The 72,089-nt window shown below is 42.5% G+C and overlaps 1 protein-coding gene across 1 annotated transcript; it reads left to right on the forward strand.

The window, feature by feature from the left end:
- Positions 1-15,679: 15,679 nt before the first annotated feature.
- LOC122558526 (tumor necrosis factor receptor type 1-associated DEATH domain protein) lies at positions 15,680-52,516 on the forward strand. Its single transcript, XM_043707216.2, has 5 exons — positions 15,680-15,803; positions 38,881-39,025; positions 42,414-42,682; positions 44,158-44,398; positions 48,463-52,516. The coding sequence occupies exons 2-5, from the start codon at positions 38,890-38,892 to the stop codon at positions 48,756-48,758; spliced, it is 942 nt and encodes a 313-aa protein (XP_043563151.1). The 5' UTR covers positions 15,680-15,803; positions 38,881-38,889; the 3' UTR covers positions 48,759-52,516.
- Positions 52,517-72,089: the final 19,573 nt, after the last annotated feature.

The raw sequence follows: 72,089 nt of genomic DNA on the forward strand, positions 1-72,089 counted from the left end.
TTTGTCTTCTTGCCATTCCGATTCAACTGTAGGGCTCATTTTGGGACCTTGACCAATTGAAGACTGGCCCAGAGGTTTCCTGCGTGCACATTAAGATATAACAGAAAGCTGCATACTGGAGGTCTTTGTCTGCAAGATTTCCATTTTCACTTTCAGCCTTTGAGAGCTTGAAAATAATCCCATCAAGTTTGTGTTTAGTTCAGACGCTGGGTGAGAGGGCATCCTTGACCATGGTAGGGATAGTCACGAGGAAGATGGAGAAGGCGGTGAGTTCAAGAACACATCGATGGGAAAGGCATCAGACTCCAGTCTGTCACAGAGAACAATGGCAGTCATATCATGTTAAAAAACTGCACAATCTTGATGCATGTCCATGGCCATTGCTCCCAGAGACTTTCACAATGGACTGAATTGAAGGCCTTTGACAGTCTAATGAAGACAGCTTAGTTTTGCTCCTGGCATTTCTGTAACTCCATGAGGTCCAGGAGAGTCACTGAGCATAGAACTAGGCCCTTCAGCCCACCCACCATGTCTACGCCAATCAACAAACACCAAACTACACTAATGCCATTTTCTTTACCTGCCATTTTCTTTACCAGCAATCTCTCCCTTGCCTCCCACTTGTCCTTCACTCAAAGGAATACACTGGCCCTGTACTCTCACCATATTATTTTTAAAAGTCTCCCACTTTACAAATAAGACTTAAATGAGAGTAGCTGCTCCCGGTCTATATTTGCCAGACCCTGTCTAATGATACTAAAATCTGTCTTCCCTCAACTTTGACACAAAATGTTCGCCCACTGATATGTTAACCATTTGACCGGGTTCATTCCCCAGGATTAGGTCTAGTGCTACAGTTCTGGTGGGACTATCTGCACACTGGCACAAAAAAATACCTCCCGCAAGCATTTTAAAAACTCCTTCCCATCTGATCCTTTCAGACTAAGGCAATCACAATTAACGTGAGAAACACTGAAGTCCCCTTCAACTATAACCCTGTTCCTCTCACACCTTTGTGATTTCCTTAGGAATTCTGTAAATTCCTCTGACTGCTGGGAGTTGAAAAGTGTGATGCTGGAAAAGCACAGCAGGTCAGGAAGCATCAGAGGAGCAGGAGACTCGACGTTTTGGCCAAAAGCCGCTGATCTCCAGCATCTGCAGTCCTCACTTTCTCCTGACTGCTAGCAGTCCTGCTATATAATTCCTGCAAGGTAATAACCCCGTTTTTTTTAATTTCTAAGCTCTGTCTAATTTTAAGACCTTTCTACAAAGTCCTCCCTCATTACTGCGGGATCTACAGAACGGTAAAGATCAGATCTGTCATGCCTTATAAATGCTCTGAATCCACAATGGGATTCTGACAAAGGTTTCTGCAACTGCAGGTAATCCAGAAGACTGAGACGATCTTGACAACACTGAGGTCTCCTGGGAGCCCTGCTTCACCCCAGGTTTGCTGGAAAAGTAAGCATACACTTTGCACAATTAAGTCTCTGTCGAACATGCACACCTCAGCTGAGATACCAACCAAATCTGCAAGCTGTTCGTTTGAGCTTATGCAATGGCTCGGTGAATTTTGTCCAGGGAGATTCAGTAAGGTTCTATCAGGCCAATGAAAGCAGATTGTGGTCTGAGCCCATCCAGACCCATGCCAGTCCTGGCTGCTGACAGGTTCATCCTATTTCAGGCAGCGTTGAGACTCCTCTCAAAAACTTGACTCTCCCATAAGGGACCATGAAGAGCAGAAGCCCTGGTAAGACATTAATCATTATGGCAATCAAACTGTTAAGATTCATTCCTTGCAATTAATCAGAATGAACTACCAAATCTTTCAATCTGAGCCACTCACTAGAAGCAAAACAAGATGATTTGTACAGCAAGTGCTCTTGTGTTATTCAATCGGGGTCCTGAGGAAGACTATTTAGATTGTAGCAATGTGAGAGTACTTGATGCAGGTGATACAGCTCACACACCCAAAGGCTTATTACCAGATAGCTACTTGGCTAACATGTAGACCAGAGAGTTTGAATGGATGGAGCGAGACGATAATGTGGAATATTCAGGAAAAGCAAATGGTCATTTTAATTATTAATTGAAAGTTCAGGATGATGACTAGGAGTGTGGTCACAGACAGGCAGAATGAGGCAAAGACAGGAGAGTCAACAAACACTAATAGTGGGTGTTGAAGTGACTTTTGCTAGAGAAACGCTGTATCTGCTTTCAATAGTGGTAAATACTGACGATTGAATTTTAACTTCCTTCATCTGATTGTTATGCCAGAGACCACTATGGACTCAAATAGTTTTAGAAAGGGCCAAAGATGGCTACAATGGTAACCTGATTAGAGATTGAGGCAAACTTTGGGAGACCCATCTGGAACAACTAGTTGGCAATGAAATTACCTTTTGTTATTGAAAGAATTTAAAACCAGGCAACTAATATAATTTTGTTTAGATTGACCAAGATCTAATGACAGAAGTTGGTCAATGCAGGGAGGTGCAATTTCCTTGCACTGATGAATTTCCACCACAAGACCGTGCCCCTCAGTATGAGTTCAGAATGGCAGTCAGGAAAAAGGAACAGCTACAATGAGGAAGGGAGCAGCCCAGGTTAAGATCAGAAGGAAGGAGGTAAAGCGGGGACAGAGGGAAAGTAACTTCAGAAAATGAGACTGGAAATGCTAATACAATTTGAGAAAAGAGGCCTTAGAAGTAAAGCAATGTGAAAGCAAAATGACATGCAGCAGAATAACTAAAAGTGAGGACTTGCTGGAATTAAAGATCACTTGGAGTTTAATGAGGTACCACAAGAAGGCTAACTATTTGCAATGAAAAAGGCTTGTAATTGACACTTTCGGGGAAAAAGCAAGTTCAGCAGGAGCTTTGATGAATGGCTCAATGATTTGGATGTCAGAGTGGACTCTCCCACAGTGGGAAAAGGAAATGTAAATCTTCGGTTGTTTCGGATCCCTTGGTCACGGCAGTGTAGATCAGTCAACGTGAGAGTTCCAATTCTACAGGATGATACTTTTCAGAGGGAAGTGATGCTGAAACAATTCAAAGAAGCAACAGATACAAGAGGAAAACCATGGAAGTGAAACAATTTAGGCTGGCACAGTGGCTCAGTGGTTAGCACTGCTGCCTCACAGCGCCAGGGACCGGGTTCGATTCCAGCCTCGGGCGATTGTCTGTGTGAAGTTTGCACATTCTCCCAGTGTCTGTGTGGGTTGCCTCCAGATGCACTGGGTTTCCTCCCACAGTCCAAAAAGATGTGCAGGGTTAGGTGAATTGGCCAGGCTAAATTGCCCATCGTATTCAGGGATGTGTAGGTTAGGCACATTACTCAGGGGTAAATATAGGATAATAGGGTAGGGGAATGGGTCTGGATGGGTTACACTTTGAAGGGTTGGTGTGGACTTGTGGGGCCAAACGGCCTGTTTCCACACTGTAGGGATTCTACATTTAAAAAAAATGCATCACTGGCCTGAATAGTACTTTCAGGTTGTGATATGTTTCGGTTACCTCTGTTTCGCTGAATCTAGACTGCGTTTTGCTAAAAACAAATTTTACTTTGGCAACATGCAAAAACAAAAGACAAACCATTTCAGCTACTTTCTTCATGCAACAGCAAAATACTGTGGTTGCTGCAAATCTAAAGTAAAAATAAAGCCTGGAGAAAGTCAGAAGATTGGAAAGTTCTGGAATGTTTCCATCTTTTCTTGTTGGCATCTTCATGACGCAGGTGATTGGTTTTTAGATGGGATTGCAGAATTTGAGAAAGGTTATAAAATATTCATTGACAAGATGTGGCCACGCTGGCTGCACCAACATTTACAGCTGATTCTTAGCTGGCCTTTAGAAGGTGGTGGATCTACCTACATCTTGAATCACTGCTTGATGTAGGTAGATCCACAATGGCCTTAGGCAAAGAACTCCAGGATTTTAACCTAGCGACACTAAAGGGACATCAATATATTTCCTAGTCAGGATAGTGTGTCATCTGGAGACGAACTTGCATGAGGTTGTACTCTTGTGTATCTGCTGCCCATATCCGCTCAGCTAGTTGTGGTCATGGTTTTAGAAGTTGGTGTTCAAAGTAGTCTTGGTAAATTGTCGCAGTGCAACTTGCAGCTTGTACACACTGCTGCTGAGTGTCGGTGGTGGAGGGAGTGAAAGTTTTTGGGTGAGATGCCAATCAAGTGGCTGCTTTGCCCTGGATAGTATCAGGCTTGAGTGCTGTTGGAACTGCACTGATTGAGGCAAGTGGAGAGAATTCCATCACACTCCTGACTTGTGCCTTGTAGATGGTGGACAGGCTTTGGGGAGTCAGGTGAATTACTTGCTGCAGGATCCTTAGCCTCTGAACTGCTCGTGTTTCCACTATGTTGACGTAGGGGATTCTGTGATGGTAATGCCATTGAAGTCAAAGGGTGACAGTTAGATTCTCTCTTGCTGGAGATGGCCATTGCCTGGCAGTTGTGTGGTGCAAATGTTATTAGTTATTTATCAGCCAAACATTGTGTATTATCTAGGTTTTATTGCATTTGGACATCACTGCTTCAACATCTGAGGAGTCACAAATAGTGCTGTTAATTGTGCAATCATTAGCAAACTTTGCATCTTATGATTGACAGGTCATCGATGAAGCAGCTGAAGATCTTTGGGCCCAGGATACTGCCCTGAAGCACTCCTGCAGAGGTGTCCTGGAGCTGAGATGTCTGACTCCCAACGACCACAATCACCTTCCTTTGCATTAGATTTGACTCCAACCATTGGAGAGTTTTCTCCTGATTCTCATTGACTCCAGTTTTGTTAGAGCTCCTTGATGCCACACTTGGTCAAGGCAGTCAACTTTCATCTCACCTCTGGAATTCAGTTCTTCATCCATGTTTGAGCCAAGGCTGTAATGAAAGCAGGAGCTGAGCAGATTATTGCTAAGCAAGTGCTGCTTGATAGCATTGTTGATGACACCTTCCATCACTTCATTAATGATCAACAGTAGACTGATAGGGCAGCAATTGACCGGGTTGGATTTGGCCTGCCTTTTGTGTACAGGATATACCTGGGCATTTTTCTTCATGGATCAGATAGGTGCCAAGTCATGGAACAACTTGACTAAAGGTATGGCACGTTCTCGAGCACAAATCTTCAGTGTTATTGTTGTCAGGGACCACAGACTTTGCTGGTATCACATGGAGTGAATCAAATTGGCTGATGACTGGCAACTGTGAAGCTGGAGACCTCTGCATCAAGCCAAAACAGATCATTTACTGGGCACTTTCAGTTGAAGACTGTTGCAAATGCATCAGCCTTATCTTTTGTACTGATTCAAATAGACTTTAAAATGCGGGTGTCAAGCTGTGAGACTTGCAAATACACAGGTTTAGAATTAGAGTCATAGAGATGTACAGCATGGAAACAGACCCTTCGGTCCAACCCGTCCACACCGACCAGATATCCCAACTCAATATAATCCCACCTGCCAGCACCCAAACCATACTCCCTCCAAACCCTTCCTATTCATATACCCATCCAAATGCCTCTTAAATGATGCAATTGTACCAACCTCCACCACTTCCTCTGGCAGCTCATTCCATACACGTACCACTCTCTGCATGAAAACGTTGCCCCTTAGGTCTCTTTTATATCTTTCCCCTCTCACTCTAACCCTATGCCCTCTAGTTCTGGACTCCCCGACCCCAGGGAAAAGACTTTGTCTATTTATCCTATCCATGCCCCTCATAATTTTGTAAACCTCTATAAGGTCACCCCTCAGCCTCCGACGCTCCAGGGAAAACAGCCCCAGCCTGTTCAGCCTCTCCCTGTAGCTCAAATCCTCCAACCCTGGCAACATCCTTGTAAATCTTTTCTGAACCCTTTCAATTTTCACAACATCTTTCCGATAGGAAGGAGAACAGAATTGCACACAATATTCCAACAGTGGCCTAACTAATGTCCTGTACAGCCGCAACATGACCTCCCAACTCCTGTACTCAATACTCTGACCAATAAAGGAAAGCATACCAAATGCCTTCTTCACTATCCTATCTACCTACGACTCCACTTTCAAGGAAATATGAACCTGCACTCCTAGGTCTCTTTTTTCAGCAACACTCCCTAGGACCTTACCAATAAGGTATGTAAGTCCTGCTAAGATTTACTTTCCCAAAATGCAGCACCTCACATTTATCTGAATTAAACTCCATCTGCCACTTCTCAGCCCATTGACCCATCTGATCAAGTTCCTACTGTAATCTGAGGTAACCTTCTTCGCTGTCCACTACACCTCCAATTTTGGTGTCATCTGCAAACTCACTAACTGTATCTCTTATGCTCGCATCCAAATCATTTTATATAAATGACAAAAAGTAGAGGACCCAGCACCGATCCTTGTGGGAAATAGTGAGGAAAGAGGTCAATCTGAGATTGGTACAGATGAGAAAAGAAGTGAGTCAATCAGGGCAGGCAGAGACAAAGCAGAGGACAAGATAGGACTGATAAATGAAACTGCATTTATTTCAATGTAAGAGGCCTAACAGGGAAGGCAGATGAACTCAGGGCATGGTTAAGAACGTGGGACTGGGACATCATAGCAATTACAGAAACATGGCTCAAGGATGGACAGGACTGGCAGCTTAATGCTCCAGGATACAAATGTAACAGGAAGGAGAAAAAGGGAGGCGAGAGAGGAGGGAGAGTGGCATTTGTGATAAGGGATAGCATTACAACTGTACAGAGGGACGATACTCCTGGAAATACATCCAGGCAAGTTATTTGAGTGGAACTGAGAAATAAGAAAGGGATGATCACCTTATTGGTGATCACCTAATAGTCAGAGGGAAATTGAGAAACAAATTTGTAAGGAGATCTCAGTTACCTGTAACAATAATAGGGTGGTTATGGTAGGGGATTTTAACTTTCCAAACATAGACTGGGACTGCCGTAGTGTTAAGGGTTTAGATGGAGAGGAATTTGTTAAGTGTGTACAAGAACATTTTCTGATTCAGTATATGGATGTACCTACTAGAGAAGGTGCAAAACCTACGCTAGGGAAATAAGACAGGGCAGGTGACTGAGATGTCAGTGGGGGAGCACCTTGGGGCCAGCAACCTAATTTTATTAGTTTTAAAATAGTGGTGGAAAAGGATATACCAGATCTAAAAGTTGTTGTTCTAAATTGGAGAAAGGCTAATTTTAATGGTATTAGGCAAGAACTTTCAAAAGCTGATTGGGGGCAGATGTTCGCAGGTAAAGGGACGGCTGGAAAATGAGAAGCCTTCAGAAATGAGATAACGAGAGTCAGAGACAGTATATTCCTGTCAGGGTGAAAGGAAAGGCTGGTAGGTGTAGGGAATGCTGGGTGACTAAAGAAATTGAGGGTTTGGTTAAGAAAAAGAAGGAAGCATATGTAAGGTATAGACAGGATAAATCAAGTGAATCCTTGGAAGAGTATAAAGGCAGTATGAGGATACTTAAGAGAGAAATCAGGAGGGCAAAAAGGGGACATGAGATAGCTTTGGCAAATAGTATTAAGGAGAATCCAATCGGTTTTTACAAATTCATTAATGACAAAAGGGTAACTAGGGAGAGAATAGGGCCCCTCAAATATCAGCAAGGCGGCCTTTGTGTGGAGCCACAGGAGATGGGGGAGAGGAGTATTTTGCATCAGTGTTTACGGTAGAAAAGGTCATGGAAGATCAGGAATGTAGGGAAATAGATGGTGACATCTTGAAATATGTCCTTATTACAGAGGAGGAAGTGCTGGATGTCTTGAAATGCATAGAAGTGGATAAATCCCCAGGACATGATCAGGTGTACCCTAGAACCCTGTGGGAAGCTAGGGAAGTGATTGCGAGGCCGCTTGCAAAGATATTTGTATCATCGATAGTCACAGGTGAGGTGCCAGAAGACTGGAGGTTGGCTAACGTGGTACCACTATTTAGGAAAGGTGATAATGACAAGCCAGGGAACTATAGACCAGTGAGCATGATGTAGGTGGTGGGCAAGTTGTTGGGGGGAATCCTGAGGAACAAGATGCACATGCATTTGTAAAGGCAAGGACTGATAGGTATAGTCAACATGGCTTTGTGTGTGGGACATCATGTCTCACAAACCTGATTGAGTTTTTTGAAGAAGTAACAAAGAGGATTGAGAAGGGTAGAGTGGTAGATGTGATCTATCAGTAAGGCGTTCGACAAGTTTCTTCATGGTAGACTGATTAGCAAGGTTAGATCTCATGGAATACCTGGAGAACTAGCCATTTGGATACAGAACTGGCTCAAAGGTAGAAGACAGAGGGTGATGGTGGAGGGTTGTTTTTCAGACTGGAGGCCTGTGACCAGTGGAGTGCCATAAGGATCAGTGCTGGGTCTACTATTTTTCATCATTTATATAAATGATTTGTATGTCAGCATAAGAAGTATAGTTAGTAAGTTTGTAGATGACACCAAAATTGGAGGTATAGTGGACAGTGAAGAAGGTTATCTCTGATGACAACGGGATCTTGATCAGATGGGCCAATGGGCTGAGAAGTGGCAGATGGAGGTTAATTTACATAAATGCGAGGTGCTGCATTTTGGGAAAGCAAATCTTAGCAGGACTTATACACTTTATGGTAAGGTTCTAGGGAGTGTTGCCAAACAAAGAGACCTTGGAGTGCAGGTTCACAATTCCTTGAAAATAGAGTCGCAGGTAGATAGGATAGTGAAGAAGGGGTTTAGTATGCTTTCCTTTATTGGTCAGAGTATTGAGTACAGGAGTTGGGAGGTCATGTTGCAGCTGTACAGGACTTTGGTTAGGCCATTTTTGGAATATTGCATGCAATTCTGTTCTCCTTCTTATCAGAAGGATGTTGTGAAACTTGAAAGGGTTCAGCTAAGATATACAAGGACGTTGCATAGGTTGGAGGATTTGAGCTTTGCTTGAATTAAATTAAATCTTCATTAGTCAATTCCACTCCATGGAACATCTGCAATTTAAGGTTGAACAGGCTGGGGCTATTTCCCCTGGAATGTCAGAGGTTGAGAGATAACCTTAAAGAGAGTTATAAAATCATGAGAGGCATGTTAGATTAAATAGACAAAACCTTTTCCCTGGGGTGGAGTAATCCAGAACTAGAGGGCATAGGTTTAGCTGAGAGGGGAAAAATATAAAAGAGACCTAAAGGGCAATGTTTTCACACAGAATGGAATGGAATGAGCTGGCAGAGGAAGTGGTGGAGGCTGGTACAATTGCAACATTTAAGAGGCACCTGGATGAGTATATGAATAGGAAGGGTTTGGAGGGATATGGGCTGGTTGCTGGCAAATGGGACTAGATTAATTTAGGATATCTGTTTGGCCTGGACTGTTTGGACTGAAGGGGCTGTTTCCCTGCTGTACATCTGTGACTCTTTGACTTGACAAAGTAGATCCTGAGAGGTCATCTCCAACCCGTGTGGGAGTCTAGAATTAAATGACAGTTCTAAAAAAAAAAAAGAGTGGTCTTGCTTTTAAGTTCAAGATGTGGAGTAATCTTTATCTCAAGGGTAATTCTTTTCCTGAGGGAACGGCAGAGGGTACACCATTGAAGGTATTCAAGATTGTTATATTCAACTTGGATCAACTGGGAAGTCAAGGGTCATGTGCAGCAGACAGGAAAGTGAAGTTGAGACAATCAGATCAGCATCATTTGATGGTGCAGGCTCAGGTAATTAAATAGCCTATTGCTCTTTCTAATCCTTGTGTTCATATGTTTTGTGAAAGTTCCACTTTCTTTCACAGATACTGGCACCCTCTGCAGATAGAAGTTCAATAAATGAAGATGCTCTGATTTTGGTTTGGAGTTGAGCAAGAGTTGAGCAAGAGTTGGTTGAACAGAGTGTTGGTGGAAATAGTGAGATGAAGAGCCAGGGTTGTTGACAACCTTGAGAAATTTATGCAAGGACTCTTGGATAGTTTTCATTTTCTTTTGCCGGTAGATCTCTCTGTAGTAGTTAACATGCTCATTGATTGCCCTGTTCACTTTGGCGCTGCGTTCCCTGTTTGGGTCACCCTCAGTGAAGATTTCCAATGCCTCTTCAATGACCTGGAAAGCCTCTGATAATTGTGTTGCTAACAGAACCAGAGGGGGCACTGTTTCAGTGCAATCTCCTCCTTTAGTTTGTTGACTCTTTAGTTGAATTACATTTTTATTAGTCAATTCCTCTCCATGGAACACCTGTAATTCCACCCACTCAGCCTCCTTGACTTTATCAAAACCCATTTCCCTTGCGTCGCGAGATCCTCTGTGGTTGCTGGCAAACTCAGTCTTCTTCTCTTTGGAGATGTACGTTCTCTGTGGCACATGCCCCCGGTAAAGTCCTGTTCCATCAATGGTGAAGGCTTGTTTCGATGAGTAACCATCTTCTTCAAAATTTATTATTAAAGGGGCAGGGAATACATCAGCCCCTTCAGGACTAGTAATAGCTACTTCACCGCTCACTTTAATGTTATGTAAACAGGAACGCCTCGAAGCGCTCGATACAACCTTGACTAGCAGTGAAACTTTCCAACTGTGAACCCACACCTTGCCCATTCTGCAAGTCGTCATAGGCTTCTGGCTTTTGCCTGGATGACCATCAAACTAAGAGACACCTTGCACTGGTTTTGGTCTTTTATCCAGACTTACCAGTGTCTTTCCATGCTCTCCATGACGCTGCTTCTGGTCCAACATATCCTGCTGGCACTTACAGGTGTAACACTTTGTGCACTGTGTTTGATTTTGTCAGCATTACTACGAATGGTTCTCAATGACGTAGGGGGCAGCCCAAGTGCTCTGCCAATCGTGACTGCTCATTCTCCAGCCTCAAGCCATCGTAAAACCTCTAATTTCATTTCCAATGTGATCGTTTTCTTTTTTTTCCATAGTACCTAATTGATTACCATCACTTGCCAGCTGTTTTTGATTCATGTTTAAGAGCAAACAGGAACACTAAGTCACAAACTTGGAAGAATCTTAGACAGCTTTCCAATGGCTTCTCTGTCTCCAACCGATGCAAAGCTGAACAAGGCCACACTCAGGGCTCAGAATTAATCAGAAGATTACAAATTCAGGTTCCTGAAGGATAAGTATTGTACCCTATATCTTTCACCCACAGCCCTTGAGCTAAATAAACCATTTTTAATGCAGCAAATGCCTCTCCCACCGACTTTAAGTGGCCTCTCTGCTTCATCCGATACAAATCTCCACACCATCAAAACTGAGGCTCTAAAATAAGGATTTCAGGGTCAGGAAATAGACCTTCATTAAAAGTGAGCAGAATACAAGTTTCAGCTTTATTCCTGAAAACAATACACAGTCAATATAGCATTTCGACATAGTGTCTTGTGCTGCAGTTTTCAGGAAGAGTAGCTGATACCTCAAACGTCTCTCCTCACGCTCACTCTAAGATAGCACCAGACAGTTCACACGATACTACACAAGGTGGAACAACATTACTGCAGAGGCAGTAATGTTCAGAATGCAGGCCAGCACTGTTAGACCCACAATGTTAAAGCAAACAACAATTTAAAGTGGGGACTTACTGAAACTTTAAATCAACAATTCCATTTATACAGTATGTTACTCTAGTCCTGGTTGATAATGTTGCCACATCACAGAAAGATGACGTTATATCTAAAATAAAAGGTCAGAGAAATTGCAAAGATTAATTGGTCAGTTGAACTGCTTGTAGACTGGACCACGTTAAATTTGATATATTAGAATGAAGTCTTAAGAAGGAAAAGCTGTCAAGTAGAGAAGCTTGTAAGGGTAGAACATAAAGTCACTCACTTTCAGATAGATATTAATCTTCTAGAGCAGCTAGATTCTTATTATCTCATTTCGGTGAAAACAGGAATTATTGCCCCTTAGTTAGGTAAGTTAAGAAAATGAAAAAAAAGTTGTTAAAAGTACAGTGGCTGCTGAAACAATAGCTTTTGTGGAGGTACCAGAAAAAGAATTCTACTTGTCAAATATTTTAAGTGAGATTCACTACATGGCTATACTGAAAATAGTCAGGAGTCCATTGAATGTTTTGGAGGTAATAAGTCATTATTGGATAACATACACAAACTGAGAGAGATAACAGATTGCAGGTGTACCTTGCTAGTCTGAAAAATACGCTGGAGAGCACAAAGATATGCAAAATTAAATGAATTGATGCAAGTGATCAGCAGATTCTTTTACACAAAGAAGGTCTAGCTAAGGGGCATCTCACAATGTCGTGCTCTGAAAAGAATATGTAGGTCTTTTAATTTGTTTTGAAAATTTGACTGCAACTGGAAACAGTAATTTTTGTTTAATCAGAGAAAAGGATATCTCAATTGCTTGCAAATGCTAGGGCATTAACTTGCCATACAGTTGTGCTGCAATTAAGTGCAACAACAGGCTCAGCGGTAACATACCTAATTCTACATCAGGAGGCTCTATGCTCAAATCATGCAGGACCTATTGCAATTCAGGTTCTTGTATTTTATATCAGGACAAGCCTTATTGTGTGAGGATATTCATTATTGTTGAAATTTCAAAAACAGCATTAGTAGATTAAAATCCTTTTTTTTAAGAAAACCTTCTGAGCCAGAGTCTCTAAGCTCAAGTCTTATCTACCCCAGATATATATATTTATTTTAGTGAATAGAAGATTAAAATTGGTAGTGGCTAGGTTAGGAGGTGGACATTTGTAATGTGTGACTTTGTAAATAAAGTTGAGAAACAAAGACTGGTTCCAGTTGTATCCTTCATCATCTGACTTTCTGGATTAGGACACTAATCTCCTTTCTCCATTGAAGGAATTAATGTTTTCAAAGAGATATAAAGGAAACTGTTTTCACTAAGTGAAATAACAGTTGATAATTTCGCACAAAATCTACATGCAACTCAGATGGAAACAAGCTGCAGTAGTGCAGTTTGTCCAGCAGGAACGTTCAAGTGAACATACAGGTCAGGTATCACTAATAGAATTGAAGCAAAATGAATTTTAAAGCACGGAAAGTGACCATTCAGCCTATTGTGCCTATTCTAACTCTGATAGAGCAGTTCAAATTGGGCTCAAAGCTCAGCTTCTCCACATAATCCTGCAAATTGATCCTTTTCAAGTACTTGCCCAGTTGTCTCTTAAAATTCCCAACAGAAATTCATGTCTCTCCGTTACTACAGTCCAGATCCTTACAATCCAAAAATACTATTCCAAATTGTCCTTCGTATTTTTATCAATTTTTTTTAACATATAACCTCTGGCTTGCAACACAATGGTCAAAAAAAAAAGTTTCGCCATATTTTTGTCTGTTAAAATGCCTCATGATATTGAATAACTCTTGTAGGTTTCCCCTCAACCTTTCCTGCTGCAAGACCACTTCCAGCTTTTGCAACCTCGATGTAACTAAAGGTTCTAATCCCTGTATTATCCAGGGAAATCTCATTTGTACTGTCGCCACAATCAGGACATCCTTCCAAAATTGGATTGCCCAAAATTGTACAATATCAATCTCCCATTAATGAAATAAAAAAAACACAAGTTTCTTTCATTTTGTATGCTTCTAATTTCTTAATAAGTCTGATGTGTTTTTTGCTAGCTTTTACATAAACCCATGACATTCCCTCCAATCTTCTTTGCTATTTAATGAAGCAAATCAATCAGATTAATCAGACACAGCTTGCCTTTAAACAATGCATGCTTTAACAATCTATGCTATCCCAAGTGAGAGCTCATTTTATTGACAGTGATCTCTCAGTTTTCCCACAATTAACATTGACTGATTTGTAGTTACCTCTCCACTTTTTTTTAAAAAAAGGTTTTTCTAAAGCTGGTGAAATTGCTTAGTGCTGCTGTCTGTAGACAAGCAAACCCCTTGGAAAAGAAGTGTATCACTATCTCTCTGCCTGGTTCATAGTACAAGTTGTCTCACTGTTTGGGACTGGGTTGGATTGTAAGCAAGGCTTCTCACATTTGGAAGTGACTAAATCCCTGCTTTCACCATCAGTTTGACCATTCCTGGATTGAATTTTTAACAATGCCATGCATATCCGTGATTGCATTAAACTTGGCATCTTTCTACCATCATACAGTTATTCCAATCAGTGATTTTTACATTGTCACCATATAAGATTAGATTACTTACTTAGTGTGGGAAACAGGCCCTTCGGCCCAACAAGTCCACACTGACCCGCCGAAGCGCAACCCACCCAGACCCATTCCCCTACATTTACCCCTTCACCTAACACTTCGGGCAATTTAGCATGGCCAATTCCCGTAACCTGCACATTTTTGGACTGTGGGAGGAAATCGGAGCACCCGGAGGAAACCCACGCAGACACAGGGAGAATGTGCAAACGCCACACAGTCAGTCGCCTGAGGCTTCGAAAATAAATTCAGTAAAATATCAATGACCAGATGTGTGTCCTGAAATTTTATATTCGATTTGCTTGTGGTGGGCTGTATTTACATTAATGAAACAAAGTTTAGAACAATGAAACTAAAAAAAAACTTAAGCCCAAGTTACTCACAACTTACTCTGCAATGCTGACCATTAAAATTATACCAGAATCTGAATAGTCTGATTCAGTAATAATTATACTGTTTATAGCTGCAGTCAAATAAACCCCACAAGTGCTGACATTGGTATTTCCTGAAAAGAAAATCTCACTTCCTTTTCTCCGCTTTTTTTTTTACATTTCGTGTCAGCTTGGGACAAAGCGTTTCAGCCTCGAAGTTAGAAGTGTGCTGGATCAAGTCCCATCTTTAAGTAACCTAGCCTGAGACTCAAGTGCAGAACTGATGGCATACTACACTGCCTGGAGCTGCTCTCTCTCCTACTGAAACATTCGACTGTCCAGAAGAGTTGTATTGTTCTTCTCTCCGCAGATGCTGATTTGTTCCGTCACTTGCTGTTTTTATTTCAGATATCCAGCATCCGCAGTTGCTTGCATTAAAATAAATATCCGTGTAAATTTGTGGTTTAGGGGCTTGCTTGCTCCTGTGGACAAAGGCTGCTGACTGCACTGTCAAGGTAACTCACTCACTGTGAGAATGAGAAACCCCTCCATGCTGCACTGGAACAATTTTGACTCTATGAAGTGTTTCAAATATGCAAATTCTTGCCTTCCACTTTCCTCCTTCATTTTCACTCCTCCCCTTCTCTGCAAACCAACTCCTTGTCTGCCTTCTCAGAACTTCAGGCAGGATTTGGAAAAGGTGCAAAGCCCATTCGCCTTTCCCTCCTCTTTTTGCCTGTCTGCCTCACTGTGTTTCTTTCTCTCCCTATTCATCCATCCATTCATGTTTTTTGTTTTGACGGCCCCCTTGCATTTTCTTACCTCTGTCTCCCGGTGAGGGGCTGCGAGAGACCCTCAGTAGCGCCGCGGGCCGCCGCAAGTGAAACCTCCAAGCCGGCAAGGGGCGCACGAGAGCGCAGGCCGAGCCCGCACTACGCGTGCGCCCAACATCGGTCCCACAAAGCAGCGCGGCGGCCTTTGGGGAAGAGGTGGGAGGGGGGGAAAAGCATTGAGCGGTTTCAGAGCCGCTTTGCATTGTGGTTGCACCGCCCTTCCATGACTGCATCTGTTAACCCGCCGAGGTGAAAAACCTCAGGCCATTTCCTGCTCAGGTAGTTTGAACGCCAAAGTGTAAGATCGCCCCAATCCACTTTTTGAACTTGCCAAGGGGACTGACAGCTCCAAATAGCCTTTCGTACGAATTTTAGACGACAAAGCGGAACGGGAGTCACGTTGTCAGAGTGACTGAAGTGCGCAGGAGCAAAAATAATGTGACGTTAGGCGGAAGTGCGCTGGGAAGACAGTGAGGAGCTCGCGGTAGGTAACCGGGGGGGTCACCGGGTGACCTGGGGGGGGGGGGGGGTAGCGGTGGGGTAACCTAGCAACCAGTTCCTTCGGTACCGACTCCTCGTCTCGGTTTTAGCAAAATCGTTCACTCGCTTCTAACGGCAAGGGACTAGAAAATGGCGAGACAGCCACTGGGGGAGGGGGATGTGCCTGATGTTTTTGTACTTTTCACTGTCACCAGTTCCCAGTATTTACCTCCGGGGTAGGGTGGTGCAATGAAGGAGAGCTTTCGTCTTTTCTGTCTAATTTAGTGGATACTGTGTAAGAGGGGGAGTGGCGTTTTTGATAAGGGATAGCGTTACAGCTGTGCTGAGGGAGGATATTCCCAGAAATACATTCAGGGAAGTTATTTGGGTGGAGCTGAGAAATAAGAAAGTGATGATCACCTTATTGGGATTGTATTATAGACCCCCCCCCCAATAGTCAGAGGGAAATTGAGAAACAAACTTGTAAGGAGATCTCAGCTATCTGTAAGAATAATAGGGTAGTTATGGTAGGGGATTTTAACTTTCCAAACATAGCCTGGGATTGCCATAGTGTTAAATGTTTAGATGGAGTGGAATTTCTTAAATATGTACAAGACAATTTTCTGATTCAGTATGCGGATGTACCTACTAGAGAAGGTGCAAAACTTGACCTACTCTTGGGAAATAAGGCAGGGCAGGTGACTGAGATGTCAGTGGGGGAGCACTTTGGGACCAGTGCCATAATAGTATTCGTTTTAAAAAAGTGATGGAAAAGGATAGACCAGATCTAAAAGTTGAAGTCCTAAATTGGAGAAAGGCCAATTTTGACGGTATTAGGCAAGAACTTTCAAAAGCTGATTGGAGACAGATGTTTGCAGGTAAAGGGACGGCTGGAAAATGGGAAGCCTTCAGAAATGAGATAACAAGAATCCAGAGAAAGTATATTCCTGTCAGGGTGAAAGGGAAGGCTGATAGGTATGGGGAATGCTGGATGACTAAAGAAATTGAGGGTTTGGTTAAGAAAAAGAAGGAAGCATATGTAAGGTATAGACAGGATAGATCGAGTGAATCCTTAGAAGAGTATAAAGGCAGTAGGAGTATACTTAAGAGGGAAATCAGGAGGGCAAAAAGGGGACATGAGATAGCATTGGCAAATAGAATTAAGGAGAATCCAAAGGGTTTTTACAAATATATTAAGGACAAAAGGGTAACTAGGGAGTGTATAGGACCTCTCAAAGATCAGCAAGACGGCCTTTGTGTGGAGCCGCAGAAAATGGGGGAGATACTAAATAAATATTTTGCATCAGTATTTACTGTGGAAAAGGATATGGAAGATATAGACTGTAGGGAAATAGTTGGTGACATCTTGCAAAATGTCCTTATTACAGAGGAGGAAGTGCTGGATGTCTTGAAACAGTTAAAGGTGGATAAATTCTCAGGACCTGATCAGGTGTACCCAAGAACTCTGTGAGAAGCTGGAGAAGTGATTGCTGGGCCTCTTGCTGAGATATTTGTATCATCGATAGTCACAGGTGAGGTGCCAGAAGACTGGAGGTTGGCAAACGTGGTGCCACTGTTTAAGAAGGGCAGTAAAGACAAGCCAGGCAACTATAGACCAGTGAGTCTGACCTCAGTGGTGGGCAAGTTGTTGGGGGGAATCCTGAGGGACAGGATGTACATGTATTTGAAAAGACAAGGACCGAATCGGTATAGTCAACATGGCTTTGTGCGTAGGAAATCATGTCTCACAAACTTGATTGAGTTTTTTGAAGAAGTAACAAAGAAGATTGATGAGGGCAGAGTAGTAGATGTGATCTATATGGATTTCAGTAAGGTATTCGACAAGGTTCCCCATGGGAGACTGATTAGCAAGGTTAGATCTTATGGAATACAAGGAGAACTAGCCATTTGGATACAGAACTGGCTCAAAGGTAGAAGACAGAGGGTGGTAGTGGAGGGTTGTTTTTCAGACTGGAGGCCTGTGACCAGTGGAGTGCCACAAGGATCGGTGCTGGGTCCTCTACGTTTTGTCATTTCCATAAATGATTTGGATGTGAGCATAAGAGGTACAGTTAGTAAGTTTGCAGCTGACACCAAAAGTGGAGGTGTAGTAGAGAGCAAAGAGGGTTACCTCAGATTAAAACAGGATCTGGACCAGATGGACCAATGGGCTGAGAAGTGGCAGATGGAGTTTAATTCAGATAAATGCGAGGTGCTGCATTTTGGGAAAGCAAATCTTAGCAGGACTTATACACTTAATGGTAAGGTCGTCTGGAGTGTTGCAGAACAAAGAGACCTTGGAGTGCAGGTTCATATTTCCTTGAAAGTGGAGTCGCAGGTAGATAGGATAGTGAAGAAGGCGTTTGGTATAGGTTAGGTGCAGGCAGGTGAGACTAGATTGGGTTGGGATATCTCGTTGGCATGGATAGGTTGGACTAAAAGGTCTGTTTCCATGCTGTACATCTCTATGACTCTCTGACTAATAGTTTGTGCTCACTGTTACGTTTTAATTTGATATCTGGCTTCATTATCTCAGAGTCATTAAGTGTCCGATTCTTAAAGGTTTGTGTCACTTTTTGAAAGGAGTGGTTTGAATTTATCTTCATTGTGTTTCAGAAACATTCTACAGTCTTCGCTTTGTAATGCAATTACCTGTGCAGAAAATTGTCAGCCATTTTGCACACCATTGTGTCCCACGAACAGCAATGAGAGAAATGTCTGTTACCTGTTCATTTTTGGTGAAGAGAAGAATGTTGGTTAAACATGAAAGCACTTGGTGTATAGATTAGTACCATTGCACCTTTAGTATCCACTGAGGAGATATGAGGTGATTAGTAACTTAACTGAAGGAAGGCACTACTGACAAGGTAGTGTAGCTTCAGTACTGAACTGAAATGTCAAATCAGATTATGTGCTCAAGTTCTGGAGTGGAACTTGATGGATAATATTTCAAAGAAGTCTGAGAATTGACAACTGAGTCAACTTAAAAATGACGGAGTTGACAAGAAACAAAATATTGCAGATGCTGGAGATCTGAAAGAGAAAAATATGGTAGCATCTGTAGAGAGAGAAATAGTTAATGTTTCAAGACCAATATGACTCCTTTCATCTGGCGTGTCACAGATTTGTTGGCTTACAGGGTGAATAGAGAGTGTTAGAATGCAGACTTGTTTCATCTTGACACCAGTGCAGCTTTAATCTTGTCTATTCAAGTGGAGGTCAGTAGAAATGTTACCGACACAGTTGTTACGAAGTACCCTAGTAGCTCATTCACTGTAGCTTGGGTAGAGACTACTTTTCACACAAGGTGTTTGGAGTTAAAATGTAGATAACACCCAAAACTGAGATTGTGATTTCCAAGTCATTATTTATTGTCCATGACAGTACTGGTCCAAATGTACTCGACAAATTCCTTTTGGAGGGAGATGCTTTCAGGACTGATTGACTTATATTAGTTCATATAGTTAATTGCAAATTAAATTGTTTATTTAAACATGTCTGCACTTGTCGATTGGTTTACTCACTATCAGGATATGAGAAAGATTGCTGTCTGATCATTCATATCCTGAAAGAATGCGAACAAGCCCATTTTTTGCTTGATGTACAAATTTATTTTTTTATTATCTATCCAGTTAAATACTAACTCATGGGGTGCCACAAGTTGGAAATGCTGTAAGATTAGCTTTTTTATATAATTTGCAAGCTCTTCATTTGGTACCTTAATTGGGAGTCCACTCACCCTGAGACTGTCTATTCATCAAGAAAGCAGGTTCACCACTTTCAAAATTATGTACTGCACAACAGTAGGATCAAAAACAAAAGAGGCAACATTGACCATGGGCTCCACAAATGTCCAGACCTTTTCACAAATTACCTTGAAGGTCATGAGCCAATGCTAATTTGATGTCCATTTGCAAAGGGGATCTCTCTGACTCTGTTTGAAATGATTTTGTGAAGGACAGACTTGCTTTGACAATAACAATTAGCATTAGAATCTGGAGATATTTTCCTGCCCACATGATTTGATGTTTCTCAAGGAAGAGCTATTCACCCATAAAAGATGATGTACATATTGTGGCACATTGGGTAGTGATGCTACCTCTGAACCAGAAACTACAGGTTCGTGCCACTCGTAGACCTGATGGCAAAGGAAAGTGCATTCACAATCTGACAAAAATAGGTTGAACATCAACTGGTGAATCCTTCCATCACATGCCAATGACATACCATAACACTGGAAGTGATTCCTGGGAAGCTATATACATTGGGAGCTTCTACTATGATTGTCCATAGCTCCAGACTACCACATACGTGTAAAAGTGCACATTGCCATGACAGCTCAGAATCCTTGGCGCTCAGTTGGCTTCATGGTCAGATTAGTACCAACAGTTTGGAGTTAAATTCCCGCATCATCGAATACAGCCCTCCAAGGCAATTCTCACGCAGCCTACTTGATTTACACCAGAGCTCAGGGTTTGATTTCCCACTTGGGCTGTACTAGATTCTAGACATATCTCATTGTCCTGTCTGTGGCAGAGGTTGTTTTGCTGTGGATCAAAAATGCCTTTGGACAGAGAACGGAAGAAAAATGGAAAGTATAATTTTATGTTGTTTGTAGAGAGCTCGGAATGAATGTTTGAATGGTTTTCAATTCAGGGTGCCAAATAATAATGTGTCATTCTATTGGTCCAGCAGCCACTTGGAGAGCTGGGAAATACAGTCAATGATTCTCCACTATTTTGAGTCCAAGGTGTCATTATTTTGAACTAACGGCAAGCAAAGACAGAACAGATGGAGAACTGATGTGTGCACAATTGGGCCTTTTCCAAAGTGTTATGAAACTAATTACTCGATTTGCCACTCTCAACAAGAGGTCAATTTAAATGAAATATTTGATGTCGTTTGTGATGACAATGGTTGTGAACTAAGTCCACATAACCAAATGAACCATCGTTCAGACAAGCTGATATGTAGCAGCAAGCAATGGGTTTAGTTCCATCCTCATACTCTGTTAGGCATTTACACCAAGGATCTGTCTGGGTCTTGCTGCTTTTCGCCTTGGACTGCTTCAGGATCTGAGGAGTTGTGAATGATGCTGAACATTGTGCAGTTCGAAGAACATCCTACTTCTGACCTTATGACTGAGGGAGGGACACTGAAGCAATTGAAGGTGGTTGGGCTAGGACACTAACCTGAGAAACACCTGCAGAGGTGTCCTGGAATTGAGAGGATAGACCTCCAACAACTTCAATCATCTTTTGTGTTCGATATATGATTCAACCAGCAGAGAGATTTGCCCCTAATTCTTACTGATTTCAGTTGCCACAGTTGGCCAACTGCAGCCTTTACCAAGGCAAAATATGTTTTTCCCTTTCACTTCAAGTTGAATTAAATTTAAATGTTATGAATTCAAGCAGATAAAATGTGTGGAAAACACAATGTGGCTTATGGTTTAGTTTCTGTAATGGTTTAGTTACACAGTTCACAGCAAAGGATGCAGAAGAGTCATTACTCAGAAGCTGCAGTATAGCTTGGCATCCCCAATTGTCCTGGAGGAGGTGGTGGTAAGCAGCTTCCTTGAACTGGGGCAGTCCTTGGGGTGTAGATGCACCTCAATGCTGTTAAAAAGGCAACAGGAAAGGACAGGCAACTTAGAATGTTGTTGTTACCTGTCACTGAGAAACAAAAATATGTACATAGGCTGAAATACAGTGGAAACACTTAGAGCTGAATAAAATACAATTAATTTATTACATGCTTAAACAAATAACACACACTTTTAACTGCTAGAGATATCTTAATCACTGTCTTTCACTACCCTGGTTTCTGTAACTAACCCCAAACATTATTACCGGGGAGAGTTGGCAGCTGGCCAGGCTGAAACTCTGCTCGACTTCTTCACCATTGGATACCTCCCACAGTGTTATTCTTCGAAGTTCTGCTGAACAAAGCATTTTTCTCAGGCTCGTTATACACCGGTCTCTGCCCCAGGTGTATGCCTTATTTGGAATTGTCTGTGCACGTGACCAATCCCGAATATTTTGTCCAAATGTATGCCTTATTTGGTAGAGATGACAGTTATTGATTTCCTGCCATCTTGGCTTTTAGCAGACCTGAATGACTCAGTGTAATTCCACTCACATAATAGCCTATTGTGAAACCTCTTATCAGTTTCTATTATCTTTAGCCTTATCCAACATCTTCCTCCTTTTGGACCAAAACTTTACCTGAGGATCATCCCTATTGGGTTTACTATATCTTAGAGACAGTGCCTCCTTATGTTATTACATTTGTGTTATTTTAAATGCCATTTAGGTTATTGTACTTATCAAACCATAGTCATAAATGTAAAGAAAGTTACAAATCAGTTTACAATATCTTATTCATTTTCCTTTTGTTCTGTAGCAAACACACATTATTAAATGCTTTCCCAATTTTCCAAGGTACGCATAATGTCAATTCAAATGACAGTGAACGAATAGTTAAAAAAGATGCAATTAATTAGCTATACCTAGATTATTCTTACTCTGTAATCAGCAAACATTACAAAATCTCTTCCATATGAACCATCTTTTGGTATCTGTTGTCAGTCCCTTCCATTTCTTAACTTTCCGTTTTAATAAACAAAAATGACTATTGCAACATTGAATATAAAAATTGCAGTAAAACAATCACGCGACATAATTCTGATACATGAATGGACCTGAGTTTTCATCCCCAATCCCACATTTTATTCTAGAAACTTGGAGCCTGCAAGTCCCTATATCTGCCTTTTCTGCATGAGTTTTAATCTCCTTAGGCACAGCCCATTTATGGATAACTTGCTTTGCCTTGAAAATTAGATTTTTTTAGATTAGATTACTTACAGTGTGGAAACAGGCCCTTCGGCCCAACAAGTCCACACCGACCCGCCGAAGCGCAACCCACCCATACCCCTACATTTACCCCTTACCTAATACTACGGGCAATTTAGCATAGCCAATTCACCTGACATGCACATCTTTGGACTGTGGGAGGAAACCGGAGCACCCGGAGGAAACCCACGCAGACACGGGGAGAATGTGCAAACTCCACACAGTCAGTCGCCTGAGGCGGGAATTGAACCCGGGTCTCTAGCGCTGTGAGGCAGCAGTGCTAGCCACAATGATCTTCACCCAGTCTGCAGTGAAGTTTGGAATGGACGTAAGTTCCATTGCCATAAGTTTTCGTCTGTATCATTTTGGTGGATGGATCAAATTATGCACAATTTCTCATCGGTTTCTGGCTTAAACAGAATTTGGCGGCTCATGGTTAAGTCCTGATTTGGAGGTGGTAGTCTTGACTGGGATGTACAAAGTTAAACATCACACAACACCAGGTTATAGTCCAACAGGTTTATTTGGAAGCACTAGCTTTCAGAGCGCTGCTCCTTCACGTGGTTGTGTAGAATACGACCGCAAGACACAGAATTTATAGCAAAACTTTGCAGTGTCATGTCACTGAAATGATACATTGAGAAAGACCTAGATTGGTTGTTAAGTCTCTCATCTGTTAGAATGACTGTGTTGGTTTCAGTTCTTTCATATGTAAATCCCAGAACTTTGTTTAAAATTACATTCTCAAGTGAACTTTAACAATAGGTGCCATGTTGGCCCAAATAAAGCATTGAAGGTGTGAGGTGCCCTGTGTGAGGCTGTCTGTGCCCCAAGTTCAGACTGATTCTATTTCTAAAAAAGGGATTTATAGAATCTTACATGGATTTGTGCACTTTTGAGCAAAATAAAACTTAATTCTGCAAGTACAAATTCATCGCACGCACTTTGTGTGTGTGTGTGTGGGTGGGTGGTTGGGGGGGTATATGTCCATGAGAAGGTGCATGTGTGGATGTGGGTTTGTATGTGTGAGCATATGAGAGAGAGCTTGTTTATGAGAGAGGGTCTGCGTAAGTGTATGGATCTGTAGGAGTGTGTGTAGTGCAGTGGGGTCACCTGTTGTGTGACATGAACCCAAGGTCCTAGTTGAGGCCATCCCCATGGGTAGTGAACTTGGCTATCAGCCTCTGCTAGGCCACTTTGCGTTGCTGCCTGTCCTGAAGTCTGCCTTGGAGGTTGGTCACTCGAAGGTCTGAGGTCAAATGTCCCGGATCACTGAATTATTCTCTGACTGGGAGGGGAACACTCCTGGCTGGTGATAGTTGTGCGGTATCCATTCATTCTTTGCCATAGCCTCTGCTTGGTCTCGCCAATGTACTATGCCTCAGGGCATCCTTGCCTTTAGTGTATGAGATAATCAATGTTGGCCAAGTCACATGAGTACCTGCTGCGTACGTAGTGGGTGGTATCTGTGTTGACACTCTGACATGTCTTGCAGCACCTGCCATGACAGGGTTGTATGGTATTGTCCTGAAAGCCGGGCAGTTTGCTGCGAACCATGATCAGTTTGAAGTTTAGTGGTTAAAAGCGAGAAGTGAGGGCATGGGGAAGGTCTTGGCCAAGACACGGTCATTCTAAAAAATGAGAGACTTAACAAACATTCCAGATCTTTTTCGATATATAATTTCAGTTGCATCACACTGGAAACTTTGCGATAAATTCTGTGTCTTACGATCTTATACATCACAACCATCTGATGACAGAGCTGCGCTCGGAAAGCTCGTGCTTCCAAATAAACCTGTTGGACTATGACTTGGTGTTGTGTGATTTTTTAACATGGTTAAGTTAGAGATATTGCTGATTGCCACATTCTGTCCATCCAAGTTTACAATGTCCTTCCTTTTTTGATATCCTGAGGCTGCATGGCAACATTGTTGGTGTCTCCCCCAAGGCATATTTAAGAAAATGTTTTCTATCCTGCTAGTAGATAACCAATGAGCAGTTCTCATAAGATACACATCTATACTGAGTTAGCCCCTCTTTGAGCATTTCTTCCGAACATGCCCAGTGGTTTCCCCCTTGATGGCATTGGGACAAATCCATCCCACTTTTGGATCTCACTAGAACTATAGCATGAGTTGGTGGGTTACTTAATGATATCCAGGTTCCTTCATGGTATTTACCCATATTATGAACTCTCATTAGGGGTGTGTCAGATTGCTTCATATACCCAAACATGGGGGCAATGCACCAATGCAAAGCTGACCTTTATTATAATCACAGGTGATCAAGGCTTTGTTGGTCAGTGTGAAGTGAAGTGCCGTAAGGGGGTCTTCTCCCACACCCAAGTCCTCAGTTGCTCATCTGACATCCAGTCAGGTATTCCATGAGCATCAAGTTGCAACATATTTGTGTTAACCGTAGATAGTAGCCAGCTAGTATATGTTGAACAAAATGCTGTTTTATTAACGTGGGTCATCTCACAAGCTACCTTCTTGGTAATTTCTTGAATTGATCTCAAAATTTTGATGGTGCTTAGGGCTACCTGTGCTGCTTGCTGTCCTATTCAACCCATATTTCTTGATCCTGGTATTCCTGAAGGGAACTTAACTGAGCGTCAATTTCTGCTATGTCAAGGGTGTTAACAGTGACCACCCTTGATACATACCGTAGCTCCCACTAACTCTGCCAACTCTCTTCTTCCTTTTCTCTTTCTGATATGACTTCACTCTGACTAAGTTGTTTCCGGAGTATGTGGTCAAAGAGCTGTCAGGTTGTGTTATTGTACCAGGATGGCACCTGTGTATCTATTACATTAAACGTGACCTGTAAGTGTCTATATCCTGCTATTAGAGTAACTATTGCTTCTATTTCTTCTAAAACTAACCCTACTGTCCCTGTGTCACTGCGATTCACTGCGTTGTGTCTCTGAGGTGGTTCCGGGATCATGATGGTAGTAGTTGATGGGCTATCTCTGTACAATGTAAAAGGTTCCTGCTCATGGCATCTATTCAAATTGTTCCCATCCTCCCAGGGTACATTTGACTTTGTGGTGAGTGTGGGCTTGCACAGAACTCTAATCCACTCGACTGAGTCGTCAAATACCACAGGTTTCCAATCCTTTAAGGCTTACTCTTGTCTCAGACCATGTACAAAAAAAGTATCACCACCTTTTTGCCCAGCCAAGCCATTGCCTGGAGGAAGGGGAGAGACCCAAAAAGCAATTAAAAAGACCCACACCTCCTCCCAACAGGCCAGTGGTGCCATGACATTTGTTTGAATACTTAAAGTTTTGTACTTGGAGTTGATCGCCATCATCCCCTTCCCTCCATAATACAAGCCCATGAGCTGCATATCCAGTGGTTGCACTAATCGCAATTCCAAGGAAAATGATGACTATTGATTCTCCCATGTTTGTGTCTTAGAGTCATAGAGATGTACATCATGGAAACAGATTCTTCGGTCCAACTCGTCCATGCCAACCAGATATCCCAACCTAATCTAGCCCCGTTTGCCAGCATCCAGCCCATATCCCTCTAACCCTTCCTATTCATATATCCATCCAGATGCCTTTTAAATGTTGCAATTGTACCAGTCTCCACCACTTCCTCTGGCAGCTCATTCCATAAATGCATCACCCTCTGCATGAAGCAGTTTCCCCTTAGGTATCTTTTATATCTTTTCCCTCTCATCCTGAACCTATGCCCTCTAGTTCTGGGCTCCCCCACCACAGAGAAAAGACTTTGTCTATTTGTGCAATCCATGCCCTTCATGATTTTATAAACCTCTATAAGGTCACCCCTCAGCCTCTGACACTCCAAAGAAAACAGCCCCAGCCTATTCAACCTCTCCCTATAGCTCAAGCCTTTAAACCCTGGCAACACCCTTGTAAATTGCTTTGAACCCTTTCAAGTTTCACAACATCCTTCTAATAGGAAGGAGATCAGAATTGCATGCAATATTCTAACAGTGGCCTAACCTACTCTCTTCCCCTATTTTATCACGTTGTCTTAGTTTCCTGTGAAACAAGCAAAGTTTCTGCTCTTATTTACAGTTTATTCTATACCTTTTTATTGTAGATATACCTGTAGATGGGACGCCACAGTGGCTTAGTAGTTAGCACTGTTGCCTCGCAGTGCCAGGTTCAATTCCAGCCTCGGGCAACTGTCTGTGTGGATTTCGGACATTCTTCTCGTGTCTGTATGGGTTTTCTCTGGGTGTTCCGGTTTCCTCCCACAGTCCAAAGATGTACAAGTTAGGTGGCTTGGCCATGCTAAGTTGCCTGTAATGTCCAAGGATGTGCAGGGTAAATGGATTAGCCATGGGAAATGTAGAGTTACAGGGACAGGATAGGGGGATGGATCTGAATGGGATGTTGTTCAGAGGGTTGGTGTGGACTCAATGGGCCAAATGGCCTGCTTCCACACTGTTGAGATTCTATAAAAAGTTTCCTAACTCTGAGGCATCACATTATGTATAAATGATAATAATTATCCTGCCCCAGTCAAATGGTTTTAACTGGTTAATATGATACCAGCCACTCTTGTTTAGGGCTGTTAACATTTTGTATACTGATGAACTTGCTTTGTCTTTCCCTTCATATGTTCCTGCAAATCTTGGGACCAGAAAGGATGTTGTTTGATGTATATGTATCATTACCTATCATTACCTATTGCCCCACCTGCAGGTCCATAGGCTTTGTCTTGGAGTCAAAGTGGACCTTACCGTGTTGTTTTTTCCTACCCATATTATTTGCAGCTACATAATTCACTTCTTTTACACTCTCAAGCACTTATCTTTCATTATTCCATCTACTTCTGGCTCAGATAGGTCTAATCCTAACAGTGGCTCCCAGCCACACATCTCTGGACCCATTATTAACCTACACAGGGTAAACCCTGTAAAGGAAGCACAGTCAGCCAAGTGGCCTGCTGCTGCACCATTTTGGCCAACATATTCTTTAAAGTTTAATTCATACTTTTGACTATCCCGCTGGATTGGGACCTACAGGATATATGGAACCTTCGTTTTATACCTAGCAGTGTCATGACATTCTGCATCACCTGGGCTGTAAAATGCATCCCTTGATCTGATTAAATTTTTTTTTGGTAAACCCCAACCAGTAAAAACCTTTTCTAACAGGACCTTTGCTGTGATTTTAGCAGATATCTATTCGAGTGGGAAACACCTCTAACCATTTGGTGAAGGTATCTACTATCACCAGGATCTACATATAACATTGGTGTCCATATATATCTTGGTACCATTCCATCATCTCATTCCTTTCTCTCTCTGGTACTGTAAAGTTCCCTTCACACCGTACCGAACTCCCCTTTATGTGTATGCCTTTTTGGGTCCATTCTATTTCTCTGACTCCTTCCCTTCCCATGCTTTTTGTAATTCTTTATCTTTTCTTGGTTCTCTTGCTAAATTGATTGGGGCCACTTCTTTCTCTTTCTGTGCTCCTATTTCCTCGATCTGCTATTGCCCTGTGTTTGACTATTTTATTTGCCTTTCTTTTTCACTCTGGTGATAACTTAGAATGAGCTTGCACTTTCATTACTTCATTTTCTTTCTCTTTCACCTTTTCAAAGATGCACCACAGCAATGGGGTGAACCGTAAGACCTTCCCATCTGCTGACACAAAGCCTCTCACCTCCCACAAAGGTAAGTATTCCATTAGACTATTGCACATGTACATACTATCTGAATAGATAGTATATCCTGGAGGCAATTCATCTGGGTGACTGACTATATATGCCACTGCTACCAACTCAGTTGCTTGAATACTCATTATTTTTGGCAGCTTGAGGGGTACAATATCCACTTCTCGTCCTTGCTCATCTTCCATATAGATGCCACACCCAGTTCTCCGTTCTCCATCCTGTACAGGCAAAGACCCATCAACAAGATTTTTAAGGGTGATTTGGCATTCTCTTGCAGTTCTCCTATTTTTATCTCTGTCTGTCGCTGTATTCCCTTTGTTCTCTTCACCAGTACTCCTTCCTTTTCATTTTGATACAAATGATCCCATGGGATGATTTGCTCAGTGTGCCATTGTTAATACATTCATCCAGCAGCAACTGAATGGGTGTATGTTCTGTCAAAATTGTCAATGGATGCAACCCTACAATGTACGTAAAGTTTAGCCCAGAGCACCGCCAACAAATGCCTTTCACCTGCAGTGTACCGTTATTCTACTAGCAGGAGTATATTGCAAGACATAGGAGAAAATGCGGATTGCAGATGCTGGAGATCAGTCGAGAGCATGGTGCTGGAAAATCACAGCAAGTCAGGCAGCATCTGAGGAGCAGGGGAATCAACGTTTCAGGCAAGAGCCCTTCATCAGGAATGAGGCTTATGTGCTGAGAGGGTAGAGAGATAAATGAGAGGGTGGGTGGGGCTGTGGCTGGGGGGAAGGTAGCTGAGAGTGCAATAGGGAGATGAAGCTGGGGGTAATGGTGATATCATTCACCATTGCCCCCACCTCCATCTACCCATATGCAAGGCATAGGCTATTGGTCTCAACTGCATCTTTTGCAATAAGACCACTGATATCGTGGAGTCTGTTACAGTCACCTCCGAGGAGAATGGTTCCGCTGGATTGGGGGTTTTTAGGAAAGCAGCCCTCACCAAACCCGACTGAAAGCTACTATTGCTTGTATGTTCTGGCTTCCATTCCCATGGGACACTTTTTGTTAGTAACAGTGGTGGTGCTGCCTTTATGGTAAAACCGACAATATGGTCTACAATATACAATCAAGCCCAAAGATGATCTTAATCCCTTCACGTCTGTGGGGAAGGAAGTCTAACTGCTGTTTCGATCCATTGTTTGTCTATCTCTCTTGTTCCCGGTGTTAACACCACTCCTAAGTACAATACTCACTTTCTGCCTCATTATCTAAGCCTTTTTCAGATTCATTTTCAGCCAGCACTCCTTTAGCGATTGTGACAACTTATTTAGGAGCTTGTAATGCTCCTGTTTGGTTCCTGTTTGCAAAAGCAAACATCAGCACATATCATGCAGTCAGGCCTTTTTATATTCAAAGAAAACACTTGATTCTTTTCCATTTAGCTAATCGGGTATTTAGTATTCTGATTATTAAGTTTGGGTTGCAGTTATGTTTTTAAAAGAAAACATTTGGACGTTGAGGCAGGTTTGCTGAGGGCAATGACAGATGACATCAAATGCAAAATCTGGAATTATTTTGATCGACTTCAGACCTTTTTTGATTTGATATATTATTGTCACATGTACCTAAGTACAGAGAAAAGTTTTGATTTGTAGTACAGATCATAACAAACAAAGACCACAGGGTAATTGGACAGAGGAAGGAATACAAAGTTACAGTTGCAAAGGTGTACAAAAAAGCAAAATCAACAGTAGATTTGAAATTTGAGAGGTCCATTCAGAAGTCTGATATTAGCAGGGAAGAAGTTGTTCTTGAACCTGTTGGTATGTGTGTTTAAGCTTTTGTATCTTCTGCCTGATGGAAGAGGTTGGAAGAGAGTATAAACTGTGGATGTAGATTTGCTCGCTGAGCTGGAAGGTTCATTTCCAGATGTTTCGTCACCCTACTAGGTAATATCTTCAGTGGGCCTCTGAGTGAAGTACTGTTGATGATTCCTGCTTTCTATTTACATGTTTGGGTTTTTTTGGGTTGGCAATCTAACACATTGAGTTAGACCCCTTCTACCACCCCTTGAGAAAAAGAACAGGAAATGACATCACCAAGCCATGTAAATAGAAAGCAGGAATCCTCAACAGTGCTTCGCCTGGAGGCCTACTGAAGATGTTACCTAGTAGGGTTACGAAACGTCCGGAAACGAACCTTCCAGCTCAGCAAGCAAACCTATGTCCAGAACCTCAACTTGAGCTACAAATCTTCTCAAAACTTGCTAAGAGTATGAACTGGGTGTACGGGCAGGGAATTTTGCGTCATAAAGAGGAGGTCATGTTGAGTGACACAATTCTTGCAAATATATCGTTGGTGAGAAGGAGAAATAAAAGCTGAATTTTTCCCACTCGTAGAATGGCAATGGAATGTGGTTCTGTTGTGTGAAATCACAGATCAATGTGGTACTGTCTTCCTACTAGTAGGTGGTGCTGTGACTCTGTAAACGCAGGTATGGTGACCAGACAATCTAACTAATAATAGGTTGTTTTGTTTCAAAGCCTTCGCAGTCGCTCCTACCCTGCTCCATACAACGGCCGTTTTAGAAACAAGACTGGAGTTTTTCCTCAATATAAGATTTATGGTGTTTTCTTCTGGGAAGCGAGGATTGTACCAGCGATACGATATCACCAGGAGGGAGGGGGAGACTGCTGTACAGGAGAAAATAAAGACTGGTTCCTGCACTAGCCGAACCGGTCGATAGCGTGTTGTTATATAATGCCTTGAATTTAGCAAAACCTCAGAATGCATTTCCCACAACCATGAACCAACAACATTTGACTCCAAGCTACACAAGGCAATATTAGGACAGGCAATCCTAAACTTAACTTGGTCTGAGGTTTCAAAGAGTGTTTTTAAGGAGGAACGTGAGCCTGACGTTCAGAAAGGGAATTCCAGGGTTGGGCCCTTTGATAGCTAAAGTTACAGTGAAGGAAACGAGAAACACAGCGACTGCAATTGGAAAAAGGATGCAAGTTTTGAATTCAAAAAAGACGGGAAGTTCTGTTATTCCTCAGGGCAATGTGTAATCAGTGTGGAAACCTTTGTGGACATTTTGGTGTTTTTCAATATTTGGCGATCTGCGTGGGTGTTGGTTTCCTCCATAAAGAGGGGGCTGATGGTAATATGTAGGGCTCTCTGTCTATAAGATGGTGGTTAGAACATAGAAAAGTACAGCACAGAACAGGCCCTTTGGCCCACGATATTGTGCCGAGGTTTAATCCTAATGTAAAAAAAGTAACAACCTACACACCCCTCAACTCACTGCTATCCATGTACATGAAAAGTAGTTGCTTAAATGTCCCCAATGACTCTGCTTCCACCACCACAGCTGGCAATGCATTCCATGCATTCACAACTCTGCGTAAAGAACCTACCTCTGACATCTCCTTTATACCTTCCTCCTAATACTTTCAAACGATGACTCCTCGTACCAGTCAATCCTGCCCTGGGGAAAAATCTCTGGCTATTGACTTTATCTATTCCACTCATTATTTTGTACACCTCGATCAGGTCTCCTCTGTTCCTCCTTCTCTCCAGAGAGAAAAGTCCGAGCTTATTCAACCTTTCTTCACAAGGCGAGCCTTCCAGTTCAGGCAGCATCCTGGTAAACCTTCTTTGCACCCTCTCCAAAGCCTCTGTATCTTTCCTATAATAGGGTGACCAGAACTGGACACAATATTCCAAATATGGTCTCACCGGGGGCTTGTAGAGCTTCAGCAAAACCTCGCGGCTCTTAAACTCGATCCCCCTGTAAATGAAAGCCAAAACACCATATGCTTTCTTAACAGCCCTATCCACTTGGGTGGCAACTTTGAGGGATCTGTGTGCTTGCACACCCAGATCCCTCTGTTCCTCCACACTGCCAAGAATCCTGTCTTTAATCCTATATTCAGCATTCGAGTTCGACCTTCCAAAATGCATCACTTTGCATTTATCCAGGTTGAACTCCATCTGCCATTTCTCAGCCCAACTCTGCATCCTGTCTGTGTCACACTGCAGCCTGCAGTAGCCCTCTATAATATCGACGACACCTCCAACCTTTTGTGTCATCTGCAAATTTACTAACCCACCCCTCAACCTCCTCATCCAAGTCATTTCTAAAAACTACAAAGAACAGGCCCAAGAACAGAGCCCTGCGGGACCCCACTTAACACTGACCTCCAGGCAGAATACTTTCCACCTACAACCACTCTCTGCCTTCTGTCAGCCAGCAAATTCTGAATCCAGATAGCCAAATCTCCTTGTATCCCATACTTCCTGACTTTATGAATGAGCCTATCGTGAGGAACCCTATCAAATGTCTTGCTGAAATCCATATACACCACATCCACTGCTCGACCATCATCGACCTGTCTTGACACCTCCTCAAAGAACTCAATAAGATTTATGAGGCATGATCTGCTCCTCACAAAGCCATGCTGACTGCCTTTAATCACACTATGCCTTGCCAAATAGTCATAAATCCTATCCCTCAGAATTCTTTCCAAAACATTGCTGACCACAGACGTGAGACTGACTGGCCTATACTTGCCAGGGATTTCCCTATTACCTTTCTTGAAAAGAGGAACAACATTCGCCTCCTCCCAATCCTCCGGTACGGCTCCCGTGGAGAGTGAGGAGGCAAATATCCTCACCAGCGGCTTAGCAACCTCCTTTCTCGCTTCCCGGAGCAGCCTAGGATAAATCTGGTCTGGCCCTGGGGACTTATCAATCTTAATGTTTTCCAAAATTTCCAGCATATCAACCTCATCAATCTTGATCTGGTCAAGACTGTATCCCAAGCTCCTCTAAGCTTTCATTTACAACAAGTTCCCTTTCCTTGGTGGAAACCAAAGCAAAAACTCATTTAGGGCTTCCTCTGTCTGCTCAGACTCCATGCACAAGTTCCCTCTGCTATCCCAGATCGACCCTACCTTCTCCCTAAACATTCTCTTATTCCTCACCTATGAGTAAAATGCCTTTGGGTTCTCCATAATCCTTCGATGTTTCGGGCAAAAGCCCTTCATCAGGAATAAAGGCAGTGAGCCTGAAGCGTGGAGAGATAAGCTAGAGGAGGGTGGGGGTGGGGAGAAAGTAGCATAGAGTACAATGAGTGAGTGAGGGAGGGGATGAAGGTGATAGGTCAGGGAGGAGAGGGTGGAGTGGATAGGTGGAAAAGGAGATAGGAAGTTAGGACAAGTCCGGACAAGTCATGGGGACAGTGCTGAGCTGGAAGTTTGGAACTAGGGTGAGGTGGGGGAAGGGGAAATGAGGAAACTGTTGAAATCCACATTGATGACCTGCGGTTGAAGTGTTCCGAGGCGGAAGATGAGGCGTTCTTCCTCCAGGCGTCGGGTGGTGAGGGAGCGGCAGTGAAGGAGTCCCAGGACCTCCATGTCCTCAGCAGAGTGGGAGGGGGAGTTGAAATGTTGGGCCACGGGGCGGTGTGGTTGATTGGTGCGGGTGTCCCGGAGATGCTCCCTAAAGCACTCTGTAGAGGAGACCGCATCGGGAGCAACGGATACAATAAATGATATTAATGGATGTGCAGGTAAAACTTTGATGGATGTGGAAGGCTCCTTTAGGGTCTTGGATAGAGGTGAGGGAGTAGGTGTGGGCGCAGGTTTTACAGTTCCTGCGGTAGCAGGGGAAAGTGCCAGAATGGGAGGGTGGGTTGTGGGGGTGGTAGACCTGACCAGGTAGTCACAGAGGGAACGGTCTTTGTGGAAGGCGGAAAGAGGTGGGGAGGGAAATATACCCCTGGTGGTGGGGTCTTTTTGGAGGTGGCGGAAATGTCGGTGGATGATTTGGTTTATGCGAAGGTTGGTAGGGTGGAAGGTGAGCACTAGGGGCGTTCTGTCCTTGTTACGGTTGGAGGGGTGGGGTCTGAAGGCGGAGGTGCGGGATGTGGACGAGATGCGTTGAAGGGCATCTTTAACCATGTGGGAAGGGAAATTGCGGTCTCTAAAGAAGGAGGCCACCTGGTGTGTTCTGTGGTGGAACTGGTCCTCCTGGGAGCAGAGACGGCAGAGGCGGAGGAATTGGGAATACGGGATGGCATTTTTGCAAGAGGTAGGGTGGGAAGACGTGTAATCCAGGTAGCTGTGGGAGTCGGTGGGTTTGTAAAAAATGTCAGTGTCAAGTTGGTCGTCATTAATGGAGATGAAGAGGTCCAGGAAGGGGAGGGAGGTGTCAGAGATGGTCCAGGTAAATTTAAGGTCAGGGTGGAATGTGTTGGTGAAGTTGATGAATTGCTCAACCTAATCCCCTAAAGCTGTGCTACATCCTTGCTTCCTCCACCTTACGTAAGCTGCCTTCTTCCTTTTGACCAGAAGTTCCTCTGTTCTCGTCATCCAAGGTTCCTTAACCTTACCCCTTCTTACTGTCTCAGAAAAACAAATTCATGAATCACTCGCAACAACTGCTCCTTAAACAGTCTCCACATGTTTACTGTGCTCTTTCTGTGGAACAATTGCTCCCAGTCTGTACTTCCCAACTCCTGTCTGATAGTGTCATAATTTCCTTTTCCCCAATTAAATATCTTCCCTCAGTAATGCTCCTTTCACTCTCCAAGGTTATGCTAAATGTGAGGCAGTTGTGATCACTTTCACCAAAGTGCTCTCCCACTGTGAGATCTGACACCTGTCCTGGCTCGTTGCCGAGCACCAAATCCAAAATGGCTTCTCCCCTCGTCTGTCTGTCCACATACTGAGTAAGGAAACCCTCCTGAACACACCTGACAAAAAGGGCTCCATCCAAACCATCTGCACTTAGGAGGTTCCAGCCGATATTGGGAAAGTTGAAATCACCCATAACAACAACCCTGCTACTTCTGCATTTTTACAGAATCTGCCCGCCTATGAGTTCTTCAATCTCTCGACTGCTATTAGGTGTTCTGTCGTAAATCTCCAATGCAGTGGCTGTTCCCTTGCTGTTCCTAACTTCCACCCATACTGACTCAGCAGACAAACCTTCCTCAACAAACTTCATTTCTGTAGCTGTAATGCACTCTCTGATTAGCAATGCTATACCCCCTCCTCTTTTTCCACCCTACCTGTTCTTTTTAAACGTTCTAAACCCTGGAACATCAAGCAACCATTCCTGCCCCTGTGAAACCCACGTCTCTATTATGGCCACAACATCGTATCCCCAAGTATTGATCCATGCTGTAAGTTCGTCACTCTTATTTCTGACACTCCTTGCATTAAAGCAGACACACTTTAACCGATCCCTTTGTTTCATCGCATGAGAAACCTTCTTGATAGATTCAATACATTCTGTCACTGCCCCATCCACAACTGACCCCCTCTCAGACATGTGGCTCCGATTCCCACACCCCTGCCAAACTAGTTTAAACCCTCTTGAATCACACAAACTAATCTCCCACCCAGGACATTTGTGCCCCTCCAGTTCAGGTGCAACCCATCCTTTATGTACAGGTCCCACCTTCCCCAGAAGGTATCCCAATGGTCTAGGCATCTGAAGCCCTCCCTCTTGCACCAGCCTCGCAGCAACGTGTTAAGCTGCATTCGCTGACTGTTCCTCACCTCACTATCTCGTGGCACCGGTAGCAAACCCGAGATCACTACTTGTCCTATTTTTCAGCTTCCAACCTAACTCTCTGCAGTCACTTTTCAGATCCTCAATCCCTTTCCTGGCTATATCATTGGTGCCAATATGTACCACAATTTCTGGCTGCTCCCCCTCCCTCTTCAGCATCCTGTAAACCCAATCGGTGACATCCCAGACCCTGGCACCGGGGAGGCAACATACCTTCCGGGAGTCCCGTTCCTCACCACAAAATCTCCTGTCAATCTGTCTAACTATTGAGTCTCCTACCACTAGTGCTTTTCTATTTTCCCCCCCTTCCCTTCTGGGCTTCAGTGCCAGAGACCTGATAACTATAGCTTTCCCCTGGTAGGCTGTCCCTACCAGCAGTATCCAAAACGGTATGCTTATTGCTGAGGGGAATGGCCATAGGGGATCCCTGCTCTGATCGTCGGTTCCCTTTCCTCCCCTTGACAGTAACCCAGCTGTCCTTATCCTGTATCTGGGGAGTGATCACCTCCCTGTACATCTCCTCAATTCCCCCCCTCAGCCACCCACTTAAAACCTTCCCAGAAGTCCTTTGCTCCTCCCTCGCACCTCTCAGGTTCTCTCAGATGTAATGATAAATGGAGCTGAGGAAAACGTGACCTCACCTGGCAGTCTGCCAGCAAGGAGCTTTTGACATGTACAGTTGAGGTAGTTAACATTCTGTGCAGTAAGACCTGGGATTTGATACTGCCGCCATCCCTCCCTTCCACCCCCAACACCACGGTGCGAAGGACCAGTCACTTGCTGCTTTCTGAGGCTGTGGACAGTACATTGGGTGGTTTGAGGGTTGGCTAACTGGACTGTTTTCCTGATGAGGGCTGGTGAGTTGCTGCACTGCCTTGTCAGGCAACACAGAGACCTTTTATCTGCAGATTGGGAGTATGCAGTGTGGCAGTCACAGCTGGACTGTCAAACACAGGCACCAAGTGTGGGAGGCCGAGGATAATTAACAGAGCTGCTTTCTGAAACAGAAATGCCTACAATAAGTCAGGCTCGATTAAAGGTATAAAGAATATGCCACAGCATTCAGGAGAGGGAGTGGGAATTGTAATTAGTCTGCTTGTTCAACCGAGAGCACTTGTTGTGAAAGGTGGAGGAACAGTTGGCTGCTGAAGGCTTTCGCAGGAAGCCAGACCCATTTAGTTACCGGATGTACCCAGAGCAGAAAGGGCCTGTGGAAATATCAGGTGTTGAATGAGCCTGAAAACTGAAACTCAAAGCTCCAATGTGCTGTGCTGGGATTTGAACTTAAATGTTTTTCATGGATTCTTACATCACATCATGTTCAGACCATGGGTTTAGTGAAGGCCATGGGTACATTTTGGCTGTCGTCATTAGTGTTCCTTAAGACCATATGGAGTCGGAACAGGAGGAGGCTGTTTGGCCCATAGAGCCTGCTCCACCATTTTAAAGAATCACAGCTCATCCAACATTCCTGAGCTTTCCCATAACCCTTGGTTACTTGCACATTGGAGTGGTGGAGGCTGATTGGCAATGGTGAGTCACTGATCTTTCACTCCACAGGACTTGATTTGAATTCAGTCTGGTCAATCGGACGTTCTTCCTCTATTTTGGCTCTTGAGGCGTCCGGTTGACTGGAGAGTAGCAGATTGCTCTAAGGAAGGCTCAAAAAAAAAATCATGTAGCATATGTTGGCACTAAATCTCACTCAGCCTATTTAGTCAGTGATCCAGGGTAGTTGCTAATGGCAATCGTAGGTGAGTCGCAAATTCATACAACACAGAAACAGAGACTTTGATCTAATTTGTTCATGCCGACCAAGTTTCCTGAACTAAATCAGTCCCATTTGCCTGCGTTTGGCCCATATCCCTCCTATTCATGTACCTGTCCAAACGTCTTTTAAATGTTGTATCAGTACATTTCCTCTGGTAGTTCATTCCAATGAACACACCCCACCCTCTGTGTGGAAAAAGATGACCCTGAACTCCCTTTTACCCTTGCTCCACCCCCCTCCTCACCTTAACCCAATGCCCCCTAGTTCTGAATTTCCCTGCCCTACAGAAAGGCCTTTGCTATTCACCTTATCTCTGCCCCTCATGATTTTACAGCGTGAGGTTAAGCATTCTCTTGGCTTAACTTAAACCTTTTTTTGCTTTATTTCCCTAAGTAACTGGTATTAATACGTAATGCTCCAGTGCACCAGTGTTACACTACTTTGTTTCATTTTCCTGTCCCTGATCTGACCAAATTGTTGCAACTGTCTCACAGTTCTGAGGTGGCATTCCCTTCGATAATAAGGTTCAATTTCCTCAGGGTCTTCCTGCAAAAGTCTGACTGGCAGTGTGCTGACCTGAATCATTACAGCATATAAAAAAGCGACTGGGTTTGACCAAACTCGGACATTAAAATAGTAAGCATGCGACAGCACAGGAGAAGGAAATCATCCGGTCCAATGTACAAGAAGCCTGTTTTTCAAAATGTCAAAGTGGATTCATTTCTGATATTGTGTACGTGAGCATCAGTATATTTAAAACGTAAAAATAAAGAAGTGGCAAATTGGGAGGAAAATATCCTCTCGACATCAGCTACATTCAATCTCCTGATGCTGCCTGGCTTACTGTGTTCTTCCAGCCTCCTGCTTGTCTACCTTGGATTCCAGCATCTGCAGGTTTTTTTTGTCTCTAACCACGTTCAACCTATAAGCTATATATAGAAGCTAAATGAGCATATGGCCATGTATACTTGTGACAGAGTTTAATCAGTATGCCAGTCCCTTTATTTCATTTATGTCATTTGATCTAAGACTCAGATCAGTTGTCAACTCTTGAGCATTTTTTTTGTCAACGCTTGGAGCTGAGTTGGGGAAGGATTCATATTTCTCTGTATGTGAAATACTTTTAGTGACCGATGCATGTGTTTTGATCCGCACTGTATTCCCCTGATGGTCAGTGTGTGCATATATGTAAGAGGTAGCCACGCTGGTTTCAGTGACCTCTCTATTTTGTCTGTTTTGCAGTGGCTGAGGATGGATTCTGTAGCTCCAGCCTGGGTGGGCAGTGTGTTTCTCTTCATTCACTCAGATGAAATGGATCTATCAGCCATGTACAAAGAACCCCAGCTACGCCTGAAAATTTATAAAGCCCTGAAACTGACACTTGCAGGTAAGTTTCAACCTACAGGTTGCCCCTTACTTTGCTGACCTTCGTTCCCGTGCCAGTTATTAGCAATAAGCTGGACTGCAAACTGCATTTCACTGGAGCGTACTGAGTATTGTAAATGTTGCTAAGAAAAGGACTAAGAGATTCATTCAATGAACTAAAAATAATCCATCAATCAGTCCAGATATGACTCCTCTTTCTGAGGAGCTTTATTGAGAAAATTAGACCATCAAAATATGTCATATAGTAGATTTTCAACATCTCACAAATCTTTGTTTCAGCTCGGATATCTAAATTTGTTAAAGCTTATGTTGTTAGAGTATTGGATCCCACAAACTATCTACCCCATTTCCAATACAACACTCCAAAAATGCCTATGCTGATGTGTACGACAAGCAGTGTTGTATGAAGGGGAGGGAAGGTTGTGATTGGTTTGGCTTTTTTTTCTCCATTACTCTGCTTGGGGCAGCACGGTGGCTCAGTGGTTAGCACTGCTGCCTCACAGTACCAGGGATGCAGTTTAATTTCAGCCTCTAGCAACTCTCTGTGTGGAGCTTGCACTTTCTCCCCCTGTCTGCTCAGGTTTCTTCCCACAGTCCAAAGATGTGCAGGGTAGGCGGATTGGCCATGGGAAATACAGGGACAAGGAAGGAGGGTGAATCTGGGTGGGATATCCGTTGGAGAGTTGGTGTAGACTTGTTGGGCTGAATGGCTTGTTTCCCCACTGATATTCTCCACTATTCTCTGATATTCTCATCATGTCCACAATTCCTATGTTTGTTGAATTATCTGAAGTGAATACTTGCTAACGATTGATGAGGTTGTGTCCACAGACTTTCATTCCATGATATAAAACATTTTTGCCCATTTGAGAAACATTAAAAAGCAACATTTAAGGGGCACTAATTCACCTGAATATGTAGGTAGCACATTGCCAAATGTGAGCTGCAGGACATGTACCCAGGAGTGCGAACAGGAAAATTAACATTGGTGGTTTGTGCATCCCTGTTGACATCTCCCTTTTTACTTGCAAGACATGGAATCTCCTGAGAGAAGTGGAAAGTCAAGTAAATTATGTGTGAGAATTTTCTCCCTAACATCTGTAGACATTTGGAGCTCACTGAGGAAATGAATCTGGCCCTCGTTAACGTCATTCATTACGTTCCTCTCAAGAACGGTGATCGATGTCCCAGGAAGAACAAGTCCAGCTTTCCATCGAAGGATTTGGATGAAGTGGCATTGCCATACGAGTGGGCGGCCCATTCCAGTGTTTGCCATTTACTGGGAAAATATCCATGTCATGATGTGTAACCCAGTGTGTCTTTTTTATCAATTGAGATTGTGACACCCTCCCCATTTCCACCCCCCAAACCCACCATCCCTCCTAACCTTCGAACCCAAATACTATTATCTTGTACCTTAAATCAGATCACCTCAGAGTTTACACGTCTCTTGACATATAAAGACCTGGTTCTGAGCCCATCTAGGTGATTAAGATTTCTTAAACTAAGATTCAACCTTGTGACTCTCCCTCCAACCTTACCCCAAGCTTCAAGATCATCGCTTTGTGAGGATGCCAATTTTTGAAAAAGAAATGGGCAGAAGGAAGACAAAAAATGAAGAGTTAAGGGCATTTTTCATTTCAGAGTATCATACAGCTTGGTCCCAGAGCTCCCTGTGCAGATTAATAAGCTGAGGCCTCAGTGGGAAGTAGTGCTGTCAAAATTTTGACTTGCAACAAAAATAGGAGTTATAATTAATTCTTTAGACAATCAAAGGAAGAAACAAGGGGTTGGAAGGTAGAAGAATTGTCTTTAAAAAAATGGCAGATGGAATTTAATATCAGTAAGTATGAGGTGATAATTACTTTGTGACAGTAATTTTTTTTTCTGAAAAGAAATGATGGGCCATTAGAGACAGCACCTTGAATTGTTAGTGGAAGTGAAATAATCCTGTCAAACTCTAAATTTAATCATGAAGTGTTAAATGTAAAAAACCAAAAGGTCATGATGAACTTGTGGGAAAAGATCCGAGGAGAAGGAAAGATCTTTATTCTTCAGCTATGAAGAAAGACTTGGTAAATTGCAATTTCTTTAATCAGTGGTCCATACGTTACTGGGCAACTTAATTGACGTGTGTCAAGCTGTGAAGAATATGACTGGGTAGATGTAAATAATTGGAGAGGGGTAGAGATACACCTTTGTGACCTCTAGATTTGACTATGCCAAAATGTCTTGACCAGCCTGTCATTTCTATCCTCCTGCCCATATCTGAACTTACACCCAAATCTTGTTCACCAATGACTTCTCTACTCGTTGACCTACATCCTGATTAAATAGTGCCTTTTTTTTAAACTTTGTTCAACCTCTTTCTTGTTTTCAAACCTCTCATGGCTCTTGCCTCTTTATACCTCATCTTCTAACTCCATAACCTTCTGGGATATCTGTATGCATCAAATTGTGGTCTTTTGAGCATCCCCGACATTATTTACTCCCTTTCTTGGCGACCGCGCCTTCAGATTCCAAGGCCCGAAACTTTAAAATTCCCTCCCTCTGCTTCTCCATCTCTCTATCTCTTTTCCCCTAAGAGATTCCATTTAAAAACTACCTGTTTGAAGGGCAGCACGGTGACTCAGTGCTGCTGCCTCACAGCGCCAGGGACATGGGTTCGATTCCACTGTTCGATTCTCCTCCAGGTGCTCCGATTTCCTCCCACAGTTCAAAGATGTGCAGGTTAAGTGGATTGGCTATGATAAATTGCCCACAATGTCCAGGAATGTAGAGGCTCAGTGGATTAGCAGGAAATGCAGGGTTACAAGGATAGGGTAGGGGAGTGGTCTGGGTGGGATGCTCTTCAGAGTGGACTCAATGGACTGAGTGATCTGCTTCCACACTGTAGGGATTCTGAGTGCCTCATCTTTCCAATATCTTTGTGTCTTGCAGGCTGTATTTTGTTAGACAATGCGCTAATGAAGTCACTTGGATCTTTTACTAGATTAAAGGTGCTCCATAAATACAACATGTGCTTGTTGTTAAATATGAGGTTTAGAACAGAAAACAAGAGGAAACTTCACACAGAGTTATGAGACTGTGGCATTCACTTGCAATTTTACTGTTTTGTGGTAGAAATGTAAATATTCAAGTTTAGACTCGAAAAGTTATTGCAGGAACGTGGGTCCAGGCTGAATAAATGAGATTGAAACCACTTAGTCTTTGAATAATGTGAAATGGTTGGGCCAAACTTTGTTTTCATTTTATAACTTTTATGTGTTACTATCAGCTCAATGAATAAAAACTCCTTTATTTACAATTGAATGAAGCAAATTATATATGCATTCACCCTACATTGTGGGTGTCTGCATGGTTAATAATATCATGTAAATCTTTTGCAGATGCTGCTGGCAGTTCCGGAGGTGTCGAAATCCTGAAAATTTACGGCAGTGGCTTTGGACTCGAGCTGAAATTTACAGAAGAAAGGAAATGCAAGAATTTTCTTCACAATTACAGAAATGACAAACTCCAGCAGGCTTTAGTGTACCATTTCAGAAACCAATCAATACCCAACTTCACTTGTAGTACAGAGCTTAAGGCTGGCACAGTGACATTGGACGACATCCTGGAAAATCCAGAAGACTGTCTGAGGCATATCAAAGCGAACGAGGTGGGTGTAGAATCCTACCACACAGAAAGGGGCCCTTTGGTGTATCAGTCTTGTATCAGCTCTTTTAAATCATCATTTTAAGTTCTCTGCCCGAATGCAGGTGCGATCCACACTGTTACATCCTCCATCAGGGTCAAGGCCTGAATCCACTCCAACTGGAACAGAAATGAAACCCCGTACTGTTGGCACCAATCCAATCCACACCAGCCATCCAGACAACTGAGACCATTATCACCTTGGTCTAATATGTGCCTTTACGTGCAGGATGTAGTCTGAACAGTGGACAGTGATTGGAGAGATCCCAATTTCCTTTCCATCACATGGCTGATCAAATATCACTCTCTTGCTGCCTGGAGTTGGCATGCATTGGAATGATTTGCAAGTAATACTCACTCTGCAGTTTCCTTGGCCATCAATTTCTGGAGGGGGGCTTGAACTTGGACCTTCTTACTCGGGCAGGGAATCTCCCCAGTGTATCACCACAAGGAGACAACTTATTTTTAATGAGCTGTCCCATTTTGGCCCACATTCCTGGTGACTCTGCAAATGAGTTCTCTTTGAGGACATTTCTAGTTGCCTTTTGAAAGTTCTAACATTCTTGTCTGTCTCTGAAAAAAACACTACATGAGAGCATTTATCCTCACTTCCCTTTGGTTTATTTTCTAAGTATTTTAAATCAGTGATCTCTGGTGATCAACCCCATTTACCAGAGAAAGCACTCTCACCTCTTTGATCCTTCAAAACCAGTCATAACTTTTGAATGTTTTTATTATGTCTTCTCTAAGGACAGCAGTCCCAGTTCCTTGAATTTTTGTATTACGTGATTGAAGCCTGGCATCCCCCATAAGGTCCTGATCAGTTTTCTTTTTACCCCCGTCAAGGCCTTGGCATGCTGCTATGTTGTGGTGCTCAGAATTCTGCACAATATCTGAGCTGAGACATAGCCCTAGATTTGTAAAGGTTTGCCCTGATTGCCTTGATTTTACGTGCAATTTACCTACTTACCATAAATTTATCTGGATGAAAAGGCTGATGCATCCATCAGCTGGGGCCAAGTGTAAACAGTATTACCTCAAAGTCAGAAAATCCCATACTGGAGACACATGCAGAAAACCTGGGCTGACACTCCAGTGAAATGAATTCTACATTTTCAGAGATGCCATCTCTCAGAAGAGACTTCTAGCAGGATGTAACTGAACCATTGGTACTCTTGAAAATTGCAAGGTATCTCTCTTCACTATTTATTCATCAATCAACATTAATAAAACAGGAGATCTGGTCATTATCCCCCTGCTATATGTGACACCTTGCTGAATGCAAACTGTCACATTTAAAGTGCTTCGGGAGTGATTATTCTCATTGCTTAATAATTTTGAATCTGCTTTCTGTCCCTCGAGCGCATAGTCACACCAACTTTAAATATCTTGGACCGCTGTAGTGTTCGTTCTAATTTTTATATAAATTTTATATTTCAGCCTAACCACCTCCGTGACGATGAAGTTTCCAGATTGGAAGAAGACATTAGACGACTGGTCCTCGAATATAGTTCAAGCTGCCAGAGCTCCGAGACACACTGCAGTGTTAATTTAAAAACCCCAACAGCAGCCTCAACCCTTTCACCAATCTCACCACCTTCAATCTCGCCATCTTCAATCCAAGCCAATGGAAGCCCTTTGTACTCGACTGACCGTTTTGAATTTCAAGGTGTTTTATTTGGTGAGTGCTGAGCTCCAGGTGTGCAGTTACTGGAAATGACCTGCAAAAGACTGAAGAGCCACAGCTATCATTCTGACTTGGTTGGATTGGCACGTGTCAATGATCATGCTATTTTCTTTCTAGTGCCCTGACCTTCAATCTTGGTTTTATTTCCATGTATGCATATGTTAGTCTAAATTAGCTACTCTTGACTGAGCTTTGGAGAGCATCCTTGGTGATTGGGGTCCTGACCCACATCTGAAATCCAGGCATCAGTATTTTCATGTGTAGTGTAGTGAATGAGAGAAAGAGCTGCTCCTTAGCTTTGATGTTGGGCTGTATATTTTAAATATGCTTTGATTTTTGGAGGCATGACTGTAACCGTGTTCAGAAGTATTTTCTTTCATGGTTGCTAAACTCACTAAACTAACAAAGTTAGGTTAGGTATTCTTTAATGGATGTTATCAAATTTTCAGCAAACATCCAGAATGTAGAAAATGCTTCATTAGCACTCCATGTATCATCTTAAACATTCACTCCTTTCAATGTTGGCACAACATGGCTACAGCCTCTAAAGCCTCTATTAGATACCCTGTAGCAATTCAACAAGGGTTCTTTGGCAAATCTTTCAAACCTGCCACCTCTGCAGTCTCAAAGGGTGAGGGTAGCAGATGCATGGACAAAGCACCATCTCCAAACTCTCCTTCAAGCTGGTGACAATCCGTTGCTGTTACTACTTCATCTTCAAAACCATAACTGCACTGTGGATTAGATTAGATTAGATTAGATTCCCTACAGTGTGGAAACAAGCCCTTCGGCCTAACAAGTCCACACCTACCCTCCAAAGAGTAACCCACTCAGACCCATTTCCCTCTGACTAATGCACAGCAGCTCTCTATTCCCCCTCCAATGAGAACATTAGAAATTGGGGCAATGAATGCTTACTTTCCAGGCAACACCCTGATCCTCTGAATGGAATAAAGAAGAAAACAAATGAGCAAATCCATGCAAGTTATTTTTCTCCTTTTTGGTCAGTCTCTCTGTAGCATGGTGAAGGCAACAGGCACAGGATGTGAACTAGTTTCAAGGCTGTTGTGAATACTATTTTGAGCTTGCAATAGGAGTAGAAGTGGGGAATTAATTTATTGCTCTGTCTTTGGCCTGTCTTAGCACAGTATTTGAGTTAAATGTACGGTGCATCTGCTGTAATTCAGTCAGATTCTATAAGCAGTCTGCTTCTCATATAACCAAAATCTGTGGCTTTACAGATATCATTTTGTGATAGTATACTCCAGAGACTACCTTTCTCATTGTAACTCAGCAAGTCTGACACAGTTATCTTACCACTTTATTAGTTGGCAAATAAAATGTAATCTGACCAAAGCACGACAGTTAAAATTAATCCTAGTTTTATTTCCAATAAATGATTAAACAGTAGCAGTGAGACATGGAATGCGACTTGAAGTTCTACACTAAAGATGTATCGGAAACCAGATGAGGTGGATATCTGAGTTCCCTGACTTACCTTTCACCAGACTGAAAGCTATAGAAACTGTCTGAGCAGAAGTGGTAGCATTATAGTGTTGGTTGCAGTATCTGCCCAGATGTCAGAGCTAACACTAGCACATATTAAATAGGTGTTATTGTGGAAAACGCTGTTGTATTATTTTTAAGAGTGTCTGAAGATATGTTTCAGCAAAACGTTTTGTATGTTTTCGAGCAAAGGTAACTTTATTTGTCGTATTGTACAATTTAGACTTTATCTAAATAATTTAGTGGTGCCTCAGGCTGAGGGCCAGAAGACTTTTAACACTTTTATCATTCCATTTCTTTATAGTCCTCAGAATTGTGAAACTAAGTGTTGTCAAGAAGGTTACATCGTCTGTCATCAGACTAAAAAATGTATCATGTTATATTTTGGATTCTTTTATATTGTTGCAATAACCAATTGATGATTTTTTCCGTTCAGCTGAATTTCCTTTTATTTCTGTGCTCTCACAAACTTGATTGAGTTTTTTGAAGAAGTAACAAAGACCATTGATGAGGGCAAAGCAGTAGATGTGATCTGTATGCCTGGCTCAAAGGTAGAAGACAGAGGGTGGTGGTGGAGGGTTGATTTTCAGACTGGAGGCCTGTGACCAGTGGAGTGCCACAAGGATCGGTGCTGGGTCCTCTACTTTTTGTCATTTACATAAATGATTCGGATGCGAACATAAGCGGTACAGTTAGTAAGTTTGCAGATGACACCAAAATTGGAGGTGTAGTGGACAGCGAAGAGGGTTACCTCAGGTTACAACAGGATCTGGACCAGATGAGCCAATGGGCTGAGAAGTGGCAGATGCAGTTTAATTCAGATAAATGCGAGGTGTTGCATTTTGGGAAAGCAAATCTTAGCAGGATTTATACACTTAATGCTAAGGTCCTAGGGAGTGTTGCTAAACAAAGAAACCTTGGAGTGCAGGTTCATAGCTCCTTGAAAGTGGAGTCGCAGGTCGATAGGATAGTGAAGAAGGCATTTGGTATGCTTTCCTTTATTGGTCAGAGTATTGAGTACAGGAGTTGGGACATCTTGTTGCGGCTGTACAGGACATTGGTTCGGCCACTGTTGGAATATTGCATGCAATTCTGGTCTCCTTCCTATCGGAAAGATGTTGTGAAACTTGAAAGGGTTCAGACAAGATTTACAAGGATGTTGCCAGGGTTGGAGGATTTAAGCTATAGGGAGAGGCTGAACAGGCTGGGGCTGTTTTCCCTGGAGCGTCGGAGGCTGAGGGGTGACCTTATAGAGGTTTGCTAAATTATGAGGGGCATGGATAGGATAAATAGGCAAAGTCTTTTCCCTGGGGTCGGGGAGTCCAGAACTAGAGGGCATAGGTTTAGGGTGAGAGGGGGAAATTTAAAAGAGACCTAAGGGGCAACCTTTTCACGCAGAGGGTAGTACGTGTATGGAATGAGCTGCCAGAGGAAGTGGTGGAGGCTGGTACAATTGCAACATTTAAGAGGAATTTGGCTGGGTATATGAATAGGAAGGGTTTGGAGGGATATGGGCTGGATGCTGGCAGGTGGGACTAGATTGGGTTGGGATATCTGGTCGGCATGGACAGGTTGGACCGAAGGGTCTGTTTCCATGCTGTACATCTCTATGACTATGACTCTATGTTACCTGTCTTGAATATTGGACACAGGGAGTTTTTAAAAAACTATTGTTCCTCTCACTTTTTGTTCCTTTGTTTGGTTGGGGGGGGGGGCCTCTAGCTTTATCACTCTTCCCCATAAGTGGAATTATTCTCCATGTCAGCTCTGGCAACACATTTCAATAGCTAAGAGATTACTATTAGAAAACCTCTCCATTTTCTCTTTTCAAGAGAAAAAGTACCCACCTTGTTCATTCTTGGGACCAAAGATGAGCTTGCCAACATCCACGTTGTTAGTTTCCCTTTTTGATCCAGAGTGTTGAGGTTCACATTAGCATTTCTTTTCTCAAGAAAAAGACTGGATAGACTGGGGCATGAGAGGTGACCTCATACAAGTTTATAAAATAATGAGAGATGTAATTAGAGTTGATGCTAGTTGTCTTTTCCCGAAGATGGGGAACTTCAAGACTAGGGGGCATGTTTTTAAGGTGAGAGGAGAGAGATTTTAAAAGGACATCAGAGGCAAATCTTTTACATGGAGGGTGGTTTGTGTGTGGAATGAACTTCCTGAGGAAGTGGTGGATGCGGGTGCAGTTACAAAGTTGATAAGACATTTGGATGGATACATGAGTAGGAAAGATTAGGAGGGATATGGGCCAGGAGCAGACAGGTGGAAATAATTTAATTTGGGATTATGTTCAGCATGGACTGGTTGGACCGAAGGGTCTGCTTCCATGCTGTATGACTCTATGATGAAATCTACTGATGTCGTGTTTTGCTGCACTATGCATTGGGTTGTCCAGGTGATTGGCACATTCTCCCTCTCTGGCGCCATCAAGTTTCTCATTGGGAGCAACCCATCTTATATATAATAATTTAAAAACGATTGAATTTGAATCACCCAGCTTCAGAAAAACGAATCAATGTCTTGTTATTTTTTTTTCACGCCAGATGACCGTGTTTTAACTTCGCAAGATCATTTCACCTTTGCCAAAACTGTGGGTAGGAAGTGGAAGGAGGTTGGCCGCTTGTTAAAGAAAAACTGCCGAGGTCTTCGGGATCCTGCCATTGACAATATAGCTTTTGAGTACGAACGGGAAGGATTGTATGAACAAGCATATCAACTGCTGCTCAAGTTTATGCAGTGCGAAGGAAGGAAAGCGACAATGAGTAGGCTGGTCAAGGTTTTGGAGGAAACTGAACTGGTGGGAGTTGCTGAGCAGTTGCTGGACTCCTCGAGTAGTTAAGAAGGAAGTGACTGAATCCTAAGGAAAGTTGGAATATTTTATGGTGAGGTGTAAAACTGAAGGGAAATTGTGGGAAGGTAAAGAGTTTTATTACTTGTATTAAAATTAATCATTTTGCCTGAGCAAATGTATTTTTTAATCTGACTGAGGTGAATCTTATGTTAGAGGCAGTCCAGTTCCTTCAGAATTCAAAAGCACTTATTTTTTTAAATAATCTCTGAATCTAGTTCTCATCTATGCATATGCATATTTTTAATACATGCTATGTAGTATTTTCCATATTGATTTGCAAGCCAAAATCTCTATTAATTATGAGATAGCACAAGTATTTCTTTAAGTAATCAAATATTTTCAGAAATGCTTATTTTGAATCTTTTTAACACTTAACGTTAAATTTGAGATCTCCAATGTAAACTTTGGCATGATTTTATTTTATCGTGACAGGAACCAAACTTGTTTTTTGTTTGTTCTGAATTTGTCTTAAATTGTAATGGTCCTCTTTTTACGTGCCAACACGAGCTCATCATGTGAAAATCTCTTCTGACAATGTTGAATGGGTTTGAGCAATTCCTTCCAATTCCTGGTGAACCTCTGCTTGCAGCACAGTTTTATCCCAGAGTCAGCATCCGATCAACTCACCTCTCGTGCCCTCTCTGTGTCAGCCTCTCCCTGCCAGGCCAAGGGAATGATCTGCTGCAATTGGGGGTTGATCGCATTGTTCGGTGTAATTGTAATTGTTCTGCAGCTTTTCCTCTACAATAGCTCTCCTGGGGGTGGTAGTTGTTGATGTGGGGTGATCGAAGTGTCCCATGACCTCACTTTGGATGCAAATGTTTAATCTTCTCTAAAATAACATTAGGGACGTTAGGATGAAGACATCTTTCTGTCTCTCCCCTACTAATTCGAGCCCGCTTTCAAAACATCTAAAGTCTGTGTTCTAGCAGCACCTTTGTCCTTAAGCAGGCTGGACTCTCCCTTGGATGTAGATTAGAAGGGGCAGCTTGCAGTCTCAAATGTATGCCTTAAAAAGCAAATGCAGCATCCCCCCCGAGACTTGTACAATAGCAGCCACTGGATCCATCCAAATAAGAGGCCAGGAATCTGAATTTGGCGATCGGCAGGTTTATTTCTTCAAAAAAAAGAAATTATGGGTGCAGCCTGTGACCATTCACTGATGTAATAAGATGGATTATAGGTGGAAATAAATGCCTAAAAGACAATTAAACTTCTCTAGGAAATTGACATATTTTGTCACCATAAATCAGTGACTTTGACTCTGATCATCGAAAAAGAGCAGGAAACACTTGAACTCTCAATTTTCAATGCTTATGGGTCTGGATAGACAGACCTGTTCGACAATAAAGCTCACCCAACAAACAGTTCTTGAAGAACTTTAGCCTCTCTTCTTTCGATATTCAATGAAGCATGGTAATGGTCATTCTGTAATTAGTGGTAATGATTCCAGTGGTAGTTACATCTTGTTTATTGTGTTACTGTAAGGCAGCCCCAGAGGCTTTTTTTTTTAAATGACTGGTAAAACATTTGCCAGCAGATTGACACAGGAGACTAAACCTTAGTGTGTAATCCTGATCTGTTTCTATTCCTTCATGTGTGTAAGAATCTCCAGTCTAGAGGGCACCATGACAGTCTACTCTTACTTTGCATGATAACTAAAACCCAGTAGGTACATAAAATTGACTTCATTTGACCTTCTCTCTTGGGAAGTAACTTCTTCCTGCCCTTTGCTTCTAGTCAGAAACCATCTGAGGCTTGGGGCAGCAGATTTTTTGGTGAGTCAGGACATTGTTGGTTTCTGTCCCGCTCCAGGGAGAGACATAATGCAGGCTGACCCTTTAATGTAATACCGAGGAAGAGCTGCACTATGTAAGTTGCCTTCTTTCAATTGAGATTATAGAATCATAGAACCCCTACAGTGCAGAAGGAGGCCGTTTGGCCCACCAAGTTTACATCGACCCTCCAAAGAGAATCCCACACAAACCAAGTCCCCGACTGTTGGAGGAGACCAGAGCACCCGTAGGAAACTCACGCAGACTTGGAGAGAATGTGCAAACTCCATACAGATAGCTGCACCAGGCTGGATTCAAACCAGGGTTCCTGGCACTGTGAGTCAGCAGTGCTAATCACTGAGCCACGTGCCATCCTTAAGATGTTAAGCAAGGTCTCTAAGGTTCCTCTAGCATTATTTGTGGTAGAAAATGGAAATTTTTCTGCTGTCCTGTTCAATACGTATCCCTCAGCCAAGATTGCTAAACCAGTTTGTTTAGTCCTATTCTCATTGTCGTTTGTGGGAGCCTACTGTGCTCAATCTGACTGCCACATTTCCTGTGTTGTAGCAATGGCCATACTTTTAAAAATAAAACTTTATTGGCTGTTTAGTACTTTGCAACATCCTGAGGTTGTCAACGGTGCTATGGAAATGCACATCATTTCTTCCTTTGGACATATTATGTTATATCAGTTGGATGCCTGTGCCTTTGAGATGTATTAGAAAAGACAGTCATGACTGCGCTCCAGTTTATCTTTCGCTCTAAGATGAAAGCTGTTTGTGTTCTGACCTCTTCAATGACATCCAGAATCTGTATCAAACATTCATTATACATCGATGAAAACTAAAGCTGTCCCTGCTTCAACACTGTCTTGACCCCAAATAAATTAGGACTCTGTACAACAACAAAGTGACACATTCTAGCTCCAGGCATCTCATGGCATTTCTCGCTCAGTTTTTCAACTACGTGCAAGTCTTCAACATTGACTGTTGCTGCCCAAACTTATTTTTCAATGAACCCAAAATAACATAACAAAGAAAGTAGACCATTGCTCTGGGTTGAGCCTCAATCCAAATCCCAAAGGGGAAAGGTCAGTGGCCTTTCTTTTATCAGTTCATTCATGGAATGAGGGCATTAGGTGTCAACCACATAGTGGGTCTGGGGTCACATGTAGGCCAGACCAGGTAAGGATGGCAGTTTCCTTCCCTAAAGGGCATTAGTGAACCAGATGTTTTTTTCCAATAATCAACAATTATGTTCATCATTATGTTCATCATTAATGATAAATGTTCATCATTAGACTCTTAATTTCAGATTTGTTTTATTATTAAATTCAAAGTCTACCATCTGTTGTGACGGTATTCAAACTCTGGTCTCCAGAACACTATCTGGGTCTTTGGCGTAATAATCCAGTGATAATACACAAGGCCATTACCTCTTTGTCTCGTGTCCAATTGTTTAAAGACATACTTCTAAGACATTTGATGATTTAATTGGAAATTTCAAATCTTTGTCTTTATCCTTTTGTGTTAATTGTATGAGCTTCCTCATGTTTGAACTGTATGTTTTTTATTATCATTTGTTCCTATTCAGACTGTGCTGATTTATAATTGTCTATTTCTTCCTTGTATTGTCAGTATTTAAAGTATTCATTGAGGCTTCATCTCCAAAGCCAAGTTAATGCTAGTTTTGGTATGTATGTTGTCAGTTGGTTTGTCTCATGGTAAAATAACAACTGGAAAGTAGGTGAATCATTCCATGTGTTCTTGACTGAAGGACCCCATACAGTATTCAGGAGATGTCTCAAACACACAAACCCACGTGCATGGCATATACATCTTCATTTTTGCTGCTTCCTGCTCTTGTTGTTTTTGAGTTGTCAATGTGTCTGCTGTTACATATCGCTTAGTGCTGAATCAACTGTGCAAATGCAAATATTCTTTTATACAGAATTAAACAAATTTTGATTTATCAGATGGTATATTGGAGCAGTTTCATTTTGGCATTTCACTGTTAAAACATTGTCGTCTACCGGAGAGGACCTATGTTCAAAGTTTCACACTATCCAGACCCCTTGATCAGATCACTGCCTGTAACTCTGTCTAACCTAACCTTGACACCAACTTTCAGTATTATTTGACTTAAAAATAGTGTCAAGGATCTCCAGATGTGTGTGGCCATCCATGGTGGTCTCTTCCTCCAGCAATAAACTCCAGGATCTCTGTCTATTCTTCCATTCACTTTATTCCCATTTGTATCAGTGGTGAATCAGTTGCACTCTGCCCACAGAGTCGAAAGGTTCAAGTTTCAAGTCCCTGTCCACAATTTGAGCACAAAAGCCAAGGTCGACACTCCAGTGTAGTACTGAGGGAATAGTTGGAGGCCCCATCTTTCAGAGAAGACCTTAAATTGAGGGCCTGTCTGCTTATTTTGGGCGAAGCCAAAAAATCATATTATACTATTGTGAAGATCAGTAAATTAAGAACAAAGATAATGATTTAAGCAAGTATTGAATGAGATAAAAAGGAACCAGACTTTGAAGACATGAAAGGAACCTTTGGCAAATTAAGCGGATTTAATCTGGGAAATATTTAATGGTGGACTTGAGAGGCCACAGAAGGCAAATGAGGAGTATGTTCACATGCGGCGTCCATGATGAATAGTGAGTTTAAATTAAGTGTGAAACCTGAATTATTTGTAGAGCAGATAATTAAAATGAAAGCCAAGACACAATATAAGAAAGGTAAATTAAGGCTGAGAGAGTAAATTAGGAAACATGTATACCACATATGCATGGAGTGAACACATTAGCTTGTAAGAAAGTCTTTACAATTTGCTGCATTGCCATTAAGAGAACACAACCTTGAAGTAGAGAGTGAGGAAATGAAAGGGATAATGAATAAATTTATTTTTTATCTGTACTTCTCTTACAGGAAGACAAGCTTTATGTAATAACATAAAGATTACTTTGGCTGGGGGTTCCGGTGACCATTACTCTTCCTGGTCTGCATTCTCACCAGCAAAAAGCAGGGGAAGCAAAGGCAGAGGGAGACTCCCAGGATTAGTCTACTACAAGTTCTCTTAGAAATACAGGATAGAAGGCAGACCTTTAGGGATGCAGGACAAAAAGGGGCAATCCTTTGAAAGATGAGACAGTTGGCCACCCTGTTCTCTCTGACAGACTATGCTTTTATTTAAAAAAAGAACTACGATCCGACTTGTTGGGAAAAGGAAGCTTTGAAGGATCCAGGGCCTCCATCTCTCCTTGATCAGCGATGCTCACAATCAGTACATGAGAACCTTGTGACTTAAACATGACAGCCCAACTTGGTAAATTTGTCTCTCCTTCAGGCAACGTATCTTGACAGATAGCACAACCATGGTTATGTTATTCCAATAAGAATGATAGGAGAAATATTTAATATGTATCACCATGCTTGTGAACTTGCCAAAATGCTTCAATTGCAGTTAATTATTTCAAGGTGCTGCAACAATTTTATCTACATCAAGGTTTCACAATGCGATGAATGTCCAACCCATTATTTTTGTAATGTTAGTTGAGAAGAGAATGTTGACTGCATCTGCTGTTCAAATACCAGGGTGATTTCCAGAAGTTTTATAATTGGTGCCATAGGATTAGCAACATCCACCTGAATCACTGCAATAGGCCGCCCGCCAACTTTAATATTAGTATTGTCCCTGAAGGACTAAAAAGCCCAACAAGACCCAACATATCCAGTTGCAATTCTATCATTGACTGTGCATTGAAGGAAGCAATGGAATGCCATGGTTTGGTCATGCTGACTGAAATCATTGATATACTACAGCTACTGAATAATAGCAAAGACCCTTTATGACTCCCAGCTTGTTGGCACTGATAGCCACTGAGAAAATGTGGTTACTGTAAACCAGCCACTTGACATTAGCTGACCATGCAACAAATATTCATCTACTCTTCCTTTAACTATGCAATATTCTTAGTCTTCATGACCATCTATAACAAAGCTTCGCATGCGTACCTCTTTCTTTGCTGTGATGAAACTTTGTTGCTGACTGACCAACCAAAGGGATAGTTTTTTCCAGCTTTCCCTTTCAAACCAGTTCCTAATGTTAAATACCATTACTAAATTTCTACTTTGTCTCTGCTATTCTAGCAAAATAACTTCCCATTATAAAGGTGAAAGGTGCAGAATGAAGAAAGGTACCTTTCTTTGAAATGATGTTCCCTCACCAACCCCCCTAGCTGGCTGGTACAAGAATTGAAAATACGACAATTTCTTCTGCATTTGGACTTGGGGTAAATTGTTGGTGTCCTGAAGAAGAAGCTGTTCTTTGCTGTGTTCTTATTCATTATCTGACCTGAGAATGTATGTTGAGAGCGTGATTGAAAGGAACTGCATGCCTCACCTGACTGAGGATTAATCTCTTTTCCATTAGTACTCCTCTTTCACAAGCTGGGTATCAGAAAATTGTTCATATTGAAACCTTTCCTCAGAATTATCCAAAACTGGATTTGCCTGTTTCTCACATTTCCCCCAGTGTTTCAATCTCAGCACTGTACATTCCTTACTCTCCCATCTTGTCCATCCCCTTTTATTGAAAGCTTCCCACTAGCCCTCTCTGACCTTGACTAACTTGCTGAGCTACTTTTAGCTACTTCCACCACAGTAACTCAGTTCAGAATCTGCAACTCAATTTCAAGCATATGGTGACACAGCAGGGGATTGTTATGTTTATATAGAAATACACCTCGTGAGGTGGGCAGTTGGACTGTGCTGCTGATGTTCAATAGCTTATAATGCATTCTATAGTAAGCAATATAGGCTTCATGGAAGTAAAGGAACTTAGTATTAAAATTTGTGACAAAGAGGGAACCTTGGGAAAGATAGATGAGCTCTGATCCATGGAAACTGTTGTCTTGCCACCATCTGACATTGTACAGACAACGTAAAACTCACACTGGGAATCACATCATTAATACTGCTTGATTTATGTTGTCTGTTTCTATACCCTTCACAGCAATAGGGACTCAGCATAATACAGGACAAAGAGAATTCAGCCCCATGTAGAGTTTCAGGAGAGTAAAGCTACGCTGGATGGTGTGTACTTTGTGCTAGGCATATTATAGGTAAGGCAGGTTAATTCAGGACATGATTATCACAATTCCATGTGTCAGTGTTGTCATCACAGAGACGTGGTTGAGGAGGAGCAGGACTAGTAACTCAACATTCTGTGTGTGCAAGCCTCAAACAAGATAGGATAGGGTGTAACAGAGGTGATGGTGTTGCATTAGGAGTCAGTTATGGCAGTAAGGATGGACAATATCTTGGAAGGGTCTTCAAATGATGCACAGTTTAGGAATTAACATGGGCACTATTATAGTCCCCAAACAGTCAGCAGACAATAAAATTCACTGAGGTATGTAAAACCAATATTAGGGCACTTGTATTAGGAGTTTTTAACTTCCCCAACATTAATTGGGCTCGTTATTCTGGAAAGGGTTTAAAGCAGGCGAATTTCCTGAAATGTATTCAGGAGAGTTTGATACATAAACACCTAGAAAGTTTAATAATGGAGCCTGCACTGTCGGACCTAATTCTGGGATCGAGGATGGACACATGTTCGAATGGGCAGTCGGGGAGTGTTTGAGTGATAGCGAACACAGCACAATATGATTTCGGTTTGCTGTGGAAAAGGAGTAAGATGGTCTGGCAAAATAGGTTTTGGATTGGGGGGAAGGTGGGTTTTATTTAAAATAAGGTGGGAACAGCTACTTGGGGGGGAAATCTACAACAGAACAGTGGACAGTGCCCAAAAAGGTAATGGGGAGACTACAGACCTAATGTTCGATTTAGGGTGACATGTAGGAGAAACAAGCCGAGAACCCTGGATGTCCAGGCATATTCAGGACTGCATAAGAGAGATTTTTAGCAGTTATAAAGGGAGCAACTCAGTAGAGGCTGTAGTGGAGTATAGAAAATGCTGAGTGGAGGTAGAATCTTAAGAAAGCAAGTTGGAAAGAAAAAGGGGGCATGAGAAAGCACTTTGTGTGTAAAATTAGGGACAATCCCAAAATATTCTATAAATATTTAAGGGACAAGTAGAGCCCGTAAGCAACCAAGGGGCATTCTATATGTAGAGACTTTATGTAGGAATACTTCACATTCCACCTTCCTTTGGAAGGAAGGTGATGTAGGTGTAGAATTTGGGGAAAGGGGACTGAGGTTCTCGAGCAGATTTATTGTTGGGGGGGGGGGGAAGCAGAGGGAGTTTGGATGTATTGGAGGTGTCTGTAGGCTTAAAATTGGGTAGATTGCCAGATTTGATGTGTTGTATCCCAGATTGCTGTGGGAGGTGAGGGAGCATATTACAGGAACTCTGATCCAAATTTTTAATTCCTCTTTGGCCACAGATGCCTGAGTACTAGAGCATAGCTAATGTTCCACCTTGCAAGAATGGTGTCAGGAATTACAGACCAGCAAGTCTCATTAGTGGTAGGGATACCATTAGAGAAAATTCTAAAGGATGAATTTATCTCCACTTGGAAGGGTGTGGTTTGATAAAGGATAGTCAGCGTAGCTTTGCCAGAGGGAGGTCATGCTTGTTATGGACCTGACCAAACTCCCTCAAAATATATTAAGAAGGTAGTCTGGACTCAAACTATTATTTATTTTAAAGGTAAGTTTAAGGCATTGAGGTCCAAATGCAATTTGATTGATCAAACTACTAACTTTACTCAAAATGCACTTTATTTTTACACTAAAGTTAAAATACAGACAGAATAAAAAATAAAATAATTGGCTTAACTATATTGGAGGGATATGGGCCGGGTGCTGGTAGGTGGGACTAGATTGGGTTGGGATATCTGGTCGGCATGACGGGTTGGACCGAAGGGTCTGTTTCCATGCTATGACTCTATAATAAAATAATATATATTAACTACTAATTAACTGTTCCAATGTAGTGACATCTCAGAAACATATCCTTGGCAAAAGCAAATTCAGTAAAATAAGTTGTCTCACATGCAATTGTAGCAGCAGGAAGGGAACCCCAGCTTTTAGCTGTAACAGAGATGAATAAGAGCCTCCACATTGAGCTTCAAGACACCAGCCATAACTGCTACTGAAAGCTAAAACTAAAATCTTGGTTCGGTGGGAGCTTAACCGTACCCATTCAGGCTGCTTCTATTGTTCAGCTGTAAAAAGAAAAATCCAAGGCCTCCCAAGCTGTTTACTTTATTGGCTTTGGAGCAAACTGCTCAATACCTCTGACTCGATCTTTCTTCGCAAAAAAAAGGACAGAATACACCTTTTAAAGAGACAGTACTGACACATGCTCAACCGATTTGATTTAATTTTCCGAGGTGGTGATCAGGTGTGTAGATCAAGGAAGTGCAGTAGATGTGGTTTATAATTTCATCAAAGCCTTTGACAAGATCACACATGGGATATTAATAAAGGAGGTAAAAGGTCATGGGATCCAGAGTAACTTGGCAAGTTGGATCTCAAATCGGCTTAGTGGTAGGAGACAGACGGGTTGTGGGGGTAGGAAGCTGTTTGTGAGATTAGAGGCTGATGTCCAGTGGTGTACGACAGGAATCAGTGCTGGTTTATATATAAATGTTGTAAATGAGATGTGGGGGGAAGAGAGGCTGTGATGATAATATTGATTAGATGGTAATAGTGGGGAAGAAGGTCTTGGATTATAGGATGGTATAGTAGGGTTGATTAGGCCATAGCTGGAGTATTATGTACAGTTCTGGTCACCACACAATAGGAATAAGGTGATTGGACTGGAGGCTGAAAAGAAAAATGCTTTTTTTCTTGAAAGCAGAGAGGTTGATGGGAGACCTGGTTGAGATGTATAAGATTATGAGGGTGGATGGAAAGCAGCTGTTCCCCAAAGTTGAAGGGTCAAAAATTTGGACGCATCATTTTAATGCAAAGGACAGGAAGTTTAGAGAGGATTTGAGGAAAGATGTTTTCACCCAGAGGGAGGTGGGAGTCCAGAATGCACTGAATGGGAGGGTAGCTGAGATAGGAAACCTCACAACCTTTAAAAAGTGCATTTGACGAGCACTTGAAATCTCAAGAGCCGGAAAGTTGTATTAAGTGCAGATTCGATGGGCCAAAGTGCCTCTTCTATGCTGCATGACTCCATAAATCGATGACTCAATGTACTCTCCTACAGCAGTGGGCGGATGGAAAATTTCAAAAGGAGCCAAAATAAGTCAGTGGTGAAAGTTAAGGTATATAGTCTCCCCCTGTGATAGTGCATGGAACTCAGACAAAAATAAGAATGTGCTACAGGATATTAAAATAAGAAAGGTGAAGATATAGAAAGGTCAGGGCCACGGGAAATCAAGGCCAGGGAAATGATATATCAGAAGGCTAAGGGCAAAGTAGCAACAGGGAAAGGAAAATAGAACCTCAAAGGAAAAGTAAAATAAATTGGACTGTACAGGGAAAGGAATATACACAGCGCTAATGAAGTATTGAGGAGAAATAACGGAACTGCAATCCAAGGGGGATCTCTGAAAATGAGGAAATAGTTATCAATATGAATTTGGAACTTCTGCTCCATCAGCTTGTGAGGTAATGACGCTTGTTAGAACAAGAGATTATTCACGACTATTGGAATAGTTGAATCGTGCCTCTGTCACTGTGTGGGTGCTTGACCTGGCAAGTGATGGAGAACAGTCAGAATGCTTTTGATGCTGTTCCCAAAAAAAATTGTTAGGTTAAACAACAGAGGGTATTTTTAATGGTCTAAGAAATCAAATGCTTGACCTGAGAATTTGTTTGCTTTTTAAATCAATGAACGAAGTTTCACAAAATAATTCTAAGTTGGATTTGGATGGAACAATTGATTGGTGTCAGAAAGGTTGCAATACTCCCTACAGCTTGAATTATAGCTGGCCTAGGATCAGTTGTGTGTAAGATCATAGAGTTATTGAGATGTACAGCATGGAAAGAGACCCTTCGGTCCAAATTGTCCATGCCAACCAGATGTCCTAAATTAATCTAGTCTCATTTGCCAGCATTTGGCCCATGTCCCTTTAAACCCTTTGTTTCATGTACCTATCTGATGCCTTTTAAATGCTGTAATTGTACCAGCCTCCTCCAGCAGCTCATTCCATGCATGCACCACCCTCAGTGTGGAAAGTGTTCCCCCTTAGATCCCTTTTAAATCTTTCCCGTCTCACCTTAATCCGATGCCCTCTAGTTTTGAATGCCCCTCCCCTGGAGAAAAGACCTTGACTATTCACCCTATTCATACCCTTCGTGAATCGAGAAGGTCTCCCCACCACCTTAGCCTCCAACGCTACAGGGAAAATAGCCCAGCCTATTCAGCCTCTCCCTATAGTTAAGCCCTCTAACCTCGGCAATATTTTTATAAGTCTTTTCTGAACCCTTTCAAGTTTCACAACATCAGTTGTAGGTAAGACTGGTTTCAATAGGTAAGCATTACGTTTCAGTGAGATTAAGAAACTCAAGCTGAGGTATCTCCCTATAATTCTGTTTCTCCCCTTTCTGAGAAGGTTATTGACAAATTGCTGAGATTTAATTTTACAGCAGATAGTTGGTGTCCAGGTCCTCCCCTTAATTGTCAACATTCATACAAAGGACTTGGTGATGGATGTAGGCAGTTTGTCCAGCTGTAGATGGCAAGCTAGCCAAGCCTCCTCCTAGTAGGAGTGAGTCACTCAGTTAATTTTCCATTTTAACAGATTCAAGAAAGAGGATTTTATGTTGTGTAGAAGGTTGTGTCCCCGCCTCTGAGCCAAAAGCATTGGATTGAAGTCTCATCCTTGACTTGTTGGTCCTGCTGATGCTATAACCAGACAAGCCAGATAAATCATTTTTGTTTTGCTTTGCTTAGTTAGTTAATGTTGTGGTTATTCACGGAAACATATTTATTTGAGGCAGCAGACATTCTTAACAGCAGACTGGACACTTATTACACAGAAGAACAAAAACAAACCAACCAGTTTATAAATAAATAACATGAAGTTGTGCAATCATCAGCGAACAATGTTCAGCATCATTCATAACTCCTCAGATACTGAAGCAGTCCATGTTCAAAAGAAACAATATGTGGACAATAGCCAGGCTTAGACTGACAAGTGGCAAGTAACATTTGCATCACACAGACGTCAGGCAATGACCAAATCCAACAAGATACAATCTAACCACCATCCCTGATATTATGTGGTGTCACCATCACTGAATCTCACAGTATTATCTTTGTGAGGGTTGCCATTGACTAGAAACTCAACTGGACTCACCACATAAACACAGTGGCTACAAGAGCAGGTCAGAGGGCAGGAATACTGCAGCAAGTAACTCCCCTCCTGATTCCCCAAAGCCTGCCCACTATCTACAAGTCAGCTGTATGATGGAATACTCCCCACTTGACTAGATGGATGCAGCTCCAACAACACTCAAGAAGCTTGACACCATGTAGGACGAAGCAGCCTACCTGATTTGGCACCACATCCACAAGCATCCACTCCCTTCACTACTGACACATTGAAGCTGCACTGTGTACTATCTATAAGATGCACTGTAGACATTCACCAAAGATCCTTAGACAGCACCCTCCAAATCCACGATTACTTCCATCTAGAAGGACAAGGGCAACAGATATATGGGAAACCCACCACCTGCAAATTCCCCTCCAAGCCACTCACCAGCCTGACTTAGAAATATATCACCATTCCTTCACTGTTGCTGGGTCAAAATCCTGGAATTCCCTCCCTAAGGGCATTGTGGGTCAACCTATAGCAGATGGACTGCAGCGGTTCAAGAGGGAAGCTCACCAGCACCTTCTCAAGGGCAACTAGGGACGGGCAATAAATGTTGGCCAGCCAGCAATACCCACATCTCACGAGTGAATGAAAAAAATTGCAGTGAGAAAGATCCTAACACACACATTGAACAACGTTCCAAACAGTGTGCCAACACTATCTGATGGAGAGTTCAGTCTAATGAAATTATACCCCTATCTCAACATTTAAGTTAAATTTCTACTCAACCGATTTCTTCTTGTTTCCCTGTCTTGAGATGTAGGGACAGTTTTTTGATTCCTCTTTGAATCCGATGGCGTGAACTTCTTACAATTCTAATGGCTGAAACTTTCTTTCCCCCCAATTCTAACCTGAGTATTTCAAACCCAAACTCCCTGGCTTGAAGTTTCACACATAAGAAAAAGCACCATGGCTGCTATAATAGAGATTATGGTGCTGGAAAAGCACAGCAAGTCAGGTAGCATCTGAGGAGCAGGAGAATCAACATTTCAGGCACGAATCTCTGATGAAGGGCTTATGCCCGAAACATCGATTCTCCTGCTCTTCAGATGCTGCCTGACCTGCTGTGCTTTTCCAGCACCACACTCTCGACTCTGATCTCCAGCATCTGCAGTCCTCACTTTCTCCATGGCTGCTATGGTGACTGGTTCCCACTGAACTGAACTGAACCCTGTTAGGAGAGAAGTGCAAACTTGATTCCACTCTTAATTCCTATCACCAAAAAACCTGGTGTTTCTGAACTGAGCTGAAACAATAGTTTAATGTGTTTATGACACCTAAAATTATAGCCCAAAATATGAACACTTTATTCCATGAAAACCCCAGAGTTTCTCCTAAACCCCAAATAGCAATTGATATCTTTATTAATCTGGCACATTTATTTCACAGAATGATCCTCTCACCTTTTTCTACTCCTTCCATTTATGCAGAAGTTTTCCTGATGCTACATCTGAATGAACTAACTACGATGTTAAGGAAATGCTTCCATGGACTCTCCCTTCAGCAGGAACCATTTTTCTCATCTATTCCATCAAATACTTTAATGATCTTTAAATACCTCAAATAGATCGCCCCTTGATCTTAGTCTTCAATCCTCAAGGAAATACAAACCTGATCTTTTCAACCTGACCAAATTATTTAAAAGCATCTGACGTGCACTCCCTCCAAGTTGCCAAAGTGCTGGGAATTCTGATGAAATGCTTGTATTTGCCTCCAATTACAATCAGCCAACCTCCATCTCCACCACCTTTTTATGTCTTCAATCAGGTCATCACCACCAAAACAAAGTTTAAAAAATGGACATCTGGGCCTAATATTACAAGACGTGTCCTATGCATTTTGAAGGATCTTAATAATTAATCATTTTGACACAAAGCAAGTGAGGCATTGAATTACACTTTGTTTCACTGTGGTTAGTTGTGATACAATTCTAAATAATGAACTATTGTTTCTTTCCAGCTGGTTCCATTGTTCTATGTCTTTGTTCTGATTTGGGCTCTTGTTGAATTGTGTTCTCAGCAAAAGGACAGTTTCCCAGATAGCCAGTTTCCTCAAAACCAATATCCCCACTGTTTTGTGTCCCAGAGTAGAAGAGCATGCAGAGGATGAAACATTGCTGTTTACTTACAACAAATCATGCTGAAGACTACAAGGAAGGATCATTACATTCTTCTGTGTTGCATTAACGATGATGGGCTGCTATTTGAACTAAAACTAATACAATTACTTGCAAGTGAGTTTATTCTTAGAAGGAGGAATGCATAATAAGTCACTGGAGATACAAATACTTAGCAAAAATTAAAAATAGAATTGGTATACAAAGGATTTAAGTATCTTTGGAGCATTGTTCTTCCGAAATCTGTTAATGTGCAAGACTATTTGAAACAAGTGTTTAAAGCTCCTGTTGTGATGTTATTATTTCAACAAGGTGATATTTCAGTCCAGTGTCAAGTTCATAGCTCATGTTTGAAGGCCCATGCCTGGCATAGATGGAGAGGTAATTGCCTAAAACAGCTCTCCAGTCACATTTACACTAGTCACCTGAATGCCACCATCTTGGATGGGGTCCTGACATAAGCGGCTTGAGCGCCTGCCTGTTTCAGCTGGAAGACCACATATAACAAGTGAATCAGGGTCCTATTCAGACAGTGTGTCCCTGCTTTAAGTCACACTCTCATGGCCATTTTACATTAGCATGCTTTGCATTTTGTCAGGCCTTCTCTTCCAGAAAAAAAGAGTTCCATCTTCACTTTAACATTGGTGCTGTGGGAACTCTAATTAGTGTTGCACTTCAGATTAGATTTGATTATCTACAGTGTGGAAACAGGCCATTCGGCCCAATAAGTTCACACTGACCCTCTGAAGAGTAACCCACCCAGACCCATTTCCCTCTAACTACTGCACCTAACACTATGGGCAATTTAGCATGGCCAATTCACCTAACCTGCACATCTTTGGACTGTGGGAGGAAACCGGAGCACCCGGAGGAAACACACGCAGACACAGGGAGAATGTGCAAACTCCACACAGAATGTCACCTGAGGCGGGAATCGAACGGGTCCCTGGCGCTGTGAGGCAGCAATGGTAATCACTGAACCACTGTGCTGCAGATTCTGTACTGCCTGGTTTTGCACCATTTATCACATACTGTGACATTGTGCATCATAATGTGAGCTGTGTCCCTTCATCTGGTGTGATAACGCTATTGGACCCCATGACTCACTGCGTCTATGCTGCGAGGAACTCTGTTTCAGTTGTCTGCAAAAGGAGCCAGCTGTCAGTATAAGTTGTAACATTTATGGAACAGACAGTTGTAGGGGCTGCTACATTTGACTGATCCAAGATATTAGTTACATTCAGTACTGTCTCATAATTGGAGTGAGGCCTGTTGTAAGCTTTCAGTAAGTCACGGAAAGCAGGTCAGGGCTCACTAAAGAGCAGTTCCCAGTTACTTGAAAAAGACGACAGAGTGAGACAGGGGCAGCCTCCATTCAGAAAAGCACTTTGAATCTGTACGCTAGGAAGATCACCGATCTGTGCAGTCGGAATTTGGGAAGAACTTTCAGGAGTCAGTTTGTGCGTGATTGACAGTATTGTTGGGACTCCATGAGAAGCCAAGCCCAGTTGGATTAGCCAGATCCACCAGAGTGGAGCTCAGGACACAAACCCAGGGCAGTACAGTTCTGGTGAATCCCACTGTTCATGAAGAAGCTGGAGTTGTATAGGAGTGCAGCGTTTAGAATTCAGGGCAACGCAGCCCCAGGAAAGGAAGCCAAACCACCAGAGTGTAAGTGGTTGTTGAAGCAGTCCATGACAGAGCAGCTGTTAAGGGAGTTTCAAGACTAGCCCATCCAAACTGGAAGGTGTTTAATTGGATTTGGTGACCTGCAGTGTCACTAAGGTCTGAGAACAGAGATTGCTAAGAAACCTATGTGATATAGCTCAACCGCAATTGCTCTCAGATGTGTGGTGTTTGACCACCGTTTGTCTGTTAACCATATTTATCTTTGCACAATCTGAATCTTCCTTGTCAATAATCTTTGCATGTTGGTTTAAGTTTTAATTATAAAAACTTATTCTTTATTGAGTAAAGTAACTTATCTGACCTGTGTCCAGTGCTAAATCACATTCAGTCTGAGAATGTATAATATATAACATATCATATATCACCATTCTGGTTAAATTTAAAATGTGTTTTGAAGAGTGGAGGAGTGGGGTGCACCCAACCCTAACAATACTCTGTACTGAAGCCACTTTACTTACAAAGAGTTTTCTACTGACTCCTTGACTTTTTTCTTGACTCAAGCTGATGTTAATTGTGATTTGATATTTCTACTGCACACAGGTGAGGTTCAATGTCTTTCCTTGTAACAAGTTTGGGGCGGCACGGTGGCACAGTGGTTAGCACTGCTGCCTCACAGCACCAGAGACCTGGGTTCAATTCCCACCTCAGGCGACTGACTGTGTGGAGTTTGCACGTTCTCCCCGTTTCTGCGTGGGTTTCCTCCGGGTGCTCCGGTTTCCTCCCACAGTCCAAAGATGTGCAGGTCAGGTGAATTGGCCATGCTAAACTGCCCGTAGTGTTAGGTTAGGGGTATGGGTGGGTTGCGCTTTGGCGGGGCGGTATGGACTTGTTGGGCCGAAGGGCCTGTTTCCACACTGTAAGTAATCTAAAAAAAAGTTTTGTACAGTCGAAAACCCTTTGGGTGGCTGACTCCCGTGTACGTAACAGGTAAGACAGAGGAGCAATTTTGAAGTAGCTTATTCCACACTTAGAGGCATAGAGACATAGAGATGTACAGCATAGAAACAGACCCTTCGGTCCAACCCGTCCATGCCGACCAGATATCCCAACCCGATCTCGTCCCACCTGCCAGCACCTGGCCCATATCCCTCCACACTTAGAGGCATAGAGACATAGAGATGTACAGCATAGAAACAGACCCTTCGGTCCAACCCGTCCATGCCGACCAGATATCCCAACCCGATCTCGTCCCACCTGCCAGCACCTGGCCCATATCCCTCCAAACCCTTCCTATTCATATACCCATCCAAATGCCTTTTAAATATTGCAATTGTACCAGCCTCCACCACTTCCTCTGGCAACTCATTCCATACACGTACCACCCTCTATGTAAAAAAGTTGTCCCTTAGGTCCCTTTTATATCTTTCCCGTCTCATCCTAAACCTATGCCCTCTAGTTCTGGACTCTCCCACCCCAGGGAAAAGACTTTGTTTATTTATCCTATCCATGCCCCTCATAATTTTGTAAACCTCTATAAGGACACCCCTCAGCTTCCAATGCTCCAGGAAAACAGCCCCAGCCTGTTCAGCCTCTCCCTATAGCTCAAATCCTCCAACCCTGGCAACATCCTTGTAAATCTTGTCTGAACCCTTTCAAGTTTCACAACATCTTTCCAATAGGAAGGAGACCAAAATTGCACGCAATATTCCAACAGTGGCTTAACCAATGTCCTGTACAGCCATAACATGACCTCCCAACTCCTGTACTCAATACTCTGACCAATAAAGGAAAGCATACCAAACGCCTTCTTCACTATCCTATTTACCTGGAACTCCACTTTCAAGGAGCTATGAACCTGCACACCAAGGTCTCTTTGTTCAGCAACACTCCCTAGGACCTTACCATTAAGCGTATAAGTCCTGCTAAGATTTGCTTTCCCAAAATGCAGCACCTCGCATTTATCTGAATTAAACTCCATCTGCCACTTCTCAGCCCATTGGCCCATCTGGTCCAGATCCTGTTGTAATCTGAAGTAACCTTCTTCACTGTCTGCTACACCTCCGATTTTGGTATCATCTGCAAACTTACTAACTGTACTATTACTTCATGCTGCAATTCCTGCTGAATGTGACTCAGAAACGCTCAGTAAGTGATGGTAATGAACCTGGTGATAAGAAGCGATCAAGAAAAAGCATATTTTTAGCTGTGAAATCAGATGTTTTAAAGCACTTGATGCAGGAGGTTGAGCAGTCAGATTCCTAGAGTACATGAGCAATCCCTTATGAAAGTGTGAACAATCTGTGGCGATGCTCTACCATGTGAGCACCTCAAATCCTTGACGAGAAAGTTGGCGCAACAGTAAATTCTTCTCTTGAGTCAAAATGCCCAGCATGGAGACTCTATATCTCTCAAAGCCACCTCCATTGAAATGCTTTAGGAATGGCATCAAACACTTCTGAAGATGTCAAAGATCTTCCTCAACTCATGATGGCCAACTAAAATGGGGGAAGGTCTGTTTGGGAAGGCATTGAAATAGAGAGACTTCATCAGGCTAATGCAAAGTTTAGATTAAGGCAGAGGAGAGAGTGCAATTCATCTAAATGCTTAAAGCAACATCTGGCCACATGTGGCAGAGTCTGGAGATATTGGACATATCAACCATCTCAGAATCTACCAAACCACAGTGGAAGTAAGTCATCCCCATGTCAGGCTTAAGAGAAACTTGTGAACGTCATCTAATTTAAATTTATGCAGTATATGTTATGCTCAGAGAATTGTTTCAGTTTTCTGTGGGAATCAATGTTTCACTTGAAGTTGTTTCACCTGAAGTCCTGAAGTTTAGGAACACAGTCACAACTTTAACTGAGAACTTACTGACTGCAGTTACATGGTAGAAAATGGATTTGTGTAACATGCATGCTCTGCCTACCTGTATCAGATGTTGATCAGACTTTCCAACAATTCACTGAAGGCCATTCAGAAAACTATCGAGGATGCTTTTTAGTGGAGCCAGGAGAAGCAGCATTTTCCTGCTTTCTAGTTTCATGCTCAAGATACCCAGATGTCAAATTGATTCAGATGTCATCGTTTAACAGCTTAGTGACAATTGTTCTCCTCCCATTGTCTGTCTTTTGTATACTTTCAATTAACGTAACCTACTGTGCCTTTTCCTGAGCTGAGGGCATTGAGGATCATTTATGTTAGACATAGACACCAGTTTTCCAATGAATTAATGGGGAACATGCCAGTAATTTTAGACGTGGTGACCATGATGACTATCATCGATTGTTGTAATAATCTATTTGGTCACGAATTTCCTTTAAGGAAGGAAATCTGCCAACATCATCATCATCATTACCTGTTCTGGCTTGCGCATAACAAAAGCAATGCAATTGACCCATAACTATCCTCTAAAATGGTCTGGACAGCCACTCAGTTCAAGGGTACTTAGGAATGGGTAACAAATGCTGGCTTTGACAGTGACACCCACATCCCATGGAAACAGATAAAAAGGTTTCTGAGTCAACAGCCAATTGATTGAGCAACTAATGGCCATACCTTTGTTCAGGCTTTGTATCCCTCCTAAGGCTGAACTGAGTGCCATTTCATTAGTACCTTAGACAAAGCTTCTGTGCCATGGTGTACCTACAGAGGAAACAACATAGAGACGGAAACTCTGACCTCTATCTTATAGCCCCATACAGAAAGGCAGCACTCACCTCATAGAGTCATACAGATGTACAGCACGGAAACTGACTCTTCGGTCCAACTCACCCATGCTGCCCAGATATCCTAAATTAATCTAGTCCCATTTGCCAGCACTTGGCCCTTATCCCTCTAAACCCTTCCTATTCATATACCCATCTAGATGCCTTTTAAATGTTATAACTCCACCAGCCTCCTCCACTTCCTCTGGCAGGTCATTCCATAACCTGCGTAAAAACATTGCCCCTTAGGTCCCTTTTAAGTTTTTCCCCTCTCAACCTAAACCTGAACTCCAGGGAGGGAGTTTGATCTAGTGTAGCATGAATCTGGAGAATGTGGTGCAGGATGTTCTGAACATCGAGACTCAGTTGAACATGCTTTCCTGACAGGCTAAACATCCCATTTGAAGAGCAGGTTCATTAAATCGACTTTCACAGGTATTTCAACAGCACATTTAACCAATTTATCTGTGGTTAATACATCCACAAAATACAAAGCTTTCCATATTTATCATGTGCTCTTCCCATGGGACAAATCTAATGTTATAATTTACCAGAAAACATTTGTCAAAACATTTAGTGAGGGTTTAAGATACACTGGTTGCAAACTATCTTCAGCGTAACAGACTTAATCAATAAGAGGCCCTGAACGCCATCATGCTCTCCACTTAGCCACACGACATGAATAAGATCTTTGATTCCACTATTATGAACTGTATCAGTAATATTTTATGACAATCAATATTAACTGGCTCATGTATATTTAACTTATTGATGTTGATGGTAATAGGTCATTAACAATTTAAGCTGCCCTTGGCAGTACTCAAATTTCTTCAACAAAGTAGCAATTTAATTTGAACTTTGCGCTGATCTGTCTAGCCAAGTTTGAAATTTCTCGATGAAACTTTAACTGAGAACAATGCTCCTCCTCCTTTACCTCACACTCTGTCTCCAAAAACAGGATCTGAGGCTCATTTCACCTCCACTGAGACAAGTACAGTCAGAGTAGCATGCATCCTCAATTATACACACCCACTCACACGCATTGACTCAAACTGACACTGTAATAAGTTTGCACTAACTCACATTGCTGTGGGCAAACATGCTCATTCACATGCATCACACGTTCTCCAGTGCTGCCTCCTAAACTTATTCCCGGTGTGAATATATTTCAATTCTGTGTGACGTCAGTGTGAAAATTTGGGAGGATATGAGAGCAGTGGAGCAGGCTGGGAGGGGCACAGTTCAGGAGACACTTCACTTGCTGAGTGGTGGTTGAGCCACAGAACCATACAGAATGGAATCAGACCCTTCGGTCCAACTGGTCCATACTGACCATAATCCCAAACTAAATTAGTCTCACCTGCCTGCGCTTGGCCTCTGTGAATCCCGTTTCCTATTCATGAAATCATCTAACTGTCATTTAAACATTGTAATTGTACCCACATCCACCACTTCCTCTGGAAGTTCATTTCACACATGAACCACTCTATATGTAAAAAATAAATGCCCCTCATGTCTTTTTTAAATCTTTCTCCTCTCACCTTAAAAATATGCCTCCTCGTCTTGAGCTCCCCCACCCCAGGGAAAAGACCTTTGCTATTCATCTTATCTATGCCTCTCGTGATTTTACAAACCTCTATAAGGTCACCTCTCAACCTCTTACGCTGCAGTGAATAAGCCCAGCCTATCCAGCCCCTCCCTATAACTCATTCCTGGCAACATCCTGGTAAACCTCTTCTGAACCTTCTCCACCTTAATAATATCCTCTAGGTCTTCAGGAGTTCAGCATTGGGAGGGTTGACAACAAGGCAGGGTTTCTACGAATTGAGCACCAATTGGTCCTCAGAGAGCAGCCCATTCGGGTACACCCACCATTGGATAAAATGTAAGGAATGAAGGGTCAGGCTGATTTGGAATCTGTGAGCCCAAAAGCACATGTTGTGACCCAACTGCGGATCATGGCCTACATTTTGGGAAATCCTCCTCTACAGGTTCCTGCTAATAAAGTTTATATTTACATTCTCTGGTAACAGTGTAAACAATGCTTGAAATCTTGCTATTGTACCTGACCTCAAGGTGAGCTTCTCTCCATATATTCACAACCGTGACTAAGATCACCAATTTCAACCTGTATATCATTGCTTACCTCTATCCCTGCCTCAGCTTATCTGCTGGACACCTCATCCAAGCCCTTGTAACCTCTAAACATATTCATTCTCATGCTCTCCTGGCTAGCCTCTCACATTCTAAACTTTGTTCACTTCAAATCTTAAAGCCCTGTTGTTGTTATCCTTTGTCATAATAAGCCATAATTACCCAACACTCCTGTGCCCAATGAGCTACATTGACTGACATTTACAAAAGGTTTTGATTACAAGATTCTCATCCTTATTTTCAAAACCCTCTGTAACTCTTGGAGACATCTGCATTCTTCTGGCCTCCTCAGCATCCCTGATTTTAATTGCTCCATCATCTGCAGTCACACCTTCACCTTCCCGTGGCCTGTGCCCTGGAATGTTCTCCTTAGCCCTCTTTTTCTGCCCCCTGTCTTTTAAGATGCTTTCAAAAATCTGTTTGATCAAGCTGTTGGTCATCTGGCTTAATAGCACCTTTTGTGCCTCAGTGTCAGTTGTTCCGTTATAACACTTTTGTGCAACACCATGAAACATTTAATGTCAAGGTGCCGTGTAAATGTTGTTACTTGTATAGGTTGTTATAGAGTCATAGAGATGTACAGCACGGAAACAGACCCTTCGGTCCAACCTGTCCATGCCGACCAGATATCCCAACCCAATCTAGTCCCACCTGCCAGCACCCGGCCCATATCCTCCAAACCCTTCCTATTCATATACCCATCCAAATGCCTCTTAAATGTTGTAATTGTACCAGCCTCCACCACTTCCTCTGGTAGCTCATCCCATACACGTACCACCCTCTGCATGAAAAAGTAGCCTCTTAGGTCTCTTTTATATCTTTCCCCTTTCACCCTAAACCTATGCCCTCTAGTTCTGGACTTCCCCTACCTCAGGGAAAAGACTTTGCCTATTTACCCTATCCATGCCCCTCATAATTTTGTAAACCTCTATAATATCTCCCCTCAGCCTCCGATGCTCCAGCGAAAACAGCCCCAGCCTGTTCAGCCTCTCCCTATAGCTCAAATCCTCCAACCCTGGCAACATCCTTGTAAATCTTTTCTGAACACTTACAAGTTTCACATCTTTCCAATAGGAAGGAGACCAGATCTGCACGCAATATTCCAACAGTGGCCGAACCAATGTCCTGTACAGCCGCAACAAAACCTCCCAACTCCTGTACTCAATACGCTGACCCATAAAGGAAAACATACCAAATGCCTTTTTCACTATCCTATCAACATGCGACTGCACTTTCAAGGAGCTATGAACCTGCACTCCAAGGTCTCTTTGTTCAGCAACACTCCCTAGGACCTTAGCATTAAGTGTATAAGTTCTGCTAAGATTTGCTTTCCCAAAATGCAAAACCTAGCATTTACCTAAATTAAACTGCATCTGCCACTTCTCAGCCCATTGGCTCATCTGGTCCAGATCCTGTTGTAATCTGAGGTAACCCTCTACACTGTCCACTACATCTCCAATTTTGGTGTCTTCTGCAAACTTACTAACTGTACCTCTTATGCTCGCATCCAAATCATTTATGTAAATGACAAAAAGTAGAGGACCCAGCACCGATCCTTGTGGCACTCCACTGGTCACAGGCCTCCAGTCTGAAAAACAACCCTCCACCACCACCCTCTGTCTTCTACCT

The sequence above is a fragment of the Chiloscyllium plagiosum genome, unplaced genomic scaffold, assembly GCF_037043375.1.
Source record: "Chiloscyllium plagiosum isolate Xiang-an unplaced genomic scaffold, Cpla_swu_hap1 HiC_scaffold_17, whole genome shotgun sequence".
NCBI lineage: Eukaryota > Metazoa > Chordata > Chondrichthyes > Orectolobiformes > Hemiscylliidae > Chiloscyllium > Chiloscyllium plagiosum.

Excerpts from the sequence above, each read along its gene's own strand:
- LOC122558526 (XM_043707216.2), top strand. The coding sequence starts at position 38,890 with ATGGATTCTGTAGCTCCAGCCTGGGTGGGCAGTGTGTTTCTCTTCATT. Across the intron at positions 39,026-42,413 it reads CCTGAAACTGACACTTGCAG|ATGCTGCTGGCAGTTCCGGA; the intron begins GTAAGTTTCAAC and ends AATCTTTTGCAG. Across the intron at positions 44,399-48,462 it reads ATTTCAAGGTGTTTTATTTG|ATGACCGTGTTTTAACTTCG; the intron begins GTGAGTGCTGAG and ends TTTTCACGCCAG.